The following is a 72,089-nucleotide window of genomic DNA, read 5'->3' on the forward strand; positions in this document are numbered from 1 at the left end:
GCCATGGAATAGGACGTGTCTCCTTGCGCCGCTCCAGCCGATCCGACAACAATCCTTGAAACTACGCTTTAAATTGACCCAGGTGTTCCAGAACATGAAGGATTGGGCGTCAGAACCAACGCACTGCAATAATCATTCCTGGCGAGTGCGTTGAGTCTGGCATTCAGGAGAAAATAGGAAGAAAAGCGGGCGACCGTGTGGAAACATTGTCGCCAAGACGGCGGACAACAAAGGGATTGTGCCCGCAGCCTCGGAGGAGACCGAGGGAAGCTGAGCTGCAGGGCAGAGTAGGAGCGTTGAGCCACTGCAGAACACGCGACGCCTCGCCTTTGCGACTTGCTACTGCTGCTTCCATGTGGCTAAAATGAGACGGCGCTCCTGAGCCTGAGCTGATTGATATAGAGGTAACAGTTGCTGTGTAATGAAGACGGGCGGCTGGTGCCTACGCGGCTCCCTGCCGCTCGCGAAGAATACTGTTAAAGGTCTGAGTGTGTAATCAGGCCTCCAGATAAGGTGCATACTAGGCCTTTTTAAGCATGAAAATCTTGCAAATACGACAGCTTTATTATTTTCCTGCGTACATTTACACACAGGTTTAGAGCAGAGGGCATTGCAAAAGTCAGGTTACTTGACAGAAACCAGAAGGCTTCTTTTGATTTTTATCTACATGGATGTAATTGCAAGCCACCTCTGAAACAGAATGTATTTCTCTGAAGCCGGCTAGGTTTTTGTGATTTCAACATTTAAATATATACAGGAGAGATCAAATGGCCAGACCTTAGAGAAATAATAAAAGGTGTATTCTGTTACAATGCAGAAAGCTGCTGTACAGTAAGGCTTTCCATACAGTTTGTGCATGCGGTGCTGGATGTCACATACATTTTACTCTCTTGCAAAGGAGAAAAGTCATTTTTACTCTCTTAAAATCACATTTACTCTCAAAGTTTAAAAACAGGGAGTAAAATACTCCCACCTCAAAATCTTATCTGGAGCACTGCTTGTAACACCAGGATGCTTGGGCCTGTCACCGGCAAATAATATGTATGAGCTGTAAAACTAGTGTTTCTCTCTAGGTACTTCCTCCGTTCTGATAGCGGGAAAACGCCAGAACTGCTCGGTCCCGTTGTGTTTCCCTCTTCCATCACCGGAACAGAGTCTGTCAAAACAGAGTTGTTGAAGATTTTAGTGGATATGCTCCGCCAAATGTTCTATGCCTCGCGCGTGCGCCATGCACAGTAATCACTATATATATATGATCACATTAAGAAATATAAATAATCTATACATAAACATACATCACACAAAAGTTACAAAGGTAAATAGGTACTTAACTTGCTGCCCGAGCAGCAGAGGATGTGTTAGAGGAGTTGCAGTGTTTATGGACATGATCTGTTATGGATTGGTTACATTCATCACATGGTTAATACCTTGGACTACCAAAGACTCTGCCTGGGACTTGTAGTTCTGATCTTTGTTAATGTTTTTATATTATTGGTTTGTAAAGCTGCCCGAGAAGTAAAATGAAAGAGAGAGCATAATCCGAGCCTCCGGTCTTGACATAGAATTGACTGACTGTTCAGCAATACTGAGAGATGTCTGTCTAGGGATTTTTTACTTCATTACGAGATGTTTATCGGTGGAGAATTGCGGTGGCTTCTGTCCTTCTCTAAATGTTCTGCATCTGGAAGGGAAGTACAGGTCATCTACCACTTTACATGTCTTTTTAAAGCCGCTCAAGGTGCCGTGCCTCAGACCAGATGATCCTTAATGGCATTTATTTATTTAATTTTCTAAAGAGTACAAAGCGGCCCTGGGGCATGTTACATGCTTACTTAGTTACAGAGAAAGAGAAAACGTATGGACCTATCTGTGGTTCTTGGTTACATTGAACATTTGCCAGACAGGTGAGCAGTTACAGAAAAAACAGTGGAAGAGAGAAGACTGGTCAAGGGAAGCGACTAGGCATAGCCTGTGTCAGGTGAGAGGGTGGGCGGGGAGGCACTGGTGAGTTTATCTGAAGAGTTTAGTTTTAAGTGTTTTCCTGAATGCTGGATAGGATTGGGATAGATGGCCAACTCTATTTGCATGCCTGTTATCGCTGATTTTTAGCATTTTGGTACTTTATGATTGCTTGTCTCATTACAAATTCTTATGTATAAGTCCACAAAATGCAAAGAAAAGGCAGAAGTGGGTCATCCGAGGTATTCATACTCAACGGGGCAATGTCTGAGCTAGAGATGATATGATTTGATTTAACGTAACTACTAATTTAAATGCTATTTCACACTGTTGTAATTATTATAGTGTCATGGCCCATATTCAACATACTTTATCGAAAAGAATCACATTAAATACCAGAATAATCACCCAATCATCCATTCCTATGGAAACGCAAAAATAAACTATGAACCGTTTTTCATATGCATGGCATCCTATTCCATTTTAATACTATAATTACTTAATGTCATTGAAATAAACTAAAACTTGATTTTTCAACTTAAAACAACGCCCGTCATAAGCACAGGGTGAAAGTCTCCCTGGCATGTTGGGGATATAGTGGTTCTTTGACAGGCTGCTGCCATGGTGACGTCGCTATCTTCCGAAGAACCCCCGCACCTCCAGTATCCCAGCATACACCGGGACCCGGCTGTGACTCTACAGTTTTCCTTGCTATTTAAGGCGGTGAAGCTACTTTCCTGACAGACGGCTATTTGCACCAATCAATTTAAGGATATTTATTTTCCGGTTTCCGGTCGCTGGATCGACCAATCCGTGATAGGTTCCGGGTCTGTGTCTCAGTGTTTGTGATCCAATAAACTCTGGGGCCGGCTCAGCTCTAGGGTGCAGCGTGATTATCCACTTTCGGTTTGGTTTTTGTTAATCCTCGGGATCGAACCAGAGAGTTAATCATGGTGAGTGAGAGACTGAGCCTCAATGCGCCATTTCGGAACCTAAGTGTGTGAAGAGAGAGACAATATATTTGGGAACGACACCATCCAAAACAGCAAAGTGACCATCAGATTGTCAAACTAAGATAGCGGTCTTCCCAGACTATAATTTTTCAAGGGTTATCATGGGTATGGGAAAATTGGCCCAGCATGCCCATGCCAGAGATTCCTCGTTTTATGGTTAATACTCTTGCGAGGGAGCGAGCAGGGACTGTGTCTCGTGTATGACAATTTCCCTCTGTAAGGCTACCAATGACGGGTGGATGATGCATGCACTGTACGTTGTTCCGGCAGTGACATTTTGGAGATGGGCTGCTAGAGTATTGCTGTGCCGGTGGGTTTCAGCCCGTGTAAGTGCCGATGAAGATGTCGACTGCCTTTTCCATGGATTGCTCGCCCTTTCTTTATGTGCCGTATAACTGGCAGTGGCGACGACAGAGAAAAGATAACCTTCCTCTCCACAGAAGACCTCTAGATATCAGTAGATCATTGGTATTCAAACGTTTATGTTGAGCCCCCTTGATTACAAATGTTTTCGACCCCCCCCCCCCCGCCCCATCAGTGGTGTACGGGGGGGGCAATACCCCACACCGCACCAGTGGTTTAAAAAATAAAATCTTTGTCTTTTCTGCACAAGTAAACAAACCTCAACTTTATTCCCCCCCACCCCCATTGCAAATTCCATATTATTCTTCATATGACGTGTTCGTACATAGTGTCACATCAGTGTTCATTCACATTATTGGCAACTCTGTGACAACCGATTTTTTCCCGTGATTGGGGACATATGTCTTATCAGTTTCCCATGATAAAGTTTTGTTACACAGTCTCTTAAGTCCTCATCTGGTATCGTTATTTGTAGGGGTGGCCTCTGCTCGTGGGCTGGGGGTCGTGACTGATGAGCCCTCCGCAAGCAGGGCAGTTTCTAGTCCATTTGATGCTTAGGGTGAAACACTAGGAATGCGCCCCCACCCCATGCGCCACTCCCACTGCACCCTGCGCGCCACTCCCTCCGCTTCCCGCATGCTGCTCCACTGCTCCCCGCGCACCCCTCCCAAACTACACCATTAAGGAACTGCTACGCAAAGTCAATAAATCACTGCTAAACAAATGACACCCAGGTACCCCAGTCCATAACAAAGTGTGTTAGACTAACAATTAACCTCTCACAATGTAGTGCACCTTAGTTCAATCGTTTTTAACATCGCAGAACTGCATGCTACTCGCACGTATTTGCAGCTGCAAAATTGTGTGAACAATGCTGCAATTGCATGCTCCATTAATGAGGGCCATACACAGTTGGAGTAAGCTGGCTTGATGTGTGGATGGGCCAGTGTTTTCTGTGCTGATATAGACTACAAGTGTACATCCGGGCAGAATAAACATGCATAATGTACCTGGTCTCCAGTGTGGTACTTGGAGGAAGAACCCGTTTTATGTTATTTCACAGTGCCTGGAAATATGGATATCAAAAGTCTCCATAAAAGCCGAAACCTTTGATTTAGCCAACGCTGTTAGCATTTAGTCTAGGATACTGTACTCCAGAATGGATGATGTTAAAAATGTTGTGAATTCCGTGGAATCAAATATATTACTCTATAAGGTAAGTCTTGTCAGTCCTTATAACCGGTCAATGGTGTGATTACATATTTACACTGGGGATATAAAAATGTAAATGCTGCTTCTGTGCAAAAATAGCATGTATACCGTTTATCCATTGCCCTTTGCATTTGAAAACCTTCAACTGCGCCACATGAGTGCACTTATACTGCTGAGGTACAGTAGGCAGACAGAGTACCCGGATGTTAGCCATGGAGGCTCCCAGACATTTCCAGACACCCCTGCTCATGGCCTGCTGTAATCTGTCCTGTATGATTGAAGGGGGAATGGGAAGGGCAGGCGCACCACGGTGCTTATAAGTGAAGATTAACATTGCCGAGGAAAGTACAACAGTGGAAAGCCATCCTGTGTGCTTTTAGTGTTAATGCATAATGCCAGATACGATTGGCAGGGACGGTGCGGAAGACTGATATTGATTTACAGTGCGTTAAGCAACTTTTGAGGTGCGCAAATCATGACATGTTTCCACAAGTTCAATTATTAAGAATTTGAGAGCATTTTTGCTGTTTTTCGAGGGAGAGGTTGCATTGTTCGAAGGCTACAAAGAAAGAATTTGGAGGCTGTCAAGTCTCTTTTTTTTTTTTTTCACTTGGGGAAACACGTGGATTTATTTTTGTAAACGTATGCGTTGTTTTCGCCGAGCTTAATGGAGCTACATCGCCAGGGTTTGCAGTGGCATGTAACGGCCACAACAAAAACAGAAGGGGCTTAGCAAGGGTTTAACATGGGCACTCTCTATTTCTGCACGCAGTAGGCTGGCATCTGTTCTTTTGGGGTTCCCGAGGTGGGGGCATGCGATTTGTTGGATCTGATGGCGTGGCTTCTGAAGTTTCTCGTTGGCTAGGCCCATTTTTGCCTCTGGGTCGCCCCCCTGGGATCTCCCCTTGGTCATGCAGGCCTTGCAGCCTTCTCCTTTGAGTCTCTGGGAGAGGTCCATGTCAAGTACTTGGTCATTAAGACTGTCTTTTTGGTGACCCCTCGGCCCAGTGGCTGGATGAAATCGGTACTCTCTCCAGTGTGGCCCCTTACCTGGTGGTCTCGCCTGATGCCCTGTTCAGTGTCACCCTACCTTCCTCCCTAAGGTGGTGTCCAAGTTTCATGTGTTTCCTTCTTTCTTCCCCTTCCTGTCCTCCTGGAGGAGGAATGCTGGGCTACCTTAGATGTCAGGAGGGCTGTCCTGGTGTATCTGGAACAGAGCAAGGTCTTTTGTTCCTCCACAAGCCTGTTTGTCAACTTTTTTTTGGGGGGGGGGCTCCCCGGTAGGAAGTAGTCTGTGCCCATGATAACTCATTGGCTACAGGACGCCATCTCCCTGGCTGTGGGTTCCCCTACTACCAGCTGGATACAGAGCAGGTCCATGCAGGGCATGGATTCTTCCTGGCTGGAGGCACGAGGTTTTGCTATTGAGGACATCTGCAGGGCTGCCATCGCCCCCCACCCTCCCGTCCCCCCAACATGTTTGTTTCACTGCCGCCTTAACGTCCACCGCAGGGATGCTGGGTCTTTTGGGACCGTTGTCTTGAGTGTTCTATTTCTGTGATCTGCTTGTTGATGCTGCGGTCTTGGTTTGAATATCTGTCTTGTCCTTGAGTTTTTGTTCTCGGCCCGTTCTCTCTGGAGATGGCATACCTCAATGATTTGGTGCTGGGACTGTGAGGTAATGCTGAAGGAACATGCCACTTTGTACTTTTTCCCCATAGTCTGGCCCAATTAACTTGATCAAATGCGGCTGTTAAATCTTGACGCCACATATAGATGCTCCACTTTCTTACCCCCAGGCCTGTTGCTGCTAACCTTTTAGAATACAACCATTCAAATTGGATCCATGGGATTGTCTAAAGCCTGTTTGCTATTTTTGTAGTCTTCCAGTATCAACAATCCAATTTTTTTTAGAGCAGCTTGGAGGCAGAAATGTTACTATAGGGCGATCAGTTTTGGGATCCTTGAACTCTGCTTATAAATCGGAATAACATCAGCAGTTTTCCAGGAAACTGGGATGACCTTATTCGCTACAATATATTTAAAAGAAAATTGTTCGAATAGTGGACTAAACAACCGGGTTCTCTTTAAATAACAAATTGCACAGTTTGTTAGGTCCCGGGGCACGAGAGTTACTTGAGTGCCTAATTATGTCATAAATGCTTTCTTTGTTCAGAGAGCCATTCCATTTACTACTGCCTTCATACAAACGGCATTTACTTAATAGCTATCCTCTACTCCAACACTTTACTTTTTTTTAAAAAAAAAGATTTTTATTAATTTCCAACAAACAATACAAACCAAACAGGCAGTGCGTGCATCCACAGTTCCATTGTACATTGCTTACTTCTAAACACTGATTCCCTTATCCCACCCCCCCCCGTTCCGAGCCTATTGCTTTTCACATCCCGTTCTTGCATCTTGTGGTAGGGTCTCCATGTCTGCAAATCCTTCCACCCCACCTCCACTCGCGGTCTATGGCATGTCTTCCACCCCATAGCAATTCTTCTCTTTGCAAGCACATATGCCAGACCCCTCAGTCTTTTCACATGCTTGAGTTTCTGCGATCTTGGGTACCCCTCAACAAACATGCCCACACTGTATCCACTACAATCTTGATCCCCTTCTCTGCTAGTTTCAGCGCCACTTTGCTCCAGAAGCGTTCAATGACCGGGCATGACCAAAACATGTGCACCATACCCGCTTCCTCCTCATCAAATTTAGGGCATGCTTGCCGTCCTGCATTTTTAAACCTCGATATCCTCTGGGGTGTCATATACGCCCTATGTGTAATATACAGTTGTATCAGTTTTAATCTTGCGTTCCTCGATACCTTCTTGTGGTACCACTGAACCCGTTCCCACAACCCGTCTTCCATCGGGGCTCCCACTTCCACTTCCCAATCTAGTCTCAATTGTGTGACCTCCTTCCCTACCTTAGACATCATCATCTCGTAAATTCTAGATATCTCATGTCCCCCCCCCCTCCGCTATGTCGTATATTATATCTATGGTAGCATCTGGTTCTTCCTCCAATATAACTTGGGCCACATTCTCTTAATTTTCTGCACCATTCAATAATACTAATATACTGGCCCGTGTGTAACCCAATTTCCTCCCTCAGTCTATTATAGACCCTCGCCAGATATCTCCCATTGTTGCCAGCCCAATCGGTTCCCAGTGGTTCCTGATTATCATCCTTAGTTATTCTCCCCCTGTTAATGCAACTAGTGGTATCTGCGGAGAGCATGGAGACGGGTTCTCCATCATCTGGCATGCCCTTCGCCACATTTTCCACCCCAGTATCATCATCTTGGGACGCCCTTTCATTTCCACCTTGGAGAGCCACATCATCTCTCAAGTAAAATGGGGCACAATCCTGTCCAAATAGCCTGGATTCGGAGGTCCCTTCATCAGAGAGCCATTTGGCAACATACTGTAGTTGGCTCGCTACATAATAAACCTCATAGTTAGGCAGTTTTATCCCCCCTCTCTCATAAAAATTCTGTAGCTTCCATAGCGCCACTCTGTTTCGCGTGCCTTGCCACAGGAAATCCCTGCACATACTGTTCAGTTTGGTGAAGAACTTCTTGGGTATTAGGTATGGTATATTCCCAAAATAGTGCAGGAGCCTAGGCAGGACCACCATCTTCAGCATTGCCCCGCGTCCCATCATTGCTAAGGGCAACTTCACCCAGAATTGCATGATATTTTACATTTTTGTAATGGCCACCTCCGTGTTGCGCCTATGCTCCTCTTTCACTGTGTGGTATATGTCAATCCCATAATACCGAAATGTACTAACCGCCCATGGTATCGGTAACACCGGTAACTGCTGCAATAGAATCCCTTTGTATCCACCCAATGGGAACATGCTAGACTTCTGAGGGTTCACTGCTATACCAGACAACCCCGCATATCTCTCCATCACTTCTAAAATATATTGGAGATTTTCTTCCGGGTGCCGCAAGTACAGCAGCATATCATCTGCATATAGGGAGATCAGATGTCGTTCCCCTCTAACCTCAATGCCAATAATATCATATTGTTGTCTCAGGTATATTGCTAGGGGTTCCAGGGCCAGTATATAAAGCATTGGAGACCACGGACATCCTTGTCTGGTACCCCTACAAAGCTGCCATCTTTCTGAAATCACTGATCCTGTTTTGACTCTAGCCAGCGGCTCACTATATAGCATTTTCGCCCACCGTATATCTCCAGGCCCCAACCCATAGCACTCCAGGGCCGCCAACAGCCATAGCCACTTGACCGAATCGAAGGCCTTTATTGCGTCCAAGGACACAATTGCCACTTCACCTTTGTTTTCACACCCAAACTCAATAACTCTTTGGAGTCGTCTGTGATTGTTAGATATGTTCCTGTTTGGGACATACCCCGTCTGTTCGGGGTGTATCCGTTTACCAATAACCCTCTTCAGTCTGTTTGCCAAAACAGCCGTCAATATCTTGCCGCACAGCTGCGGCTCCTATAGACATCGACAAGGGACTATAGGAGCCGCAGCTGTGCCCAGGCTTGTTAGGTTTGGGAAGCGGTATTATAATCGCTTCTCTAAGTGACTGGCAATCTTCCCAACTCAAACGCTTCATTTAACGGGGGAGCACCTCTTCTTTATATACTTTATAAAATTCACTTTGGAATCCATCCGCCCAGGGGTCTTACTAGTGGGCAACTGTCTCACCACTTCCCCTAGCTCCTCCAAGGTAATCAGTGTGTCTAGCTCCTCTCTCTCCTCCGCACTTATCTTTGGCAATCCAATATCCTCCAATGTTTCAATTACCGTCGCGCGACTACTCTTACCATCATCTCCATATAATGACCTATAATAGTCTGCGAACTCCTGGTTGACTCCCTCTTGGTTATCGGCTACACTGTTGTCTTCCCTTGTTATTTTTCTAATAGTGGATCTAGGGGTTTCGCTTTTATACAGCCACGCCAAGAGCCTTCCTGGTTTATCCCCTCCCGCATGCTGTCTCTCTACATATTTCTTTTATAGTTGAGGTTACACAATCTATCTCGGTACTCCACACATTTCTGCTGCAGCCTGAATATAGGTTCCATTTCCTCCTTAGTGCCACGTCCACCTCTCAATGCCTTTTCCAGTTTCTCTTCCGTCTCCCATGGGTCAGCTAGAATCCCACCTTGCAGACCTTTGGATTTTGCTATGGCTACCCCTCTCATCACAACCTTAAAGGCTTCCCACAGCGTTCCTGCTGAGTCCACACTACCAGTATTCATCTCAAAATAGTTTAGAATCTCCTCCCTCATATCTTCCCTAAAAAAAAAAAAAGGGGGGGGTCTCTCAGTGCCTCCACACGTAGACGCCATGTCGGAATCCTTGCTCTCGGGGGGGCAGTATTGCCATCCGAGGATCGGGGGCAAGTGATCCGAAAGGACCCTTGCTTTATACTCAATTTGTGTAATCTGTTATTACCTCAGGTGTAGTAAAGACATAGTCCAGCCTCGTGTGTAACTGCTGCGGGGCAGAATAATGTGAATATTGCCTTTCTTGGGGGCATCTCATCCTCCATGCATCTTCTAAACCAAAGTCACTCAGCAATGTCTGCAGCACTTTAGCAGCTCGGGCGGGTCTGTCCATCTTCCCATCCGATCTATCTACCCTTGGGTTAAGCACACAATTAAAGTCCCCTCCCCAAATCACCACGCTTCCCATACACATGCTCAGATTAGTACACAATGTTCTAATGTACGCTGCTGTATTCTGGTTCGGGGCATATGTATTTACAATGCTTATCTCCCTATTTTCCACCAATCCTCTTAAAATAACCATCCTCCCATCCGCTTCAGCTATTTCCTGCAGCCGCTGAAATGGGGCATGCGGCGCCACCCAGATAAGCACTCCCCTAGCATAAGCAGAATATGATGAGCCCACCACAACTCCCTTCCATTTTTTTAACAATCATATCCATCTTCTCCCGTGTCAGGTGAGTCTCCTGCAGCAGTGCAATGTCTATCTTTTGCCTACGCAGTTACATCATTACCTTGTTCCTCTCTAAATAACTATTGAGCCCCCTAACATTCCAGGTAATTATTTTAAGGTCCCCCATGACCTGTTAGTGTTCCAGTCCGCCCCCACCGATGCAGTCCAAATCTAAGTTCCATCCCATTCTATATAGGCTTGTTCCCCCAGTTTAAACGCCCCTTAACCTAAAACACACCACACTCCCCAATCTCCCACCTCCCTTTCCATCCCCAACATCATCACCCCCCCCCCCCACCCCAACTGTTGCCCAGCTCCATCCCTGGATCTCAGGCACCCCAGCATCTAGCTTTTTCTGGCAATAGCCTGTACTCGGAGCTCAGCAGGGTGAGGTAGCCCTAATAGCTATCCTACGACTACTACTACTCGGAGGGTAGGGTGCCTTCATCCTGCCGCTCCTATTTGCTTCAATTCAACCACACATTGCTACTCAATTTACTTATATATTCAATCTTCTACATTCCAGTCCTTGAAGTTCAACAAAGTCACAAACATCCTACCAAATATCAGCATTACTCGTTCGCACCCATTTATTTTATCACGATCATAGTCTCTATTGGGGTACCTGCTGTGCGTCATTTCATTGTGCATATAATATCCCAATAACTTATCGTGCTCCTCATGGGCCTTCTCCCCATCTCGTTACGGGCAACCCTGTAGATCCAGCCATGCCGCTGCTTCCTCTGGGGTGTCAAAAAAGAACATTCTGCTCTTGTGCAGCACTTTCAGTTTCGTGGGGTACAAAAGCATGTATTTGATTCCGGCCATGCGTAACCTCCTCTTTATTGCCACATAGCTGTACTGTTGCCTCTGGACCAACATTGTGTAGTCAGGATACGGCGTGATGGTGTTCGAGGCCCTTTCGATCGTTGCCCCTTTGCGAAAATATTCCAAAATCTTCTTGCGAGCTCTATAGTTCAGTATCTTTGCGATTATCGCACAAGGAGGGGCCCCAGGCTTCGGTTTCCTCATGAGGGCTCTATGTGCTCGCTCCACCGTGAATCCCTGCGAGAGTTTGTCAGCTCCAATTTCTTGCAGGATCAAGTTCTCCACATATTCTGTAGGGTCATGGCCTTCCTCCCCCTCCGGCAGTCCGACCACGCGGATATTGTTCCTTCTTGCCCTCCCTTCAGCTTCCTCTGCACAGTTCTCCAGGTTGGCCACCTGTTGCTTCAATATATGAACCTCCTTTGTATTGCTGGTGCTAGTGTCTGTGTTGGTTTTCACCGCACATTCCAGGCTGCTCCTTCTCTATGCCAGCGTCCTAACATCTTGTCGCAGCAGGGTGACTTCTATGCCTACTGCGTCTATTTTAGCTTCCAAGGAAGTTCGCAGGTCCACCATCGCTTTCCCCCACGAGTCTCTCAGCTCCGTTATATCCGCTAGTATCTGGTGGTTTTCAGCCGCTAGGGTGCTCTCCGCCAGTGATGACGTGCCGCTGTGCGTTGTCGCCGCAGGAGACTGCTGCGTCTTGGCAAATGCTTCCATCGTGGATTGTTTGTTTTTGCTCTTACTAACGGTTCCTCGCCCCGCCATCTTGCAATCTCAGTTATGTGTCTGAGGTCACTTGGTCTGTGGCGTATCAATCCTACGTCTCTGTCGTGATGTAACACCAGTATGTCACTACAGGCCCAGGGCAGTTGTCCTTGAGTAAGCCCTGTATAAGTTTGTGTTTGTTAAGCTGTGTCTTCGGGTGTGCTATGTCCTCCCACGTTTCTAATTATCTTACTGCTTCCTGGAGACTACTTCCTACCACCAGCATGACCACCCATCGTGGGCTCCTTGTGCTCTTCACGCCACTGCTTATTTCCATTGCGGTCCCTCCTGTGTCATACAGGCTTGGCTACATCTCCAAAACCCCTGAGTGGGTTGTGTCCTCCCACGTATCTTCTGTGGTTGCTGTGGTCAGCCCCCCCTTTGCTTATTTCCTTGGATCGCTAGGTGCTTCTCCTTCTGAGCTGCCAGTAGATATGTTCAATGCTGCCCATGCGCTTCAATGCCTGCCACCTGTCTTGTAACTATCATAGCATCCGGCAAATATCCAGGAGACGCCAGCACATGGACTGCTCTTGCTACCAAACTGGCAGTACACCTGAATATCCGTTTTACCTGGCAGTGCTTGGGTGCACTACCGGTCTCCCCGTGCAGGTTCTGGGTGCTCTCCCTGCCCACTGTGGTAATATAGTTCCTGGGCCCGCTTACAACGAAAAGCAGGCGTCCGGCGCACTCCAGGTGCTTAAGTGACTCAGCTTTCCATAGGGACACAGCACCCAACTATCATTGCAATAGGGCTGCATATAAGTTAGTTTTGTGCTCCACTGCACACCAAGGATGTTTGTTATTCATCCCGTGCGGTTCTCCACCATCCTTTGTTTATGCCCGCTCGTTTCCAGCACCTATTCGTCTTACGCTCGCGGGTGCTTCGTGATCATTTATTTCGTTCCTTAGTCAGCCAGGGCTCCGCTGCAATCATCCATAAGCCGCTCGCGGCCGGCATTACACTCCAACCTTTGGTAGAATTTTCAGAACTTTTTGTTCATGCAATACAGTCTTTTTGTACAATACCGTGGTCCAGTGTCAAAGGTGGCGTGACGAGAGTAAAACAAGGATAGATGAGTGCTTGGGGTGGGGGCGTGTAGAATAGAGTGAAGAACAGAGAGTAAAGCAGATTCTGTGGAGAACCTGGGATGGCGGGGCTCGAAATTAAGATTGGATAAGCAGGAGCTAAGGCAGTTTCTGGGTATCTAGCATTAACCAGTGACCAGGAACTACTACGGTGCGATACGGAGCTGCTCAATAGCATTCCGCAAATCTAACTTTCACATAAGCTGCAAAAATATTGTTTTGGCCATTATTTATGACCCTTTATGGTTTAGATGTTTATAGATTTGACCTAATGTGTATAAATTGTCCCAAACGCACAATGTAAGTTCACGTAGGTGTTTGTCATCCATCCGTTGCCCTGGCGCGTCAAAAGTAGCCCTTTCTAGGCTACAAGCAGGAGCTAAATGGCTTCCAGCTCTCAATTTCGAACTTTGGGCGGAAACCAATACACCAGTCTTCCTTTGGTGAAGTCGGAGCTATCAGTAAAGCGTGTTCTTTCTTTTTGCTGAAGCGCTTTGTGCCCTTTGGCTAGATGGTGTTGCACCCTTCGTCACAAAGTTGTGGAAAAACCTCCCTAGTAGTGCCCCAAAGCCGATCCCTGTACAGTGTGTGTTTTTTGGCAGTTCCTTTTGAAATATACACCATAGTACATGTAGATCGTTATTGGCATCCTGTTGAGGCCAATAACGATCAGAATGTTTAAAGGGCAGTCCATACCCACTTGGTATTGCTTTGTGAGCATTCTGACTTAGAGTGTACACCAGGAAATCAAGTTTTCAGGCAAGCTTTCTTTAAAAAGACACTTCATCTCTTGGAGGATTGTTTGCTGCAACATCCTATTTGACACACAAATAGAAAGCTAAAATATGCGGACATGCTTTAACTTTCGAGAAACCAGTTACTTTTACATGATGACTCCTAATGCATGCTCATGTTAAACTTGTGCATATATGTTTTTAAAATAAAAAAATACATTTATTGACTAACTCGGTTTGTCCGTTTACTTGCACCACTATTACATTTCTTCACCACAAAAACAACAAACATGTTTTGCTGCTACCACTATGTGCAAATGGCCTTAAAGACCTCGTGAGTGGTCCTTATTGCTTGTGATAATGACCCTTTGCCGCCTCGGGCCATAACTTGGTGGTGGGTCATTATCCCACGATGAGGAGCCCTCCTTCAGTAAATATGACATTTCTCTGGTCCGGTGCATTCGTTTATTCTCAGGGGATTCCTTTTCTTCTTCTTTTCCAGTCTATTATGTCATACAATGGTGGGGCCGTCATGGCCATGAAAGGGAAGAACTGTGTTGCAATTGCTGCAGACCGACGCTTTGGAATCCAGGCACAGATGGTGACCACAGACTTCCAGAAAATATTTCCCATGGGAGACCGGCTGTATATCGGATTAGCTGGACTGGCCACAGACGTCCTTACAGTGTAAGTTTCACCACTACACATGAGGCATAGCACATACATGAGGCACTCCAAACCTTACGCTGGAGCCCGTGTTTATTGGGAGAGTATTGCTACATGTGTGTTTCACCATTAGCTACTTTGGATTGTTTGCATGGGCTAAGGTGCCCGCTGACCTGTGGAAGTCCCTGCAGCAGTCGCATACGTGGTTCTCAGAGTTGGTAAAGCCTAGATATAAAGTCTCCTTGCTGCCTTTGTATACTCAGATGTGTTGTTTTGAAACTAGGTTTCTATTCCTATTGTGAAACTGCCAGGTTCGTTCGTGTTAATGTTGGTTGCATGGTGCTAGGCACATTTCTAGAGCAAATTTGCACCGAGTTACATGATGCGGGTGGACATGTTATGGTAATTATTTATACTGCACCCATCACCACCATAGTGGTCTTGCTGTGCCTGTTCGAGAAGTGGTGCATTGTGATCTCGCCAAGGTGTCAACCTGCATTGGTCTGTGGATATACAAATGGAGAGTTGGAGGCGAGGTGGTGATGGGAACTGGGAATTATTCAGAGGACAATGAAGGAGGGCTAAAGGTTGTTGGTTGGGATGCTTGCTTCTTAATTGCGATTCGTTTTCGATAAGCATCACAGAAAGTTAAAGGAATGTGCAGTCGGTTTTTTGGTAATAACGTAACTTTTTTTGGTGCGAAGTACCGTTGGTGTGTGGTTGTGCAATGTGCTCAAGCCAAGCGGGCCCTAATAATCTTGACACATATGCTGACATTAATGGTATCTGGCCAACTGGCTGCAGCAGTTCAACCCAAGGTAATGGTATATTTTATTGTTGGGGTAGTGCTGGGGTGTGGGAATCTTGCGGAATTGGGGGCATTGAGGGGGCTTACCCCTTCAAATGCAGCCAAAATGCGGTGAAACAGCCACAGCAGGGAGTTGTCTGAGATCAATGGCAGTCCTGTGTTGTGTGTAGAGAGATGGTATGGTTATCCCATCCAAATCAGGATTACGTGTTCCAGACAAAATGCATCGTATTCACAACTGCATATTAAAATAACCTGAATACAGAGTTTTGGAGTGAGCGATAGGAGTGGGGGGAAAAGGGGGAGTCGGGCAGGGAGCGTGCCCCCCTCCTCCCCATGTAGGCAAAATCGGAAGAGGCAAAAAACCTGCAATCGGGAAAGGAGAGGTGTAGTTTCCTGTATACAACTGTTGGGGGAACTGTTTCTAGAGCAATGATGGCACCTGTATTGTCTGAAATAGTTACACATGGGAATACGTTTCTGTGGGCTCATCTCCGTGCAAGACTTCTATAAATTGATGAGAAAAGTAATTGATAAGGTTATGATTGCTATTAAACATCTGATTAGAAACTTTTAAATAAGCCATGTAACTGATATAGCATAGCCTTAACAGTCACATTGGGAGGTAGTACAATAATTGCTACATTAAAATGTGAGCTACAAAAAAAATCGTTAACCTAATGCTGCAATCGGGAACGGTGCCTAGAGCATTTGAAATTTTGCCTGATCACTGCTGCCTAAACTATCACATGTTGACGCCTCGAGAATAGCAATTAACTATTGCACAATATCAAACTTGCCAATACCTAGTTAAATAATTAGACCAGGTGGTAGTAGAGCAACTGAAGCATTTTGAGTCCAAAAGTCTATTGGACCACACACAAGTTGGCTTTAAACCAGGAAGGGGCCCAGATTGAGTGCTTACTACCATTATGGATGACACTTGTCTTCCCCGTGGACTACCACAAGCCTAGCGTGTTGGCGCTGCTAAATGTTTATGCAGCCTTTGACACTTAAGCCCTTGACCACGGTGTCTGTATGCTGGGATATTGCAATAAGAGGCTCTGTGCAGTACTTGACTGAATCTGCACCTTCGTGAATGACCGATTTTCAGATGTAAATTCGTCGAAGTGTCCAAACGCCTCAGCCCTTATTTTTATTTTATGCACCTCATTCAGTTGAGTGAAACCCTGGGGGTTAACAGTGAAATTGACACCCAACTCCTTTTTCCGTATCAACCGTGAAAACAAACGCTGTTTGAATGTATACAATTCCTCCATCAGCCTTAAGTTAAACCCTGATCCGATAGACCTATTGGTTGTAGGATATATTAAAAATTTGGCCTGCCAATCTTTTGCCAAAAGAGATGGAAAATCCACCTCCTCAATCCAGGTAATAAAAAGCCTTTGTGTTCTGTCAGAGATCTAATTCAATGGCACCCTTGGTTTCAGCGTGCGTAAGAGGCTTTTTCTGTCTCAAACCCCTCAAATGTATCTTCTGCTGCTACGCTCTCTGCATCAATTTCTCTATGGTGTTCTTCCACTATGGCAATAGTGCATATCTGGGTATGGCAAAGTATATGATTCATTAACTGAAATTATTGCAAAATGTGGCAACCCTTATGGTGCTGAAGCTCGCAGGATGATATTGCAGAACACAAACCTTGAGCTCATTGCACTGCATTCTAGTGGCAAGCCGACTGTATTTAAAACCTTATGCCTGACCTATCATGCCGAGGTCCAGCGTTTGAACACAAAAACACAGTATAGGTCTCCGGGTCCCTGCAAAATTATGCAATTCTCAAAGGAATTTATTTGAACAAGTTTATTTTTCATCTGATAAAATGCCAAATATTCTTTCAAAACATATTAAAAATTCAACAAACATATATTGCACATGTTATCTCCAATGTCAAGGAGCACCACCTAGTGCAAAATGCCAGTAGACGGAACCCAACCTGAAGGAACCCAAAGTATAGCCAGAGGGAAGAATCGCCACCACCAAAGTGCCAACAAGGGCCTGTGCACCAAGTCAATGAATTATGTGCAAGAAGGGGGAAGGATACCAGTCAACAAACCCTAACCAAATAAACCTTAGGACTAGGGTGGGAAGGTAGGAAACACTTGGGCGGGTGTTGCACTCCTGTCAGAAATAAAAACATTTGCAATGATTGGAAGGAACCATTCCCCAAATGATAGATATTGATACACTAAATGCAAAACCAATCGTACTTAATTAGATGAACTATTCTGAAGAGTTGCACAAGACATTTAAAGCCTTGTCAAAGTACTCTTAATTTACAATCCTCAGTTGTCAATCTGTCAATAGTCACAGAAATATGATGCAGTGGCCACATCTTTTTCACAGTGCTAGAGCAAAGCTGCAGCTCGCTACCAGTGAGCATCAGAGCAGCTAATCAATAACCAGTAAACCCATTTAAAAAAAAAGTAAAATGTTTCTATTCCCTTGAATAAGCCAGACATTAACTGCAGCCACATCTTTTTCTGCGCCAAGAAGCCACTTCAGCATATGAGTGCTCTATTAAAAAACATAGCCTACAATATTGCGGTTTGAACTAGATTCCTGTACCATAGCAAGAGGATGAATTGTGCTGTAGTCCTGTAACTGGTTGGGAGTGCTAGTTGACGGTATTGGGCACCAGTGCAGAGACCATGGGATCTGTGGTGATCCCATGCCACAACAGGGTTCTGTTACACAGAAGGGTTTCGACACTGTCGGCAGGGTTCTGTGCCACGAGAATGAATGGGACACTATCATCCATAGGGTGGAGGGGTTACTTTACAGTTTAACTTGTGAGTAAACTTTCAATGCTGTTATTTGTTTCCATTTCATTTTGCTAAAGCAAATTACTATGATGTAATTTACTTCAAAGTAATTACTTTGATTTTTTACTTTTGACTTCTTTTTTTTTAGTGGGGGGTCACCCCTTACCCTTCAATACTACTCCCACCCCTTAACCCACAACTATCTATTTAAATTTAAGTAAACTCGAAGTAATTACTGGTGTTAAACCCACGTGATACCGTTATTTTATGGAAACAATAGTTGGCTGTGGTTTGTCGCTCTCCTTAGGTCTCAGCGTCTGAAGTTCAGGCTGAATCTCTACGAGTTGAAGGAAGGTCGCCAGATCAAACCCAAAACTTTCATGAGCATGGTATCGAACCTTCTCTACGAGAAGCGGTAAGTTTGCAGCCCGAACTGGACTTCATAGTGGAAATTGAAGCTGTTTTTTAGTCCGATATGAATGAGGTTTGCGTTAATTGCCATTTTATTTCTAATATTATTATCAATGTTTAACAACGATCGCAGCCCACGTGAGGAGAAGCTTGGTCATGTTTCGGCAGAACCGTGATTGATACTGTGCATGTTGACTTGGGTAGTAAACCCTGTGCCAGTCAGTATTCATACATTTGCCATAGGCGTGGCACAATGTATTCTGTATATTCCTTGTAAAATTCTGCCGTCACTGTGGGAGCCTTACTATTTGGTAAGCTCTTAATTACTTGTTTTATTTCTTCCTCTTTTAGGGGATTATTGAGCTATAGCACCTGTTCTGTATCTAGCCTGCCCAGAGCAATTTAATTCAGAAAATTCCTGGTTTCCGCTTGCCCTTGGCTGTGCAGTGTATATCATATTTTGTAGAATTCCACAAATGTTTTAATCTTCTCGTCCCTCACCTGTTTTCCCAGCTGATCTGCCACTTCTGGAATGTCAGTGTTTCCCCTTTCTTTACATATTGCCCATACCAGTGTTATACCTGGTCGATCCCCTTCCCCATATGCTCTGGCCTTTTCAGGGCCTTCCAGGATATTAGACTCCCAATTCACCAGGTCAGCAAATCTATTCAATGCTTTCCGTAGCTGTTGGAGTGTTTTGTCATCCCTAACACCTAGTGCATTTTCCGTCTTTTCAATTCTGTTGTGTTGAGTGAGCTTCCAATGTCTTTCTATATTCCCTCACATATTCTCCTAACGTACACCTTGAAGGCTTCCCAGACTATATTATTGCGTTTCACAGAGTGTATGTTCCTTTTGAAACATTGTATGTCGTCCCTTAATACTAGGTCTCACTGAGTCGCTTTTGGCTCTCCTTTTAGGGGGAGTCTTAACCCACTCTATTGTCGCTGGCATGGGGGAGTGGTCTGATGGGGGAGACGACTGTACAATCCTCCCGAGAACCCCATCAGACTACTTCTCACAATATCCTGGGTGCCCATAATTTAATCTCTGTATTGGAATGATAGAAGCATTCCCTCAGTGTGGGGTTCCTGTGACACCTTAAGTCAAATCATGACCTGCTGCTATTTCATTCCAAGATTTTGCTGATTTGGGTAGGTACCATTGCATGGAATTCACTCTGTCCAAGTCTAGTATTGGGGCAAAGTTAAAATCTCCTCTCCATATTACTTCGTATCCCGTGTATTTGTGTAAATGACAATTCAGGAAGAATTCCTGCGTGTCTATATTAAGTGCGTATTTGTTCATTATTACCACCTCTCTTTCCCATTGCCCTTTGAATTTATAATGTCCCACTAATGTGGCACCAGAGCAACTTGCAGTATCTCGTCGGTTTCCTTTTGTTTCCCTGTGCTATTAGTCTTTTTCCTAAATGACATCCGGTTGCTTTATGCACAATGTATGTTCCCACAGACCATGCTAGTATCTACTATCGTACTAATCTCGCCAATATATCACATTGATAACGCTCAGATTTCATTTATTTGATACAAATCCATTTAAAAACAACTTCTGGTTAAATCAACTTCCAAAACGCCCATCTCCATGGAGCTGGTGGCACTATACAATACTGACATATCATATGAAAGTGCTACAGTGTCATGTGAATTTACAGTACATAACAATATTCAGAACTCTTTATCCACAATACACACATCAACATTACACAACTTAGTAAAAATCAGTATACAATCCTAAATGTAGACTTTACAGCTAATGTTAGAGCGGGGGGCGGCGGGGGCGCTTCTTTAGATGGCTCACGTACAGGATCTTTAAACTCCTCTCAGGTTATCCTACCACGTCTGAAGAAAACACCCAGAATGGATGAAATACTGACACTTGTAAACCTTTCAAAATGGGGGTCTGCAGGAAAATGAGAAAAGCCTTAAAAATATTCTTTTGCTGAAAGGACCATATCCTTTATAAAACTACTGTAACCTGACCTATTTGGTCAGACTACTGCAGTGGTGAAAGACAAATACGCATACCATTACTGTACTGTGCATACCAAAATGCTGAATTTCGACAGCCCCATTTAGTATGTAAAGTTAATGGAAGGTATTGGAGGGGAAATCGGGGGAGGACACGCACGCACGCGCAGTGATCACACAGATCCGAGAGTGATGGGCAGTTTTTTCATCTAGGGCATTACTGTTCAAACACCTTTTTGGATGATTTCATGCTTGGCGGGGTATTTTTCGTGCTTTGAGGAAGGAAGCTTAACTAATGCCACCCTTGTCATCTGATGCCTAGATTTGGACCATACTACATTGAACCAGTAATTGCTGGGCTAGACCCCAAAACTGCCGAACCTTTCATATGCTCCTTGGATCTAATTGGCTGCTCAATGGAAACAGAAGACTTTGTCGTCAGTGGGACTTGTGCAGAGCAGATGTACGGAATGTGCGAGTCTCTCTGGGTACCTGACCTGGTGAGTTAAGGTGCTACTGGCGGTCATGTGTGCTCTGCATTGTACACTTTATGAATGTTGTTCTTCCAAAAGTGGATTCATCCGTGTGAGGACTGGATGGGCGAGCAGGACCGTTTTAATGATTCCATCTTTTAAATGAAAGATGGATTTTAAAACGTCAACTTTTCTGGGCAGTTAAACGGCAGTGTGCTATGCTATTTTTGGTTGCAAAAGCGGGCCAGTGCTTGGATATGTTGGAAGGTCTGACCAGCTCCTGAATGAATTGTTTGTGGTTCACTTGTTTTATTTGTGAAGCAGATGGCGGTGGACCAGCTTTAAAGTTTCCATATGCAATTTAATAAGTTGTACCTAAAATCCCATTCTTGACGGCTTTCCCTTTAGGAACCGGAAGACCTGTTTGAAACCATCTCCCAGGCCATGCTGAATGCAGTGGACAGAGATGCTGTGTCTGGCATGGGGGTCGTGGTACACGTGATGTAAGTATGACCAGCCATGCATGCCCATTTGGCCACATAACTGTGAATAGCAGAGGTCCAAAAAGGTGGGAATCTGGGTTAAAAAATACAAACGGAAGACCTGTTTGAGAGATGTCCAAGACACTGGTCAGGTGGTCCTGCTAAGAGGGGGGAGGGAGGGGAGAGGTTACCTTTTTAAAAAAGAAACAATTTTTAAAAAAAATAAATATATTTTTGAAGCAGTTGCACCAAAGGGAAGGATGATGGTCAAACATTGCTTTGTGGCTGGTGGGACACAACCAAAGCCGCCGGGTTCCTGCACAGAGGATCAGGAATATTTATGGTGAATAAAAAACGTCCCTGGCGTCTAAACCTGGTACCACAAGAGGGTGTTCCTGTCCCTAAGGGGGTAACAAATGAAATGATTATCATGATGCAAGCATTCCTTTCTATCTTTAATTGGGGGACAGTAAAATACAAACTAAATCTGGAGACTCTGGGAAAGCATGCACTTGTATTTCTGTATTCTAATTAGGTCTGGATATTACATCGTGCCTGATGCCAGATTCTACCCACTTCTAAGCACAGTAATAATAGCTGTTTCAAGAACATTAAAATTGGGTAGAATGTATCATTTCAGAATGGTGAAGGGCTGAGACCTTTTACAGTTCTTGCTATGAAAGTGTTTGTCAGTTTGTAGTGATGTAAACTTGTGTTATGGTTACCCACCTTTCCTCATCCTTGAAAAGGATGAGTGGCAGAATTATATAAATTTACTATTAGTGTGATGATGGATTTTTAGTGTGACGATGGATTTTAACAGTGAGCTCTTAAGTTGCATAGATAATTGAAGTGGCTTGTCATAAAACGTGAGGCAACTGATTTGCATCACTGTTCTGCCGCGTTGTGAAACCACTGTGCTCTGCCTTAAATATGAAGGACAGGCTTGCTGTTTTCAGACTCTGTAATGACCCTCCCCTCAAACAGTTCTCTGCTACAGGAAACCACGGAAATGGTAGTTGGTGCATGTTTAAATATACTGCTTAACATAAGTGATGTTGCAGGGTTTGTCTCTGAAAAGTAGCAGCAGTTTCTGAAAATTGGAATCTGTGCATTTTGGAGGGCTCAGGGGAGGGGGTGGAGCAGTGCCTGATTAAAAGAAATCAACAAGATGACAAACTTAAGTGGGACGACGAATGATGCAGGACAGACAAAGGAACGATCCGTTCCCCAATCGGAAAATGGTACTAACTACCATGGTACAGATACCTGATTTAAAGAGAATAAGCTCCAATGACATCCAAGGTGTGCACCTCCAATGGACCAGGAAAATAATGCAAATCTAATTATTAGTTCCCAAGTGATTTAAAGACACAATTTGGGCGAAAATATCGGCCTTCTTACAATTCACTTCAACAACCAGTGAAAACTTCTTAAACGCAAAACAAAAAAGAACCATTTAAACACCAAACATATCAAGGAAACTTGCAGATAAGTCTAAAAAGAAAACAAAATGCATAAATCTGAGAACCAGAATCCCTAATGATAAATGTCAAGGGAATGAGTGGTAATATAACACGTAAGGTATACTTGGATAACTTTACCTCTCCCCAACGCAATCCTTCATGGAATTGACTAACTGAAGCTTCAAAACAAATAAATCACAACGGAAATCACTAATGCCAGAAGACAGATACTCACTAAATATCGCTGTATGGAACAGGAGAGGGTTTGCCCATTTTACAAATCGGTCGACAAGCAAACCTCTTGAAGAGTATAATGTGATCATCTGCCAAGAAACATGGATAACAGGAAATTCGATCTGGCCCGCTTTTCAAATTCTAACAATCCAAGCAATTAAACAACCGAAAGGGCGACCGATGGCTGGACTATTAATGTGTCGAACAAAATTGAAAAGCCCGACTCGCCATGGGCAAATCCCTACCCGTGTATACAACTTGCAAAACTCAATTTACTTAATTCAAAAGATATATATCAACATCGAAGATAGCAATATTAAACTTCTATTGGAATCCTGCAATACTAACAGACGACAAATTCATTGACCTGACAGTGAGCATGTTGGACACCACTGCGAGCGATCACATTCATATACCGTTCTGCTAGTAGGAGTCCCAAACACATGATGTTTTAAGGAAAAAGGAAATCCAATCCCAGTCGGAGCAAAGAGATGGCTCACATTAATGGAAAAAAGAAATTTAACAATCTTAAACTGAACTTCATAGAAGACGACCCGCCAAAGCCCACCTGGAAAAGAGGCAACATCAGCAACCATTGATTATGCGTTTATTTCAACTAACACAATAACACTATTGAAGTGTTTCCAAATAATACACATGCCACTTAGTGATCATAACCTCCTAACCATCAAGTATCAATATTCAGCTAAAGAAAATAATCAATACTTTAATCATCAATACACTCTAACAGAGCAACGCAATAAAATTAAAGGGACAGTACCGAAATTAAATCAACTTCTAACATTCTATGCAAAGACAAAGCAACCAAATACGCTAGTCAATGACTATACGCAAGCACTAATAATCTTCAGTAAACCAACACGCAACACCTCAAGTGGGACTATCTGACAACGGAAATTCTGCTAAATTAAAATTGGAGCGGAATGAAAACGAATAAAATGTAAGGAAAAAACATCACGCGTCCGGACGAAGTACGAGAATTTATTTTTTTAAATCGCAACGCACTAAAACACCAGGATGAAAACAAGCATATGATATCAGTATTAGCTTCAAAATCAAGTAATCAACTTTGGAAACTATTAAATGAAAATGAAGCTGGGAACAATGGAAAATCGACATTCCTGTTAAACACGATATCTGAAGATTCATGAATGACCTATATATCAAAAACATTTGCTGAACCCCCCCCCCCTCCCCTCCGCCTCGCTCTCCCAACAGATAAATCAAATAGATGAGGTCACATTCGAACACCTGCAATTCGACTTCTTAGACATTCTAATACCAATCAAAAAAAGTTCATCTCGAGCTCCAGGGCATGATGGCCCATCTAATGCAAACTTAAAGAAACATCCTGAGGAATGGGCAGAGATTCTATTGGAAATATTTGAAGAAATAAGAACAGGTATCCTACCGAAAATTGGAAGCACTCAATTTTTATTCCAATTTTTAAAAAAGGAAATCTAAATGCTCCCAACAACTAAAGTCCTAATGCACTTGTCACAATAGGAAAAACATTGAAAGAATAATCCTAAAGGAACTAAGAAAATGGCTAACTGACAAAAAATTAACAGACCCATATCATTCTGGATTTGTGGCGGGCCTAGGAACATCCATTTAATCTGCTAGTAATAACAGCTTTAAAAATCCAAGTATAGTCCAACAAACAACCACTATATATAGCATTTATAGACTTCCAGCTAGCTTTTGACTCCATCGAGAGAATTGTTATGGGAGAAATTAGCAGATGACAGATTACTTTCTTTATGCAATTCACCAACTATATACAGACACCACAGTGCAAGTAAAACTAACCCAGGACGGTCTCCTCACCAGAAACATACACACATCAAGAGGACTAAAACAAGGATGTAACGTTATTCAACTACATCAGAGAAATTAAAAAATCCATAAATGCAACAAGAGCTTTTCCACCAAAACTTGATAAGCTACCAATATCACACTTAATATATGCTGACTATTTAGTACTGTTTGATCAGACCCCGGTGGGACTACAAAGGCAATTGGAAGCCCTAACTCGATATGCTATCCAGAACAAACTGTCCCTTTTTAATATAGCCAAGTCTAACATCCTAAAGATACTACCAAATCGTGACAACGGCAAATCCCAAGCTTTTCATTGGTTCATTGGCGCTCAGAAAATAGAAATAATAAATGACTATAAATACTTGGGGATTAATATAAACAATAATAGGAGATCTTCAATACAAAAATATGGTGAAACGGAGCATGCAAAATGTAACCTTGCAAGCAAAATTAATCCATAAGGCAAGTTCTCATCCATACCTCTGATAAAATATTACAAGGAAAAAGTAATTCCAACTGTGACATACGGAGCCCACACCAAATCGCCAGAAAGTCACCCAAACTGGAATTATATAGAAGTTATTTTCTGGAAATCGATGCTACCTTTACCAACAAGCTTCACGATACAAATCATACGGTATGAACTGGGCTTAACACCAATACAAGCAACAATAACGTGGAATGTGATAACTTTGTATAGCAAATGTACCAAGAAAGAAAACCTACAAGATATAATGGTACCATATTTGGCAAAACTTTAAACAACAAATAACGCATCCCTACTGGCAAGTTGGGCACAATTTTGTATAAGCAATATGGAAAAAGCCAACATAGATATATCACTGATGACAACAAATCCAACATGTGCCAAAAAGAAATGGTGGTTAGCTTCATGGAATTGAAATTGGGAAGAATGTAAAACTGAAGACCTTCAACACAGGTCGCTTCCCTAAAAGAGAAAACAAAATGCCAACATACCTAAGAAAATTCCCCAACCAGCAATATAGAACAAAAATCATGCGATTACGTTTTAATCTCTGGCAGACAAATGCAGTATTAGCAATAAGAACTAGAGGACAAACGAAAAGCATTTGTCGTTTCTGCAAACTAAATGACAAGCTGGAAACACTGCAACATCTAACCACAGAATGTGATAAACTACATACATTACAGAAATAATATTTCTACACATTTTTCAATTAATATCAGATCTTAGATCAAGAACATATGTGGTCAGTGATTTTCAACGTATCAAATTATAGCACTAAATCTTGCAACAATAAGGTTTTTGACAAGACTAGAGATTGAACCAACTACTCAAACTAGTGAACCAAGAGCATAGCAAGAGGCCTAGTTGAAAGACTTGTGATCAGTGATTCTTACTCTGTAGGACTTTCTTCTTCATTGACCTGTATTTGTGACTTTCAAACATTAATTGGCTATTGTATTATGATTGTAAGTTTGCATGTCGACCAAACCAAACTTTTATATAAAAAAAGGCAGCTCATTCCCTGTCTGTCATTGCCAGCTCTTTCTACAATGACCGGGTAGAGTACCTACACTACCTCTGTGGCCTTTAAATGTTCCACACTCCCACTTCCTCACCTTTTAAGCCTTCCACTGCTTTATGGATCCATACAGATGACCTTTTATTTAAAAAAAAAAAGTGGAGTAATTCTTTAAAAAAATCCCAATATGTAAAAGGGTTAAGGGAAATAAACCCTCTGTCCTCTATAATGTAGAAAAAAATATGTTCTCACTATAAATACAGAACATGTCAAATAATGCAGGTGTTTTATGGACTTGGAGTAGGAGGAGATAGTTGTTGTTATTTTTTTTTTGTGGCTTTAAAACAGGCAGTTTACAACGAACATCAACAGACGTACGCTCAGTTTCTCACAACGATCTTCACACAAATCATAGCGTTTATATAGAAAATACATCAGAGATAACATCATACTAAGAGGCAATACTGAAACCTATCAAGCATTGGGTCTGGCTAAGGGGAACATCTAAGAATATTTTTCTATAAGGACTAGGATTGTGATTGGCAACCCACTGTCAGGTGGATAACATAGGCCTACCTCTAAAAAATGTCATCTTCAGAAACATTAGATACAGTTTCTCATTGGTTTTCAAACTATAAGGTCCTTTGTTATATGGTCTAATACAATTAGTTGGCATGCTTGTGCCAGTCTGGAACATTTGGTTCACTTAGCACGTAAGCCCAGACCCAGGTGCAAGGAGATGGGGTATGATGCTACTTCCCCACCCAATTAGCCCAGCATCTGTCATCGCCCATGCCTTCTGCCATGAAGATTGTCTTTGAACTTGGCCTTGCAAAGTATCCTTGTCTCTCGGAATACATGGGAGTGAGAGCACTCGCTATCCTATTCTGGGACACCACGTTCAAACTCTATTTTCATCCTTGGCTCACGTGACAGGAGACCACAATTTGGTAAATTTTGCAGATTTTAAATGCTTTAAATGAACTAAACTTGGCACTCTTGGTGTTCTTTCTTTGCACCTTTAATAAGGGATGAAATCATCCTTCGCTCATTTGCAGAATAGATAAATGACCCTGGCTGGTTCAGTCTTGACTCCAGGCCAGACAGCCTCGCCTTGCAGCTCCACGATTCTGTTAATTCTTGCTACGACACAGCTTTCCCTTCCCGCTTCATGGGTCCTGGCTTACTAATTCATAATTCCGATGTCCAGCTTCTATATAATGGCGGCTTTGCCTGCGTTCTTTTCACTACGTATAGCCAGCTTCTATGATTTTTTTAATTTTTTTATTTTTAAACAATTTTATTCAAATAACAAACCCAACTCAATTTACAGTGGTTACACATCTTGCTCATAAATGCACATACATTGTCACTTTTCCGCCCACTGTATTGCCGTCCCACCCCCCTCCCAAGCCTGCTTTCTCCCATTGTTAGTCTCCACCTCTTGCAGTGGGGAGACCTCTCCCGCCACGCTTATTCAATCATCATCACTTGGTCCATCATACGAGGGCCCAAACAACTCTGCTATTAATTGCCTTCAACCCACTAGGGCTCCGGCTACGCCCTCTATGTCCACTTTACACGCTTCCTGCCATGCCACTGTTTCTGCCTTCGCCCACTTCTGCAAGTCCCTCCACCACATCTCCACATTGGGCTTGTGGCACGCTTTCCATCCCATTGCAATCCTTCTCTTCGCCAGTACATATGCCAGATCTTTCAGTTTGCTCACATGTTTAAGCTTCCCTGGTCTGGGGAACCCTCCCAACAAGCAAGCCCACACCGTATCCACCTTCATGCGGATTCCCTTGTCCTCCTTTTTCTGTGCTATATCTCTCCAATATTTCGCTATCAGTGGACATGCCCAAAACATATGCACCATTCCTGTGTTTTCCTCATTGCATTTTGGACACATTTGGCTTCCGGCATTCTTAAATTTGGCTATCTTTAGTGGCGTCAGATATGCTCTGTGAGTTATATACAACTGTATTTGTTGTAGCCTAGCATTTCTCGATACTTTTTTATGGTACCCCTGAGCCCTTTCCCACATCCCGTCACTCATCATATCCCCTACTTCCTCCTCCCAGTCCAGTCTAAGTTGCACCACTTCTTTGCCCACTTGAGCCATCATCATCTCGTACTCTCTAGACGTTTCATGCCCTCCTTCTGCTCTATCATATATCACATCTAGTGTGGTTTCCGGTTCCTCTGCAAGTTCCACCTCGAACCAAGTATTTTTAATTCTTTGCACCATCCCATGATACGTAATATATTGTCCAGTACTCAACCCTGTTTGTTCCACCAACTCCTCAAATTCCAATATTTTCCCCTCTTGCCACACATCCCCCAATGTTGCTATTCCTACCGGTTCCCAATACTTCCTAATCACTAACTTTAGTTGCTTTTCTGTTCCCATCATTGTAACCAGTGGGATTTGCGGAGAGCACCGGGCCGACTTTTCCATCAACCGGCATGCCCTCTGCCAAATCCCCCCCCCCCACCCAAGACCCAACATCCCCGGACGATCTCTCTCAAAAAATATGGGGTGCAATCTCCTTGATGCAGCTTATGCTCTAAGGTAGGCTCCGCAGATAGCCATTTGGCTACATGTTGTAACTGGCTCGCTACATAATATACTTCCCAGTTAGGTAATAGGCTACCCTGTTCCTCATCCCGTACCACAGGAATTCCCTGCATATGCTGTCCAGCTTGATAAAGAATTGCCGGGGTATGGAGTATGGGATGTTCACAAAGCAATGCAACAGTCTGGACAATGCCACCATCTTGAGCCTCGCCCCACGTCCCATCATTGCCAAGGGGAGTTTCGCCCTGAACTTCATGCTGTTTTTTAGTTTCTGAACCGTTCTTTCTGTATTGTGCCTATGTTCGGCTTCTACTGTATGAGGTATATCTATCCCAAGATACCTAAAGGTTGTGGCCTCCCACGGTATCTGGAGTACCAGCAAATTCTCCGCCAGGAGCCCTCTATATCTGCCCAGCGGGAAAACACAGGATTTACTTGGGTTCACAGCTATACCTGAGAGTTCAGCAAACCTCTCCACCACTTCTAATATATACTGCAGGTTCTCCTCTGGGTAGCGCAAATACAATAACATGTTGTCTGCGTATAGTGAAATTAAATGCAGTGTTTCCCCAACGGAAATGCCTATTGCGTCATATTGCTGCCTTAAATAAATCGCCAGGGGCTCCAAAGCCAGAATATACAACATGGGGGACCAGGGGCACCCCTGTCTGGTCCCTCTACCAAGTTGCCACCTTTCAGAGATCACAGTTCCTGTCCTCACTCTCGCTAATGGCTCACTATATAGGAGTTCTACCCAGTGAAGATATCCTGGTCCCATACCATAAGCTGGCTAGGGCCCCCTTCAGCCAGGGCCACTTGACCGAGTCAAATGCCTTGATCGCATCCAGCGACACTATCGCCATTTCGCTTGTGTCCCCTTCAGTATGTTCGATCACTCGATGGAGTCGCCTCAAATTATTCGAGCTATTCCTATTTGGGACATATCCTGTTTGATCAGGATGAATTAGTTTGGTTATGACCTTCTTTAATCTGCTTGCTAGAACCGCTGTTAAAATCTTACTATCCTGGTTTAACATTGATAGGGGCCTATAGGAACCGCAGTCGCTACCAGGCCTGTTGGGCTTGGGGAGTGGTATAATAACCGTTTCGCGCAGTGATTCCGGTAGCCTCCCAACTTCATATGCTTCGTTAAGCATTTCCAGCAGTGGGGGGAGAATCTCTGTTTTATATGCCTTATAAAATTCGCTCGGGAGTCCGTCCGTTCCCGGGGTCTTACACTTGGGCAGCTGCCTCGCCACTTCTTACAGCTCTTCTAGAGTGATCGGGGCCTCTAGCTTCTCCCTTTCTTCCACATTAATTTGGGGTAGCCCAATGTCTTCCAGTATGTCTTCTATTTTCCCCCTTTTTTCTTCCCGTCTCGTCTCCGTACAAGCGTCTATAGTAGTCTGCAAATTGTTGATTAACCCCCTCTTGCGTATCCACTACATCACCATTATCTTTCACTATTGTTCTTATTGGGGCCCTGGGGGTCTTGTTTTTGTAAAGCCACGCAAGGATTCTTCCTGGTTTGTCGCCTCCAGCATGTTGTCTTTCTATGTACTTTTTATAATTAAGATTACATAATCTATCCCAATATCCCGCACATTTCTGCTGCAGTGCCGTTTCTGTATCTGCCTTAGTGTTACTGCCCCGTTCCAATACCCTCTCCAATTCCTTTTCAGAGTCCTGTAATTCGGTCAGAATCCTATTCTGCAGTCCTTTAGACTTGGCTATGGCAATTCTTCTCACTACCACTTTAAAGGCTTCCCAGAGTGTGCCTGCTGTTTTGACACTGCCAGTATTTATCTCGAAATAACTTATTTCCTCTTGCATATCCTCCCTGAATACGCTATCTTTAAGCGCTTCTGCACGCAGTCGCCATGTGGGTATCCTTCCCCTGGGGGGTCAGTATTGCCATGTTAGCAGCAGTGGTGAGTGGTCTGAGAGGACTCTAGCTTTGTATTCAGCCTGCGGTATTTCGGTCAGCAACTCCTGCATGACAAATACATAGTCCAGTCTTGTGTGTAGGCCCTGTGGGGCAGCATAATGTGCATAGTGTCTATCCTGCGGATGACGTGTTCTCCATGCATCTGCAAGCCCGAAATCCGCCAATAGTGCATTTAGTGCCTTTGCAGCCGGGGTGGGTGTAGCTATTTCGGTGTCTGATCTATCTATAATGGGGTCCAACACACAATTGAAGTCTCCCCTCCCCCCCACCCCCCACAATATAGCTCCCCCCCCACCCTGCTACTGAGTTTACTATACAGGGTCCTAAAATACGCAGCTGTATCTTGGTTCGGGGCATAAGTATTCAGAATGCAGATATCTCTATTTTCCACCATCCTACCATCCTCCTCCTACCTGCGAGCTCAGCAACTGAAACGGAACATGTGGGGCCACCCATGTGATTACCCCTCTTGCATAGGCAGAGTATGTTGCCCCCACCACTGTCCCTCCATTTTTTCCGCACCACTTCTAGTTTGTCTTTCGTTAAATGAGTTTCTTGTAACAGGGCTATGTCCACTTTCTGTCTACGTAGGTACATCATTACCTTGTTCCGCTTCAAATAACTATTGAGCCCCCTAACGTTCCAAGTGACTATCTTAAGGTCTCCCATGGTTCATTTCGTTTTCCATGAAGTGTAGGCTTACCCCATAACTCTTCCCCAACTATAACAAACCACAGCACACAACCCCTACCCCAACCCTAACAGTTGCCCAGCTCCATCCCTGGATCTCAGGCTCCCCCGCGTTTGGGCCTACCCTGATACCCCGGGCAAGTCCCCAGCAGGGCGTCACCGCACTATCAGTGACCTAACTAAAATCTAAATGGGGGATGTACAGGTTGGTCCTGCAAGGCTCCTAGTCAAAATCTAAATCGCAACACTCACGGATCATATGTTTCTCCCAGCTTGATCACACCATCCTGCAAGCTACTTTAGTGACTATATTTAAGTCCCATAGTCTTAAGTTCTGAGACCCCTCGGTGCCCCTCTCGTTCATTACTTCTCCTCAGCACCTCCTTCTCCTGTCTGACTTCTGGGGGCATCCCTGCGTGTCGAGCCATCCCATAGCTTCTTCCGGAGTTTCGAAAAACAAAGTTCTGTGCTTGTGAAAAACCTTCAGTTTGGCCGGGTAAAGCAGCATGTACTTATAACCCGCTTCTCGCAATCTCCTCTTGACTGCCCCAAAGTTCATTCTGCTTCGCTTCACCGACAGGGTATAACCCGGGTAGGCCATTATATTTGCCGGGCCTCTTTGTATTGTCCCACCTTTGTGGAAGTGTTCCAGGATCCTTTCTCGATCCCTGTTGTTAAGTATCTTACCGATCATCGGCCTAGGTGGGCCTCCTGGCGGCGGTCTCCTCGTCCCCTGTGCGCCCTTTCCAGCGCAACCCCCTGAGACAGCACTCCTCCAGTGATTTCTTGTAGCAACATTGTCTCAACGAATTCCGTGGGGTTATGGCCGCCTGCTCCTTCTAGTAGTCCAACAATACGGATATTATTTCTCCGGGCTCGTCCTTCCACCTCCTCTGCTCTCCAGATTACCCACTCGTTGCACCCGGGCGTGTAGCTCCGACCGGTGCGAAGCACAGTCCGCCATGTTGGGGCCCATCTCCTTCTCGAGGTTCTCCGTGCGCTCTGCCAGGGACCTGACGTCTTGCCGTAGCAGATTCACATCCTCCTGCACTGCCCCAACCTGGAGCTCCAGCGCTGTTTTTAGTTCTGCCACCGCCAGTTCGAGCTTGGTCTCCCAAGCCGCCTTCAGATCGGCGATCTCTTCAAGGACCTCATGATTTCTGCCCATGGTGGCACTGCTTCCAACTTGGGCTTTTTCTTTGTTCTTGGCTCCTTCCGGGCCTGGTGGCTGGCGTCTTAGTATTCCTCTAATGTGGGTTGCTTACTCTTCAGTCTTGGGGGTTTATTAGACATGGCGCTGTGTCTATGAGCCGTGGGTCAGCCCTTTCACCCGTGGTCGTCAGTCCCAGCAAGAGTGGGTTCTTACTGTCCTCAAAGGGCCAATGATATCTGCTGGTTCCTTCGATCGTCCGCACTCCGCTCCGAGCACTCCACCAACCTTTTTCCTCTTGCTTTTCTGTCACTGCTGCCACCCGGACCGGGCAATGTGATGATTGTCTCGTATCCCTAGCGATCTTCCTCTGCTGTTGTGGAACAGGGACAGCTTCTCCGTCTCAGGGATGGCCTCTAGGGATCTCTTTGTTCTCGTCCGCGGCCATTTTGATGTCTCTTCCACGGCCGGCCTCTCAGAACAAAGTAACAATACGACCGTTCCTCCGCTGTAAATTTGTAGTCAGCCTGCTCATGCTCTGCCTTCCCACGCCTGCACATACTCTTTGGGCGGCCGCTAATCAAAAAAGTATGCGTTTCTTGGTCGGATCAAGTTGTCTGATCACGGAGCTCGCAGGGTTTCCAGCCTATTCCATGGCTGCCAAGCCACACCCCCAGGAGGAGATAGTTAATGTGTTTGTCTGGTAGTGGGTTAGTAGCCTCCAGTTGGAAATTGCCCTGTAGATAACAGGGTTTGTTTGGTCTAATGGTTGCTTTCTCCTGGAAATCTTGAAGAAAGATTGTGGATCTGGGCATTTGAGAGATACAGATGCCTTGGCACCCACCTGGTTAACTGAGGAGTAGGTTCAAGAAGGCTTCAGGGAAGAGATTCCTAGAAGAGCCTGCAGGTAGCTCTTCCCTACTACGAAGTACTGGAACTCCTTTTCGGCTTGGCATAAGTCGGAGGAGCAGTTTCTTTGGGGCTGGGAGCATGCACATGTGTTTGGTGGAATGGATGAAGACCCATTCTATTTAGCTTTTAATGCGAAAATCCGGGATGATTTGTTTGAGGTAGAATTGGCTAGCTAGAGAATTACATAGCGATGTGGAAGGGAATATGTTGGTATCCAAGAGCGACTGGTTTTTCAATGTGGATATAATTTAGAATTCATTCTGATTGGGAATTCAGGGCATTAAAAGTGAGTAGTAGTAAAATGTTGCTTTTCTGGTTAGCAAGTGGTATGCTCTTCGGTGTGTAAGGTAGTCCAAAACTGACTTTTTGTTTCTCTGAGAACCACGGTGCTTTGCAACTTTTTGAAGGGCTACTGTATTTAAGTGGTGCTATTGAATTCAGGGATCCCATGATCCATTTGTCCAAGGCTTTAATGCCATTGTTCTGATCCACAAGGGTGGAATTGGGGGGGGGGCATTTTCCATCAAGGAAATTAGTTCTGCGCAGATGTTTTTCTAGTTCCTATATAAGGAAATGAGCTAATGTGGGAGTGCTGAAGAACAGCTCTGTGGTCTGCCCGTGAAATACTAAGAGGAGGCAAAGCCAGCGTAAGCTTCAGTGTGCCAAAATGGTATTCCAGCTGTGTTTTGAGTCCATGTTCAGCCAATGTTGGTCTCCGCCTTCTATGTTGGGGATTAGGCTCTTGGTTATAAATTGGGTTGCTCCAGCCATATTCTGAACTCTTCAAGGATGCCCAGGTTAGCATAAGGTGCAAGCGAACAAGCTACAGGTTCGGCTAGCCACACCATCTCCATATGAGGGCCCTTTTCTAAGTGCTTATAGAGGAAGTGTGAAAGGCTGCATCCATATTGAGACACTGCAAGTGGTGTTACAGGGCTTGAATTTAATGACGACAAATGGGTGGTTTCCCTCTAGTTCAGAGCTAAAACCTTCAATCGGCTAGTCAGCCAGAAAGGGTCACTTGCCACCTCGATTCTACACATACAACACACATTTTTTGTTTGTTGCCACGGGTTCATCACTAGCCAATGGCTAGTGTACATTTTTGCCTCGGTTGATGAAAGTGTCATCCAGCGTAATGCTTTTGACTTCAGTCTTGCTTAGTCCACTTGTTATCCCGATTTCGTGGCTCGTGGTCTGAGATGTCCATGGGGATGAAAACACTTGGAAATCCACTGTTTTTCAGTTTAACAGTAGTCGAGTGTGCGCATTTGGTTCCTCACATAGGCCTACACCCTAGCCAAGTCTGATGTAGGATGTTATTCCGTTGCACATGGTCCATTCGCTATTGGGCCGTTCTTTTTACAATCGCTATGCTGGGTAAGGACCGTTGAACACATGGCAGTAGCTGGTCTTGTCAGTGGGATAGCTGACCGTTTTTTGTCGATATTTTATGAATACAGTTTTTATTGCCTGTGGGCGAATTTATTTCTCAATCTGTTTAGCTCAGTTAAGCAAAGTATGGACGAGGTAGGCGAATTCTGATGTTGCAGTATACTTTTTTTTGTTCGTTTTTTTTTTTGTAGAAGAATTTCTATTTGGATGGGCAAAAAACAATGTTAAGCTGGAACATGAGTGCAAATGTCAAGCTGGAGCGGTAGGATTTTCTATTCACAAGAACTGATGTATTCTTGTGGATCTGTGGTATTTTATTTATTAAAATGAGTGAACTTGACCATTATTTGTCAGGTGATCTGGAACGCTTTACTGTCTGTTGATTGGGAAATTTGCACTCATGATCCTGCACGTGATATTTCTCGTTCCAATTGCGTTCTCACTGCATTGTAGGAAATTTCCCTCCTGGCTCCATCCATTAGTTTCCTCCCTTTATTCATGCTCTCAGTGGGTTTAACACTACTGACTTTCGATGCCTCCCTTCCATACCATGGCCTTCTCTGCATTTTTCTACCGTTTCACCTGCGGGCATTCTCTCTCCATTTGGGTTGCCTCTTGTTTACAGCCTCTGGTGCTTCCTGGCCCGCCAGCCACTCCTTTGGAAACTAGGCATGGTATACGTCTGTTTTCTGGTTTCCTGCTTTGTCGTTGCTGCTCTTGGCTCTGTCCAATATCCGGCAACGCTGTATATAGCACAGCGCACCATACGGTGTCCTCAACTGCTTACCCATTGGTGCTCACTTTGCTGCTCCATCAGGACTTTTTCTCAGCTCATGAATTCTCCTTTTTCCAACTAACTTCGCTTTTTTCCTGTCCATAATTACAAATGGGAGAAATCTCAAAACCAGCACTGTAGGATTCAATCTTCTGACCATGCCGTCAGGGCCATGTATTCTAGGGCTGCAGTAGGGGCATAAAGAACCTTAAGTGCACAGCAATAACAGATATCGTAGATTGCGTACCGGGAGTGGCTCTCATGAGGAAGCAAGGCTCAACACATCACCCACGGCTTGATCACAAGCAGGGTAGCAATGTAGGGGGCTGCAGGATATTGATATCGCACCACTGTGTTTTCTGCTGATGGAAGTGGGTGAAGATATCGCAAGGGTGCGATCAGGAGCAAATCTTTGAGTAGCAGAGAGATGAGAAGGGTGCAGAAAAGGGCCCATTCTGGGGCAACTGTCCAATAGTCATGAGTTAATATCCGAATCTGGTGCAGGCAAAAGCCAAATATGACTTAAACATTGTGCGATTCATGGCTTGAATTTCTCTTCAATGGCTTTGATTTTGTGTGAATCGCCGTGATACATTTTCGTGTTGATCAACTTGTAATTCTCTTAATATTAAATATGTGCTGTGCCATTTCTTTTTAGTTGGAAGTGTATTTTCCTAAACGTTTCGAAAATGGCTGTGATCGCAATAGAAAACGGTATTTTATGTAATCTTGATTAACCTTGTGTTTCACCACAACCAGTGCTTCTATTCCCCTTTTAAGATGTGTCTGCAGTGTATTACGTTTGCCATTTTTCCATCTTCTGCGTATAAGGTGGTCGACTTTGAGAGCCAGCTGTTTTGTCCTCTGGGCAAAATCAGTCTGTGGGTGTATTATTTTGATCTCTCTGCACGCTGAAAATGAGTAACGTTTGGCTGAAGAAAGAAACTGTGCTAAGGGCCACTGGTGGGTTTATCTAGTTTGGAATAGCCAGCAATATGTTCACCGAGAATGGACAGAAAACAAAGCAATAGTGTGTGTAGTCTCCAAAGCACATTGCACTTTGGGACCTCTGAGAACTAAAATATTAGTCATCAGCCTAGGTGGCTCCAAGGGACAAACCAAGCTAATGCTGAAGCGGGACTTAGTTGCATTTTTTTTTTTATTTAAAGCACGCTCACAGCTAAGAATATGTCTTAGTTGCGTATTTATAACGTGCTTAACAACCAGAGGTTTCTAAGCGCGGACCGAACCTTTGTTGCTTCTTGTCGTCTTGTTTCCAAGGCGAGCACATTGCTGCTGAGCTTTTTTTTAATTGTTTTGATGATGGAACTACCTGTGAAGATTGCAGTAATCTTCTCTGATTAATGGGCATAGTGCATCTTTTTCCATCACATCCTAAATATCAAAAGGGGCGTGAGTATGGAAAGGAGTTGGCTGATATGCTAATGAGCAGTAGTGACTGCATTTGAGCTACTGAAACCTGTAGGGGGAGTTGTAAGGCGTTCACACTGTCGACCAGCACTCCTAACTGTGCCTTCTGGCTGCTTGCCGTTTTTGTACATGTTCTAGCAGGATGTCATCCCCTCTCAGTTCCTAAAATGCTTAGCTTGCATTTTTGCATATGATATTGACATATTGCGTATAGATAGTGAGGAAATGCTTACTTCATGGCAGTAATTTTACTTAGCATTTTTTTCTACCAGTAGTGCCTGAGACTTCAACGGTGGGGGGAGGGGCGCAGTGGCGTGGATCCTTCTGCCCCTCTCCCCTTAAATTCAGACCTCTACATACGACCTACTGACAACGTTTGTCAAGTTTTTTTTTTAGGACCTACATACTATATGCTTAGTAGGACAATGTATGGGTTAAACGAGGGAGCAAAATGCAACATTCTAAGGCCACTGAATTAGTCTAGATCAGTGGTATTCAAAGTTTTTCATACCGCAACCCGCGCCCCCCACCCTTTATATGGCAAAAAGTATTGTTTCCGGGCCTCCCCACGGCACCCAAATAATCTTCTTATATTTTTTTATTTGAAGTCACCAATCTTTTTTTATATTAAAAACTCATCTTAATCTGTTCAAAAGTGTCTGCCCCACCATCGCCCCCTATTTTGAAGACCACTTGTCTACATCCTTTTGTAAGCTCCATGTAGAAAGCAGAGGCCAGTCTCAGGGCGGGTACTGTGAAGTAGACACCAACAGATTCAAGACTAGTTCTCAATGGTTTTATTAATTTAAAGGCAGCATGGAGTTAGGCATAACTAGCCCAAAGCTAAGGCGGGATTTCCCTACCTAAAGAAACCTAAGGGATAGTCTGTATCAGGAAATCCAAATCAAATGACGGTCTGTGTCCAAAACCTATACCTGCCCTCACAACTAACTACATACAATGTGTAGGGATGTCCACATCAAAATTAATATTTTTCAAAATTAAGTTCAGAGCTTCTTCCAGCTCTTGGCTTGTAATCAGCTTCCCCTTCCCCAAGTTCAAAGTAGTTAATACAAAGCAGGGAGTCCCTTCCCCAAGAGTTCAAATCTTCCAGCTTTTCAAAACATAATTCCTTGGGACACTTCCCAGCTCTTTTAACATTGGTACTTGCACATGTTCACATAAATAGTTCTGTCTCTTGACTGCAAAATCACAGAGAGGTTGTTGCAAAACACAAGCTTCTTTATGGATACTTTTGTTGGCTTTCCCATAAAGGGGGACCCTCGGTCTAGGCGCAGTTGTGAGACAACACAGTCCCCCCATTACAGGTCACGCAACCAATACTCTTCTTGACCGATTTCCATCAACAATTGTCCACTGCTTACCTTTGACAGTGAAGTCCCTTTCTTTCACCAGTGTCACTTTTCTAACACTTCACCATAGCTTGTTTGGCCACCATGCACTTTGTATGCATTTTGTACGCACATTGTCACACTTAGTCTTCTTCTGGCTCTTGCCAAAACAGGTTTCCTCTTACCCTGCAGTTCCCTGAACTTTCAGCATCATCAATACTTGGTTTCTCATTTCATATCCTTCTTGGTGTTCTCTTGGCTTTGCCAATACTTGTGTCTCAGACAATTCATTCTGTGGTATCTGCTGCATGCACCACCTTTCTTTTACTCCTCTCATGAGTGCTTAAAATGTGCTTTTTCTCTGTGTGGCATTCAAAAGTGCTTATAACAACTTTCAGTTTGTTCAGTATTCAAAAAGTGCTTGTTTCAGGTTTCCGGAGTGCCCCGGTGTTTCCCCGTTTCCACTCACCGGTTGCACACGTCAACTCCCTTTTGGTTACATTTCACTCCTCGGTCTGCTTTCTGGCTTCTACTAGCTCTGCTTTTCCCTTGCAGCAAGCAACATAGAGCACTGCTTGCTCTCCTGCAGTGCTTCGGCGCCCCACAGCTCCCTCTGCATGCACCAGACGGGGAGGGCGGCAAGACTTCGAGACCCTCTCGCAGCTGGCTTCAGCCTCGGCATCCCTCTCTCCTGCTTGACACGGCTCCTGGGTCTCCAGCTCCTTTCTTTCCAGCCCGTTCCTCCACTCCAGCCTTTTCCTTTTCTTGCTGTGCAGCACAGATTTTAATACCCATTGGGATTGTTAAATGACTGCAGGTGTGGGCCATTGAATCCAAATGCCTGACTAAGACGAAACCCATTAGCTGGACGTGCCTGGCTGTTCTACCGTTCCACTTCCATAGTTCTCTTCTCCGTCTCAGTACCGAGTGGCATTTGGGACTGTCTGAATTAATAAAGGAAGTGTGTAAAACTCTGCATTGTCTCCTTCTGGTCTTGGTACCTGGCTGATGTGTCTCTGTTTTAATAATATAAGGCTGATGTGTTTGTATATCGCACTCAAATGAGGATGTGTCCTCCTAGTTGGTCTCTTCCTTGTCCCAGTGTTGAGGTGGTGTTTCTGGGGGACATTTCGGAGGGAAGGAAAGAGCTGACAGCCTACAAAGGTTTGATGAATCAAGGGTTCATTCTGAAAATGCAATGGTGGAATACCATGTCTCACCGAAGGACGTCCGCTCCCCACTCCCCAGGTGATCCTCCCTCATATATCCACTCCCAGGGCTGAGGATCCAAAAACGATGGTCTTTCCCTGGCCACCTGAGCGGAGGATACAAGGGGGGGGGGGAGAAAGGAGAAACGAAGTGAAGGTGCCTTGTGGTTCCTCCCAGTACTTGACTGCTTTAATGACCTTACTGCCCCTCTGGTTACTCTTTGAAACCCGTCCAGCATTGGGGAAAAGCATGGTATGCCTTGCCCCTTTTTGGAACCACTGCAGCTACTTTAAGGAAAAATTTCCAAAATCACTATTGGGTTTTAAAATGATAGGACCTCCTTCCAAGCTCTAGGCAGATCAGTCCTCTCCTTGCTCAGTATAAAACAAGAGCCTCAACCTGCAGTGCCCTATCTTACTTGAGCTAGCTAATCCGTTATCCGTGCGAGTTAAGCACTCTTTGCTTACCTTGACAACGCCTACTGTGAAATATTAACCCCTGATCTATACAGCGCTACAAACTGGCTAAACCTGTGAAGGCACACTCTATCAAATTACTTTTACAACTATGTGCAACATGTTCTAGGACTTCATAGAAATATAAGTGCATACACTCAATTGCGCTCCCACAGTTTCTATTTTCTTCTTTGGGTTTGTCTGCTATTGTGCTCCTGTTGGAGATATAAACATGTTCATAGGACAGCACGTTTATTTTTATCCCATTGGCTTCCTTGGTACAACCCTGCCGTTTCCTAGTGAGACCCCATTTGCAACTTCCTCATCTTCTGTGCTGTAACCCGGGTACTTTGCTTGTGTGATCAGTCATTTTGCTGAGTAAATTGGGCCACAAATGTTATCCACCCTTTGTTTCAAATGATGCCACATGTGGCTCCCGCAGGCTCATCACAAGGCAGACGAGGGAAGTATTTACAACTGTGGATGGTTTAATATTGGCAAAGTGAGTGGCGTGGTTTGACTAGTCTTCGAATTAGTTTTGTCCTTCTATAAAGGGATAACTCCTATGTTTCGGTGCAATGAAAACAATAACCTTTGGATGGAAGGCTTGTATTTTAACGGGCTGCTTGACTAGCAACGTGCCTGTAACTTTGTCTAATTTGGTGAGCACTATAAAAGCTGAAAAAGCTTCCACGTGTACCGTCCCTTTGGCTGCCAAAAGTGGCAGACTGTATGTAAAGTGGTCCTGTATAGCATCTTCTGCCATTTGTTGTCCTTGCTGCTTGTGGCTTTGTAAGGTGCGGGACGTGTTTATTAGTGGGATAGTGGATGGCAAACCTGTGGTGTTGATTGGTGCTGGTTGGAACATCTGGGTCCTGTCTGCCAGTATTCTTCTTGGCGTTTGGCAGAGACCTTTCAGCATATGTTCTCTGGAAAGAGGAGCCCAGGATGTGCAAGGCTAAACGGGCTTTGGGAAATGTTGCTCGATGGTGTCGGGAGTATAATGGCACTAAAGGGATGAGCCTAGTAATCGCACGATAATGTTCATGTGTTATCGGCTATGCTTGTGAGGGCTGTCTGGAGGTTTTGCGTGTGTAGTGTAAGGTGCTAGTATATTTTAGTAAGTAGTCGGTTGGTTGAGTAGACAAACCGGAGGGTGGGGGGTGGAAGAGAAATACACACTTGGACTGAGGGTAGCATTTGCCTGCTGGTGAAGTGAATAAAGTGGTTTCTCAGATGTTTGTTTTGGTAATGGTTCAATTCCATTTCACTTGTGCCGTGTCTGATCCAAATGAGACTATTTTTTTCCAATTGGTTAGTCGACTGGGTGTAAAGGAGTAACTAGAAATTACTATAGTTTAATAAAAGGTAGAAAAAAGGACCTAGGGTAATTAGCCATCGGTGCGGGCCGCACACCTGTAATTCCCACGAATGGTTAAATATTTGCGTAAATTACTTGATCAAAAAATATATAATCAATAATAAAAACAGTTCACATGATGTATAAATGATATTTTTTAATCCACAAAAAATATGAATCAATGAATGTTTGTCCTTGGTTAAACAACACCAATTTGTAGCCTGCTTTTTAATAGGCAAATGAACAACCCTATGGCTAATGCATTTCGTAAATCATGGTTTCTTTCTTCAGAGCCGGGTAAAACTACGCAAGAATGTATAAATTATTCTTCAATAATCAAGAAAATCCACATTGTGCAATTAGTGTTGCAATAAATATGTTAGGAAGGCATTTAGCAAGACAGGGTACCCACAATAAACAGAGACAATTCACAAATAACACGTAAAGAAGAGAAAAACACATATGTCATAATTAGTTGCTTGGAATAAAGTCCTTGAGGGTTATTGCAAGATCCACGTTTCAATTGATCAATGTACACTCATCATTAAATGGCATAACATAATGCTCGTATTACGTCAACATAAAATACAATAAACATCTTATACTACATGTTCTCAAAAATGGTTGCTCATATTTCCATAGAAGCAACTGTACCAAAATGTAATAATAGTTACTCTGTGTGTTATAAGCTTTCACCAATCATTGTTGCAATCTATTCTTGCTTTACACCTATAAGCACTAACCTTCAAAGTGCATCTATTTTCCAGGCGCTGCCTGCGCTGGTCAACGTTGTAAAGTGCGTTCGCGTAACGCTGTAACTACTGAAATAAAACTAACACAAACATTAGCGTGCTCGTCATGATAAAGCGCGATGGTGCACTTATGGGGTTACCACATCATTACTCGTGCTTACCTATAAATCTTTCCTTTACAATCCGTTCGTATAGTCCTGCCGTGTGTGTTCTCCGGAGCTGCTGACTATCTCGAATGTGGCTGAAAAGTAAATCGTTGTCAAGGCAACCTGTATATCTAAAATGGCCAAACGCAATGAAGTGTACCGGCCATCTTGGTGTGGGCTAATAAAATCTGCCTGATGTGCATAACTGAAAAATGCTAACTCAAACTGCTGATATTACTTAACTGATGCCCGTTTGTTGTCCCAAAGCACAACGTAATTATAGAGTGTATATGCGAGTACAGATGAAGAGATACCCGTGTGGATCGTGTGTTGTTGTTAAGTGCACAATAAAGTTGTGATGTTAAAAAAAATGAGTGGGCAATGTCCATCTGCATTCTTGTAGGTATGTAGTGGATGTTCACAGATACTCTTCCTGTCAACTAAATGCATAGTGCAGACCAAGAAAGTAATGAGTGGTAGAGCAACTCTATTTATATCACCTATAGAAATGCGAATGCGTCATGCTCTGTTTGAAGCTTACTACTCTGTTTGATACTTATGGAGCGCTAATTTAGCTCGTGATTAACGTGGTGAGAAAAAAAATACTCTACAACTATGAGCATCCAGTAAAATACTTATAGAAACTTGGTTAATTACAATCACAATTCAGATTACAGTGAAATGTACATAGTCACGTATAGCATTATCAGAGAAAGCAATTAAGATCTTCATCATTAATTCCTCGTGGTGATGGTGCTTCGAGCCGATCGATCCAATATGCTTCTCTCTGCTGTCTTTTCCCTTTTGGTATCTCTGCAAGTATTATCAATTAATTCCAGTACTTGAAATCTAAGTTTTGAGATATTGTGCTTTTTTTTCATTGAAATGTTTTGCTACTGCAGAGTTGGTGGTGTTGTTGCGTATACATGATTTATGTTCATTAATGCGTATACGTATTTTCCGTCCTGTTTCGCCAACATAATATGTACCGCAAGGGCACCGTAAACAGTAAATGCAGTTCTCTGTGTTGCAAGTTGCATGGCATTTTAATTTGATCTTTTCACCTGTGTAAGGGTGTACCACTGTTTCTCCTTTAATTATACTGTTGCAATTCCCGCAATTTAGGCACGGGTAAGTGCCAGTTCTCTTAGTCAAGGTGTTTATTCTGCGTTTGTCTTCTCGTGTGTTAACAAGTAAATCTCTCAAGTTGTGTGATCTTTGGTACGCAAATTTTGGGGGACCAGCAAAAAGATCTTTGACTCTTTCATCCTTCGTTAATATTTGCCAATGTTTATTTATGCATGTCTTGATTTGCATGCTGTGTGTAGAAATTTTGGACACAATCAATGGTGATGATGTTGGTTTATCTTTTGGCGTAAGGGTGCTAGCCCTTGTTTTTGTCATTACTTTCTCTGTTGCTGATAGTACATCTTCGTCATGGTATCCTCGATCCTCAAGTTTCTTGCTCAATCTGATTCATTCTTGTTCAAATTCACCTTGATCATTGATTATCCTTTTCAGACGGAGCATTTGTCCGTAAGACAAATTGCGTAGTGTGTTTTGAGGGTGGAAACTCATCCGATGTAGTAAGTTGTTTCTGTCTGTTGGTTTAGTGAATAATGATGTAGTTATCTGTTTATGTACGTTGACTTGAATGTCCAAGTAATTAATCCCAGGGTTCCCTATCTCAGAAGTAAATTGTATTCGATGGTCTATACTATTGATGTATTGAAGAAATGCATCCAAAGATTCTCTAGTATCTTGCCATATACAGAAAATGTCATCTATGTATCGAATCCACAATTTGATTTTGGCTTTCCAATGCGAATTTTGTAAGATATGTGACATTTCAAACTGATACATGAATGAATTTGCATAAGACGGTGCCATCGTTGCCCCCATAGCTGTGCCAGATGTTTGTATATAGTACTCATTCTTGTATTTGAAGTACGAGTTGGTTGAGATGAACATTAACGAGGACATTATAAATTCTTTGACTGCTCCTATATTGTCTTCACGCAAAAGGAGCCTTTCGACCGCTTCTTGCCACAAATCATGTGGGATGCTGGTATAAAGGCTTGTCACGTCGATTGTGAAAAGTGTCATTCTCTGTTAGTTTAATGTTCTCGAGTATGTTGAGAAAATGTGTACTGTCTTTCACAAAAAACTAATGATGACATGTGTTTTTCTCTCTTCTTTACGTGTTATTTGTGAATTCTCTGTTTATTGTGGGTACCCTGTCTTGCTAAATGCCTTCCTAACATGTTTATTGCAACACTAATTGCACAATGTTGATTTTCGTGATTATTGAAGAATAATTTATACATTCTTGCGTAGTCTGTCAGAAGAAGGAAACCATGATTTCCGAAATGCATTAGCCATAGGGTTGTTCATTTGCCTATTAAAAAGCAGGCTACAAATTGGTGTTGTTTAACCAAGGACAAACATTCATTGATTCACATTTTTTGTGGATTAAAAATACAATTTATACATCATGTGAACTTTTTTTATTATTGATTATATATTTTTTGATCAAGTAATTTACGCAAATATTTAACCATTTGTGGGAATTACAGGTGTGCGGCCCGCACCGATGGCTAATTAGCCTAGGTCCTTTTTTCTACAGTCTATCATTAGAGCCCAGCGCAGAGGCACTATTCAGTGGGCTGCACCCTACTAAGCAACTCAAAACCAATTAAGAACATTATATTAAGAAATTCTTCAAAATCAAAGAGAACAGAGCTGTGCACCCTCTCCCTCGCTTCATTTTTATAGTTTAAAAGGTGCCTTAGTTTTGTGATGATGCTATTTGAAAGGATAGGTTTTTAGTTGTGTTCGGAGCGTTAGGTTTTTTCTGTCCTGAATTGTTTTGGTCGGAGTTCCGTAGTTTGGTTGTGAAGGAGAAAATGGGGCCTCCATGCCATTCCTGGTCGGTCTGGGACAGTTACTAATGTGTGTTGCGGTGTGTTGAGGAATGCATAGAGTTTTCAGACTAGATACTTTTTTTTGTTTTAAATTTTTTTATTCGGAGTCTGTGACTGTTTGGCAGTGTGCCGGAGTGGTGATGGTATTTTTCAGTCTTGGGAGTAATATCTGCCGTATTTTGGCTTCTTTATAGTCGGAGTAGATGTTCAAGGAAAACGCTGGGGTTTTTTCAAGTCTTCATATTGCCTGTGAGATAACTGCCATGTTTTGGTGTGTCCGAACTGGAAAATGCAACTCCTCAATATGGCTTGGCTTTAACCTGTGGTTCTTGGATAAGGTCATGTCCATTGTGATTCCCAGATTCCTCACACTAGAAGTGGGTAAGGGCCCATAACCTCTGGCCGGGGGATTGTTGCAAGTCGGATGGTTTAGCAATGCTGATCATGACTTTTTAGAGGTCATACAAGAGTCCATATGTGCAAGGCATGTGCTGATGTCTGGTGTGTCAGTTTAGATATTGCGTTTGTGAACAATTTGTTTTCTGTCTGCATAGCTGAAGCATGTGAGGCCCTAGTTGCCCATGTTATTGAGTGGCAGGGGCATTTGAACACTGAAGATAAAGAGATTATGGGAAGAGTTTATAGGATGGAACCTTGGAAATCCACATGCCAGGTTGCAAGGGGGGCGAGGTGGTCTGAAAGGGAACAGAATTAGTGTTTCTGGTCTGTCGGGAAGGATGCAATATGGCATAAGGAGATTCTCTTTACCTGAAAGCTGTCTAGTTTACTTAGTCAAATCTTGTGACCAATAGTGCAGCAGAACTGTCCAGTAGGATGAGTGCTCTTAAGTAGTTGCCTGTTTTGCATGTTCCAAATTGGGCAATTTCACAAAGCTCTTGGTAGATATATTTCTGGAGGATGTTGATATTAAAATTATGTTGGCGATGGGTGGTAGTTGGCGGCCTTGAATCCTCTGTTTTCTTTTTGGCAGAGACTAGCTGAACTGCCCCCCTGCTCGGTCAAAGTGGTGTTAGTGCATGTTTTTATGCACTCCAATGAGTCCCCACCATGGAAGGAGCACAACCACTTGAGAAGAAACTGTATTAGCCAGAAGAGTCTCTACTGCGAATCTGTAGCAGTGATTCTGGACTGCTTATTGAGTACATTTGTCCACATGTTGCGTTTTCATGGTCCATGTTCAGAAGTCCAACTGTTACATTACTAATTTTTTGTTTTGTTCCTTTGCAGAGAAAAAGACAAGGTCACCACCAGAACCCTGAAGGCCCGTATGGATTAACAGATTATTGCCAGTTCAAATTATGTATTTGTTTTTTAAAATAAAATTCTGTATGCCTCCTATCCTGTTTTTTTCTTTGTAAAAATGTCCACCCTAAGAGAATCTGTTTCGCCTTCCTCCTTTCCTCCATAAACCTTTTTGTTTGATTCTTCTCTTGCTCTCTGAACATTAGGCAGAGTTCTAAATTGTGATTGGCGCATTCATAGAGGGTTGGGTGGTAGGTACAGACCAAATGCCTTCGTTTGTTTCACAAGTGTCTTTGTTGGAGGCATTAGGCATCCAGCGCCACTTAGTAAAATTCAGTAGAACCACTGCATTGTTAACACACTTTTTAAATGGAAAACATGATGTTCAGTATTCAATGTATACAGTATAGCATATATTTTTTTTATTTTAAAAGGCATCCCAATACTTTCATTGTGCTTTAAAAAAGAAAAAAAAAGCAGTATTTGGCAGACTATTTTTATGAATTTAAAAATGTTTTCAAAAGCGAGAGAACATTAATTCGGAAGTTACTTTTAACTAGACTAGTGTGCGCTTGCTTGTTAAATTTCCTGTCCACACACTTTTTTAACCCTCTAATCTTGAAGGCTAACCAACAAAATATATACATTGGTCCAGTAAATACACAATGCCTGGAAGGTTTTGTTGTATTTACTTTTAATTAAACAAATCTCAACCAAGTACGTAACACAATTTTATGAATTGGCTATTTCACATGAAATCCAAGTTCAATCCCTCCCAGGTGGAGCTTCCTTTAGGGCGGGGCTGAGCTAGGATGGAGAGGGTATAGGTCACAGCCGGCAGGACATATCCCATGTAACATCTCCCACCTGTTGTAACGCAACTGGGATCACTTTATTACAATTTTCAAACCCCCAGCTTTACACCCACAATGCGTTTTGTTGGACTAATCATATTATGCTGAATTGGTACAATGAATTAGCTTTCAAAGTCCTATTGACTTGATCAGATGGTGTTCATTTGGTATTAAAGCATCAAGAGGTCCTTCATATTAGTTTGTGTGTGTATGTATATATATATATATATATATAATGTTTATTTTGGTTTTTGAGAGGTCGGCCCTAGTATTGGAAAACTCTTGCGCTTTGCTCGGGGTGTATAGTTGCAACGTCACGGGCGGTTGGAGGTGGGGCCCCACACCTTCTTGGTATAGATCAGAGGAAATGGTTCCCGGACACCTCACGCTTGGTTTGTGGAAATGGATAAATATCTGTACAATTTTTGGACGTTTAAGTGGTATTTATTCTGAAGAAGGCACGTAGTCTTATTGTGGTCAGCCAACAGGTGTTTTTCGACCTCTGGGGTCTTTATCAAGGCTGATATTAAACATATACATGTCAACCATGGTCGATGTAAGCAGTGACAATTGTGTGGGTGAGTTGTGAGTAGGTGTTTGTGAATCATTCATCCATGGTTTACAAATTTGGCATCAAATTGTACATTCATTTGTGATGGAGTCAATGTTTACATGGTTAATCATGGAGTAATAAGGGTGAAGAGAAGGAGGGAAGAAAGGCAGAGACGAGTTAGACTGATGTGGACACTGGTGTTTGTTAGTAATTGACATTGTACTTGGGTGATTTACCCTTGTTGTAGGTTTTGTGGGCTCGGATGTTCCTGGGTGTCTGGTCCTGTTTAGGCCTTGTTTGCTGGTCTTCTGTTTTCTGTCTTGGTTGATTGTAACTGTCTGTTGGGCTGGGGGAGTAAGATGATATTTAGTAGTGCTTCCAGGCCTCCTGGAGGTATTCTCAAGGTGCTAATAGCTGCTATATCTGGGAATCGTGTTATCACGAGATGGATTGTTGGAGGGTGTGCAGTTGTTTCTGACAGTGCATGGGTGGCATTGTTGTTCCCTAGTTGCCAGATCTAGACTAGTAACGTGAGCAGGCGGTAGGCCAGTTCGTCAGATGATGAGCTTGATGCTCTCTACTTCCTCTCGGCCACCCTACACTTGCGTTTAAGGTTGGCGAGGTAGGAGTCATTCCAAGAATTGCACTTGGATGTGCGCTTCAAATGAATCCTCATGACGGGTGCAAGGACATCAAGAGTGTTGGAGAGGAATGCAGTTTGGAGAGGGCCGTGTTAGAGTGGGAGTCAGCCACTGGCGTAGGAGGAGGGAAAGTAGCAGCTAAAGCCTCCACCGACAGCTTCATGGGCCGGATGACCAAGCAGGTTGGTGGCAGTGCTGGGGTCCACTTCACTTGGGGGACAGAGTGTGAAAGGTGGGAGGAGAGCAGCAAGTGGACAGCCCAAGAGAGGGGAGTGGTGAGAGGGTAGAGAGGGGGATATTTGAAGATATTAGAACATCCAGTGTGTGACCGGCAGAGTTTCAGGTTGGAGGATAGAATAGAAAGAGAATCGCAGAGATTGCGAAAGATCCCAGAGGAGGGGTTAGAAGCATCCAGGTGGATTTTGAGGTCTCTGAGGAGGAGAAGTTGAGGGGTAGAGGCAAGGAGAGAGGAGGAGAGGTCAGCCCACTCGGAGAGGAAGAGGGCGACCTAGCAAGGTGGCCTGTAGATGGTGGCCACAGTAAGAGAGAGTCCGAGAGAGAGAGAGAGAGCGTGCAGGCCAGGCATTCAACAGAGTAGTGCTGTGTCAGAAGGACAAGCAGGGATCCACTCCGGGAAGATAAAGGCGGTTGGTTCTGGGGTCAGAGAGGAGCCATCAGGGAGGAGTGTCGTGACAGAGCTGGCCGTGAACCTGGCCTCTGAGACAGAGGACATCCAGATCAAGATCTTCGAGGAGTCTGTAGATGTCGGAGGAGTGTTTGACAGCAGAGCCACAGTTGCAGATTGCCACAATTGAGACTTCTGTGGAGGGGTACAGGCATGAGGTAGTACGCCCTGCAGAGGTGGTAGAGGGGGTCTGAGTGTGGGCATAGGAGGAAGGAGATGGCAGAGTAGTCGGAGAGGATGAGCATACCAGAGAGGTGGAAGAGGAAGGAGGAAGGAGGAGGCAGAGCAGCCAGGGAAGATGAGGAGGGTGAAGAGGGCAGAGGTAGAAGCAGCAAGAGAAGGAAGGAAGTTGATAAGACGCAATAAAAGCCTATTGAAAAGGAGTAGATTGGGCTGAGGGCCCTGGACCAAGACAGTGCCATTCAGATGCACATTACTGATGGTCTTGGAGGAGTGGAAGGGGCCAGGAGGACCTCCCACTGAGTGCCACCATTAATGATAGAGGAGGAAAAAGGGACGAGAACAGAGACCATATAGGGGGGGAGGGGGATGGTGGTCCATAGGCTTGGAGAGGGAACAACAAAGAGGATGTTGGTAATGGTCTGTCTAGAGGAAGCACTGGTGTAGGTATCGGCGATAGCGAGGACTGGGTTGAAGACCAGGATGTCCCTTTTGAACTTCTTCCTACCAGACTTCGTGAGAGAGATGGGATAGGAGATAGAGTAGCAGTTAGATAAGATGGGGGAGACTGAGAAGAGAAAGCCCAAGCAGGCGGGGGCGGGGGGGATAAGCACAAGCAGGGGGGGGTTATAAAATTGGGGTACACAAAATGGGGAGAACCAAAGGGGAGGACGGGTACAGTCCACGCAGAATATAGTAGCAACTGTAATCACAGTTAGGAGCGGAAGGACCTAAAGAGGGGGAGACAGTGCAGTAATACAACAGAAACCTCTCGGGGGGGACGAGAAGTGGGGGGAGAAATGCAGACAATACAAAATATGCAGTACAGTAGTGACCCCTTGGAGAAACCCATAGGAGTAAGAAGAGAAATGCACACAATACAACACAAAGTAACAACGGGGGGGGGGGCCTGGAGAGGTAGGAGGAGAAGAGAGAAGTGGAGCCTGATGTGTGAGGAGGAACCACGCACGTGGAGTCGGGTGGAAAAGGGAAGGATGCGCAAGGCCGGGAGAGGGGTAGTGCGATCAGGGAATGGAATTTGACATTAATGTAGGGTTGGGGGCTAGGGGTCAGGGCTTGGCTGGAGAAGCAGTTTTCTGCTGGACTGCATGTACATGGGCGTAGACCTGTTTTTTTTTTTAATGGCTAAGAGTATTGCATTTGAACTGTAAGGTCAGGCAAGGTGCAATGTTTCTTCAAGTAGTCAGGTTTGCTGTAGTATAAGGCTATAAAGATGAAAAATTACTCTGCTCCAGGAAGCCCTCACCACTCTACCTTACCTCTCCATAAATTAGACTGCTATAGATTTTACAACATGCATACTTAGAGTGACTTGTGACCACCAGCCTAAATCCGCTCTCGGCTGAACTGTAAATGTTGCATTGCATTATGCACTAGCCAATGTTAAAGGGATGGTATTTAAAAAATAGATGGGCAACATAAAAAAAAAATACTAGAATTCTCCGTTTTAAAACTTCCTATGTAAAGTTTGAGCTATTCAAGCTCAAAATTCGCAAAAGCAAGCACATGGGCGCATCCATTTTGTGAAATGGAGGCCCTCCTGTGCTGGCTTTTGCGGCACTAATGAAGGAAAAGCCAGCCAGCTGTAGTAAACAAAGGCTACCGCTGGGTGGCTTTCCCTTCATTAGTGTTGTAGGCGGAGGACGGGGACCGGAGACCAGAGCAGGAAAGCTGCAGCTGAATCTCGGTAAGTGCTATTTTTATTTTTTTTTAAAATAAGCACTAGCTGCGTTTTTTTTTTTTCTAGGTTTTCTGGGCTGGAGGAGGCTTTTGAAGCGACCGCAAACATAAATACAACGTTATTGTGTTGGAAAACGCTGCGGTTTTTCTTTCCAAGTTTCTCAGGCTCAGAGGAGCCTGAGAAACTTGGAAAGAAAAACCGCAGCGTTTTCCAACACAACCGCGTGTGTTTCTGCCTGCTCACACCCGAGCTAAAAATAATACATTGATTTGAATTTTATTTGTTGTTTTATTGGTAGCCAATGTGCATCACGCACAGAGCAATAGACGACCAAAGCACAGAATCCCTGAGAGATAAATTATGCCTACATCAGCCAACAAGAACCCTCGGACTAAAGCAACGACATCTGCCTGGAACCGAAACCCTACATCAGAAGAAAACTCGGAGGATCCTTTTTCTCCCGCCAGGCAACAAAAACTTGGAATGACTTACCAAAGGACATACAGAGCACAAGAAACCACCTACTATTCAGGAAACTGCCCAAATCCAGGCTCTTGACTGCATAACTAGAAGACCACCTACAAGAACACACACACACCGCTAAAATAACGATTATTGAAGATGCTGATCCCGGTTCCCAACAAGCAATCGAATACAGACTGAATCTAAGGAACGCACTCCATGACATGAGAGATACCCACAAGAGGAGGACAATGGAGACTGAATACATAGACACACTGAGACGGAATCACTTAGACAACTCCTCCATAGCATCCTGGCCTATACCACACCCAAACTTCCAGCAGACCAATTCACATGGATAGTAGGAAAAAGGGGCCACCCAACCCCTGCTCCGATAACGAAGGAGGAGAATAGACACACCAAGCACATTATACTTAGTTCATTAGAACTGGAGAGGTGTTACTCTGCCTAGGCATTGAATTGGATACTGTACCTATGAAGGATTAACGATTCCATGGGCCTCATTACGACCCAGGCGGTAAGTTTACGCCATGGTGGTTGGCGGACTTACCGCCCCATTCCGAGGTGAGTGGGGCGGTAAGTCCCCATTAACCCATTTACCCTTCCCCATGCCCATTTTTGCCCCATAGGGCATAATGGGAGTGGGGAAGGCGTTAATTACGCCACCGTAAATTACGGTGGCGTAATTAACAACAAGGTCCCTTAGCGCCATGGATTTTAACACCTGCTAAAAGCAGGTGTTAAAACCTCCATGGCGATAAGGGTCGGCGCTGTTTACGCCGCCGTAAACCCCTTACCGCCTGGGTTCTAATGAGGCCCCATGTGTTAAAACAGCTGCATAAATGGCTGTTTAGACAAAATATTGCAGCACAAAGGCTGTGGTTTTTGCTGCTGCAATCCATATAATGGATGTGGGGGATACCCTGGACCCATTATACCATTTTAGGGGAGCGGGGGACACCCCTGCAACCTCTGCTCTCCTTAAATGGTATGATGGGTACACCTTTACCGGGTCAAACTACAGCATTTTTACCACAATATTTTTACAGACTTTATTGCCGTGATTTTATTACTGCACACCGGATTTCCTAGGTATCCTATTCTGTGAAGCAGAAAGAAGTGAGATGGGCACTCTACAATTGGATGAATTACAATAGCGATCTTGGGAGCTTTATCTCTGTGACTGACTGTGGCAAAGAAGCAAGCTGGGCAATATGACTTAGTGCGAAGAAATGTGCTGTGTGGTATATCCAAGAGTGAACCCTGATGTTTTATAATTCATTCCTTCCTGACAGATTGTTTCAAGAAGGGAATATCCTTTTCTGTTGTAGGTGAACTGTAGGAATATATATCCCCTCTGGTGAGACTAGAAGCATTGAGAAGCCTACTGGGATCATTTCTCTGTAACTGGACAGCCCCAGACCCAAGGGGAAATCTCTAGACTGAATGCCTCGACACCTTTTAGTTTAATAGTGCCTGACACCCTTTGCTAATTAAGTTAGGGAACACCCTTTTTATTGTCCACATAAGTCTTTGTTCCAACCACATCCTGACAACCTGAAAATGTTATAAATCTGTCCCTTGTGTTGCATGTTTGGTAGGTCGCCAATGTTTGCTAGAATTTCCCTCTTGTTTGCAATTCATCCCAATTAGTCCGCCAGCACTTTTTGCTGGAATAGTGGGTTGTTTCTCACTCTCCTGAGTGGGTGGGAACCCTTTTTGGTTAACTTGGATCGAGTATGTTTTCCTCCATCCTTTTTAATGTCCTCTGTATTTTACTGTTGCAGCACCTTCTGTGCAGTGTTTCTCCTTGAGCTTCCCTCTTTGGCTTTATTTTATTTGCCTGTGCAACTTAATGTTAACAGAATTGGGGGATACTCTCCTACCTGTGCTTTTCTTTTGTGAGATCAGCCCAGATCAAGGGGGAATTGGGGGGGGGGGGTACTGCTCACTCCTGTCTGTGACAGGCTCCCACTGGGAAGCCCAACCAGAGGCGCCAGTGTTTCTGGGAGGATATCAAAACTCCTCAGGTCTTTGTCTTCCAGTGTGTCTTCTTTGATCCAGTTCTAACTGGTTATCTGCTGATTGCCTGGGCGCCTGCATAAAAGGTGAGGGTCTTTATACTGAAGCAGCCAGAGTCTACCACTGGAAGAAACGTTCGGAAGGACATGTGCAGCCACCTCAAGCGACGGCCAAGCTGACCGCTGTGGCTCCAGCTCCAGCCCTTTCCTCTGAGCGACAGGGAAGATCCAGACTGGATGACTTGCTCCCTTGGACTGGTGAGGAATTCCACCAGTCTTGAGAACATCTGCAGACCTGAGTTGAGGTGAGGTGAAGCAGCCTTGACAGTGGTGCTTGTCTGCGGGTCTGTTTACAGTGCTGTTCGAAACCTGAAGGTGGAGCTTCCATTCAAAACCCAAGCTGCAATGCAGAGCATTCGCAGAGCTGAGTTGAGGTGAAGGCAGTCTTGGCAGGGCTCTGGGGGCAGGCACAGATGGATAATCTGACAATACCAGCCACGACTAAGGGACAATGGAGGACCCTGGGAGATTTATTAGCACTACGGATTGGGAAGTTCGTTCCACAGCAGCTGTGAAAGCAGTGATGGTAGCAGGGTCACAGCTCTTAAGGCTAGAGAAGCAGGTGGGGCTGACTCAAGCATAAAGGATGTCTTCACTGAAATGGACCAATCTGCTCCCCTGCCCCCCCCACCCCCCCCATATGTTCTTGTGCAGGTAACCGCGAGCACAGTCTTGTATATTGAAGGACAAACCCAAATAAGTGCCCTGGAAAGTTTGTCCGATGAACTGAATGGTAAAGGCAGCATCAAAGGGGCCCACCACAGCAAAAGGAGATGCCAAACGTTTAACATCGGTAAGCTCGGGTGGTGGTAGAACTCTGTGTGAGCATGAAAAGACCAGGAAATTTAATGCTATGGTGGAACACAATTGCGAGAGAGACATTCAGAGGGCAGCGTCAAATATAGTGGCAACCTCTATTAAAGTGCCGCAATTGGAACTGATTTCTGATTGCGGTATGACCCATAACAAAGAATTCATTTTCCCACAGTCCATGGAAACACATAATGGTAACATGACTTCCATAAGAGACCTCAATAAGCCGATCCATATTTTTGCAATTGAAGCAACCAAACAACCAAAGTAAAATAACGTGGCAACTGACCGTGTTGGGCTCGGATGACAGTTTAAAAAACCACAGATTTTTCGATCGGAAGATGGCTGCTGCAGAAAAGTTAATGCCGCTCTTGAAGTCTGGTGACACGAGTGAAAGTCCAGAAGTCGAGGATGATTTACTTGAATCAATGAGGCTTGTTGAGACTGCCTCAAAGTGTTGATGGTGTTAAGTTAGACCATAGAAATGTTGACAAGCCTATCCTGGCGAACGAGGATACTGATGTTGGCGAACTTGGAACATTTGATTTGGCTATCCCAATTACTCCTGATAGTGGTGTGCCTCAGCCTACAGGAGCATCTTGGAGGAAAAGGAATAAGAGGGCCAGGCTGAAGTTGAGAACTGCCATTGGACGTAAACTGCTATGAAACACAAAAGGGACTTGCTTGTTAGTAACCGAGGACCTCCTTGAATTAGGAATGAGTGGAAGGAACAAGGTGCAACGCTAAACCACTTGGGATTGATATGGATACATTGGCCCCCTTGAATGTCACCAGGGTTCCCTTACTAAACTGTACAAGAGTATACATGACCAACTCGAGGACCACACAACCCTGTTCAGAATGGTTCACTCGAAGGTGTTGTTCATGGAGGGTTTTGTAATCGCAATCCCAGACAAATTGGATAAAAACACGGCGCAAATAACCAACTTACTGCATGCACAGCATTCTAGATCCAATTATTGAGGAGGAAAATGAACGGAGATCACAAAGATCTTTGCTGATTCCAACAGATCCGAAGAAGGGAGTCTCTGAAATCCCCAGGACCCAATGTAGCGATGCCTCAAGTGCTCAGTAGATTAAGGCAGTTACCTTAAAACAAAGAGGATATGAAGGGGGGTGCCCCTCTTTGTACAACAGGGACTCAAACAATTAATCAAATGAAAAACCAGCCATTGCCCTCGGATGTTGCCCAGAAGGAGGGTGCCTTGAGTCTGAGGGGTGGTGGTCTAACAAATAGTAAGTAGGCCCCACACTGTTTTTTAACATTTTTTTATAATATCATATTTTATGAATTTTATAACATACAACCACTGGTCCTTACCGGGCCAGATCTCAATAACAACAATAACGTTCGATGGAATACACGCTCATACAGATCACATACAATACATATTTTTTTAGTAGGTTCTCCACTGCAAAGTTCATAATCGACATTCTACGGTGTTATGTTATTAAAGGTTCACATCGTATCTTCCCATAGTTGCCAAATCTTGTCTGCTTTTGCGGGGCATCTTCTGGCTCTATATACTCTCCTTTCTATGGTGATGCAAATTTGTACAACAGTGATCCACTCGTCTACTTGCGGCGACTCCGCTGCTCCCCATAGCTGCGCTATATTTCTTTTGATTATCGCTGTTGCAGTCATGAAGCAGAGCTTTTCGTATCTTGACAGGTCTATCTCACTGTCTGCTCCTAGTAACCGTAGTTTGAGGTCTCTGGGGATCGTCTGTTTCAGGACTCTTGTAAGGATTTTGCAGCATTGCTGCCAGTAGTGGCTAATATTTGGGCATGCCCATACTATGTGAAAGAAGGTTCCTTCCTCTCCTCGGCAGTGTAGGCAATTAGGTTCTGCTATTTTACCCCAGCGGTACAGGGCTACCCTCGGATAATAGATCATGTGAAATATCTTCAGTTTGACTAGTAACCTGGTTGATATGGCAACTTCACAGGGGTACATTAGGATCTGAACCCAGTCTTCTGACATGATCTCCCCGACTTCAGTTTCCCATTTTGTTTTAAGACATACCAGTTCTGGTGTGGCAAAAGAGGTGATAACACTGTACATTACTGCTGTGACTTGCCTGGATGTGATCTGTGATTATGTTTTGTTCCAATGGAGTACAATCTGACATGTCAGAGAGGGTAGGGAGGTGCTGTTGTAGTGCATGCCAGAGCTGTGTGTAATGGTACCTTTCCGCTTCCGGGAGGTTAAAAGACAATCAGTTCATCGTAGGGTCTAATAGTACCATCTACTATAATGTCTCCCACTTTTTCTACGCTACATCTCACCCACACTGGCCATTTCGGCAATTTAGCTACCTCAAGGAGGTTCCTATTGTTCCATAGCGGTTGTATTGGCGTGACTTTGTCTCCCCAACCTATAAAAGCATGTGATTCTGTCCAGATACGAGACGTCTGTGGTGACATATTTCGGGGGTTTGATCTGGGTGTTGCAGCATATAGCTCTAAGGGAGGTGATGCTTGCACGTGTGGTATTGTGGCTTCTGCGTGTAGTGCGTCATTTATTACCAACATCTGGCTGGCCCAGCAATAAGTCTGTAGCCTTGGCAGGCCAATGCCACCCTCCCATATTGACCTTTGCAGTGTTTGGAGGGCTATTCTTGGGCATCCACCTCCCCATAGGAGTTTTCTGAGTGCAGTCTATTTTTTGGAACGTCTTCACAGGTATGTGCAGTGGGGCATTCTGAAGTATGTACAAGTAGCGAGGAAGTGTCAGCATTTTAAACAGCGCAGCGCGACCCAGCAGGGTCAAGGGTAGAGACATCCAATGCTGCACATCCCCCTGCAGATCGCTCTGTGATGGGTTGCAAGTTATTGAGTGTGTAATCATTGAGATTTCTTGTGATCCTGATACCCAGATATTGGAAGTGGTCGGGGCAACTCTATATGGGCAGGGCTCGGGAGCCTCCATACCTAATTGATTTAGTGCAAATAGTGTGGATTTGGACCAATTCACTTTTAGGCCACTAAAGGTTCCGTATTTTTGGAGTAACTGTGTCACTACTGGGCATGTCGTCTTGGGGGTCTCGCAGATATATTAATAAGTCATCTGCGTACAGTGAGACTTTGTCCTCCCACTTTTGCCCGCCCGGGATGCCTCTCCATATACATGTATCCCTCAGTAGCTGGGCCAATGGCTCCATGGTCAGTGCAAAGAGGAGGGCTGATAGGGGGCAGCCTTGCCGCATCCCTTTTCACAGGGCAGCCATTCACTCTGACTTCGGCCATTGGTGCGTTGTACAGCAGTTGGACCCAGGATAGAAATCGGTCGCGGAGCCCCATTTTATGCATGATCCCCCAGAGCGCCTCCCAGTGGATTGAATCAAACGCCTTTTCGAAGTCTATTGCGAGTACTCCCAAGGGATTATTCAGGGTTTGGGCACGTTCAATGGCTAAATGTATTCTCTGTATGTTCATTCTTGTGGATCTACCGGGCAATGCATTGGCATTGGCACTAGAGTATTATGGGCAATTGGAGATGCAAACTCATTGTGTGATTTACATGAACAAATTTTGGCGGCAAACATCACAGGAATGTGAATTAAACAATTCCTGTTAAAATATTTCTTTGGAAAATATTTCTTTGAAATTCATTACCTTTATATCTTAAACTGGATACCTAATCTCTAATATATTAAATATTGGCAACCTATTTGGGGCTAACTGAGATGCGCCTTTCTTAACAAAGTGGTCTCACTTTGTTTCTTGGAAGTTTTTTTTTCTACCGGGCATGAAGCCACATTGGTCTGGGTGAATCAGGGATGTTATGACCTGTTGTAGGCGTGTCGCTAGCAATTTGGCCAATATCTTTGCCTCGCTGTTATGAGGGATATCGGCCTATATGAGCTACAATTATCTGGGGGTTTGTCTGCTTTAGGTATTACAATTATTGTTGCCGTTCTTAGATCAGCTGGTAGGCGCCCCGTGGTTCGGGCCTGTTGGTACATTTTGAGTAGGTGGGGGGGGGGGGGGGCAGTTCATTACCACCTATCTTTTTCCAGGTTTCTATGGGAAAGCCATTCGGTCCGGGTGTCTTTCCGGATTGGAGCTGCATCATGGAATTTCCATTTCTAGGTTAGCAACCTGTTCAGTGTTTAGGGAGGGGAGGGTGATCTCTTCCAGTATGGAGGCCTCGGGGGGAGCCTCAGGTGCCTTATATAGCTCCTCATAGTATCTTGCAAACTCTTCTGCTATATCCACATCCGTCGGACGTGGTTCCGAGTTTTGGGGTGTGATTGCTCTTACTTGATTGTGTCCCTCATCTCTCTGCTTGAGCCAGGCTAGCATCTTCACCGCCTTGTCACCTGTTTCATAAATTCTGGCTCTCATTGCTCCATGTGCCTGTTTTGCATTATCCATTGCAATGTTTTGTAGCTTTTTTTGAGCCAGCACCAAAGCTCTGTTTGTGTCAGGACAATCCTGGGTTAGGTGTGTCTCCTCTGCTTGTTTCACGTTTGCCTCTGCCTCCCTCAGTGATTCTAGGTGTGCTTTCCTTTGTGCTGCACTCCAGGAGATGATTTCCCCTTGTATCACAGGTTTATAGACTTCCCATAGTCTAATAGGACAGTCCACCGATCCTTCATTTAGTTCAAAGTATGTCCTGCTGGCATTTTGTAGGTGTTCTATCAGCTCAGGGGAACCTAAATGGTAACTGTTCAATCTCCATACCAGTGGGGGGGGTTGGTTTGCACATTGTGATTTGACATGAGTAGGGGGGAGTGATCCGAAATGCTTCTTGGCAGGTATTCTGCTTGTATTGCTGTATGTATTATTGCTGCCGGTACAAAGAAGTAGTCTAAAAGTGACAATGATGCATGTACCCCAGAACAATAGGAGTATTCCTTTTCCCCAGGATGTAGGTCTCGCTATAAGTCTCTAATACCAAATGCTTCCACAAAGGTGGCCAAGTTGGTTCGGCGGTTGGGGTCTCTGCTGCATAGGTATGTGCGATCTTGTATATTATTCATGACATCATTGAAGTCACCTCCTAGGACCAAGATATCAACAGTATCACTGGTCAGCAAAGGCGTAATGTCTTCTATTAGCGTGGTTTGTAGCGTAAGTGGGGCATAGATCGCCAACAGGGATATTGTTTTATTCCAGAGCGTACCTGTGACATACATAAAACTGCCCCCGGTGTCTTGCGTTGCTTTCGTGAGGGTAAACAGCAGTCTTTTATGTATTAGTATCATTACTCCTCTGGCTCCCATCGTGAAGCCTGCCTGTATTGCTGTGCGATAGTTGGAACGCTTGAATAGCGCATGGGTTGTACCTGCTAGGTGAGTCTCCGTTAGGAAGGCTATGTCTGGGCCATGTCTATTAAGGAACTGTCGTACTAATCGTCTCTTCAGGCTGTTTCCTAGGCCATTCACTTTCCAGGTAAGAAGCTTTAAGGCTCGAGTCTTATTGTCTTGCGGGGTTACGTAAGCATTCATGGTTATGGATGACAGTAGAGCCTCTCGGAGTGGGGGCATTGCATACGCCCGTCTTGTGGCAGGGAACGATGGCCAGTGTTTGACTAACACCTGGTTTTTGTAGGTTTTGGTGTTCCATTGAGCTTTTCCATCTTCTGAACATACATCCAACTCCTCCCTCCCCATACTTTGCCCCCAACTGAAGCATCTGTCGCCCCTTTATAACAACACTAATTAAATAAAAACTATGCACTTATAATACTCATGCAATAATTCCTGTCTGTTAACTCCGTCCCAGTAATAGATTGGAGGAGTGTATCGACAGGGGTTTGTGATTGGGGGGTGTAATGCGGCATATCGCAGGACCTCCAGCCTCCTTATTCAGCACGTATTATAACTTCTTACTGCTATGTCCACGGGAGTGAGCGTGCCGTAAATCTTGTGATCTGCATGACCAGCATCTGCTCCTATTCGGCGCCTTCTGGGGGGCATTTCCTCTTGTTGTTGTTGTGGTGGTGGCTTGTCTGGTGGTCTATTTGTTCAAGGTCTCTTCCTTCGTGATTCTTGCCTTCTCCGTGGACTCCAGTCCCCTCCCAGGTTGCGTTCTGCCCAATTCCATGCCTCCCTTGGGTCAGTGAAATGCACTGTCGTACCATTGTGATATATTTTCATTTGTGCCGGGAATAGACCATATTTCACATTCAACATCTGGAGGCGTTTCTTCAGAGGGTCAAACGATTGTCTCGCTTTTTGTACTTCTTTAGTGAAGTCGGGGAAGAATGCTATTTTGAAGCTGTTGTGTGTTATCACGCCTTTCGTTCTGGCCATTTGGAGCACCGCATCACGATCTCTATAGTTCAGGATTGTAGCGATCACTGTTCGTGGTGGTGCCCCAGGAACCGGTCTGCTTGTTGGAATTCTATGGGTACGTTCAATGGAAAAGAATTTGGACAAGGATTTTGGGGCAAATAGGTCATCGGGCCACTGTTCCAGAAAAAGCTCCATGCTTGCCCCCTCTGTTTTTTTGGGCAGGCCGAGGATCCGGATGTTGCTCCTTCTCGATCAAGCCTCTCCTTCCTCCACCCGCTCTTCCAGTGCTTTGATACGTTCCATTGCACTGCTCATTTGTTGACTCATGCCTCGTAGCTCGTCTTCCACCACTGATATGTGAGTCTCGGCCTTTCCTGTCCGGGATGATAGTTTCTGGAGATCATGGCGCAGTAGGGACACCTCGGTACTAATGCTGTTCATTTTTACCTCCATAGATGCTTGCGAGCTGGAGATAGCATTCATCACATCTTTAAGTGATAAGTTTTCTGAGGAGTCTTGCAGATTATCAGATCTGTTTTGGTCTGGAGGGGGGTGGTGGGCTCAGGGCCGGTGTTGTTTATTGCTCCATAGTGCTCTGGGTCCCTGCTTTTTTCGCTTTCTCCTTGCCCATCTCGGAGACTACATTCTGGGTCCTTTATCCCTCTTGGTCTTGGCAATTGATGGACTGGGTTTGGCTTCAGTGTTGGATCACACCCAGTCCTATGGTGCACACAGTCCAAATGGTGATTCCGTGGTTGTTTTGTGGCTTATATCCGTACCGTAGCCTTGTCAACTATTTCTGGTGGTTTGGCCACTTCTGCTGCCTATATATGCTGTATTATATGCAGGATATCCGTTATACAAATATCTTGCGGATTCAATGCCACCTCACCGGTGTCCTGTGCTGTTCAACCACTATTGTATGGAGGCCCTGGGGCACGGGTTGTTGATTTATTGTTATATTTGGCACAACAGCTTCAAATAGTACAGTAGTTCATCAGGGTTAGTCTATGTCTGTTTTACATGAAGATGCTGCTATTGTATGTCCTTTTTCTTTCCCTTTCCATTGTTTCAGCTTGTTAGGAGTGCGGCATGAGGGCTCCCCTCGGGTGGCCTCGCGTGCTATAGTTAGCAGGGTGCTCCGAGCCCCGAGATGGATGTAGGTCATGCCTCTCGGGAGGGGGAGGGGATGGGTGGGGGGAATCTTGTCCCAGATCAGTGAGGTCTGGTCCTCAAGGGTCCCGCCTGCCATGCTGGTTTTCTCTCACTATGGGTGGCGCCGCCTCCCCCTCTCTGCTGTTTTGGGTCCCTGGGAAGCAGTGCAGGGCTATAGATTACCCGTCAACACAATGGGGTACAGCAGGCGCTCTACGTTACACGGAGCATCCGTGACCTCCATGTAGTCCACCCTTGTGTTGGAGCTCTGTGTAGTACGACGCCAGCCCTGTTATGGCAGTACTCCTTTCCGGGGGGGTGACCTCTCCCTCTTCTTTCAGTACGAGGCGGCAGGGGATGCTGAAGGGTGTCTCTTACAGTGCTTCAAGCGTGTGAAGCTGGCTGGTTTCCTCTGGGTGTTATGTCATTGCACTGGGCAGGAGAGATTGAGTCTGAAGAAACATATCTTCGCCCCCCTCCCCTCCCCCTGCAGTACCGTTTCGTCTGTTTGGAGGACAGGCGCGGGGTGTTTTGTGCACCGCAGTCCTGGCGGGGAGAGGGAGGCGGCAGGTTACGGCCTTTATCAGGCGTGTGTCGCAGCCGCGTGTTCTGTTCTCCTCAGGACGAACTGCTCACTGCCCATTGGGTCCACCCCGACGATGCTCAGTTTCCAGATGGTGGGATCTCGTCTTCTGCCTCCCTTCAGCTAGCTAGATGTGAGCTTCAGAATCGAAATTGCCTATGCTCATGTGGTTTGCCGCCATGTATGAAAGCAGCTGTGTTAGTGACTATGATATGGAAGAAGGCGCAGCCTCCACTCGGTTTTGTTTCCGCTGGCTGGACTTAGTAACAGTTCTTATGGTATTTTGCTGCGGAGGTTGAGGGCCTGGGTGTCCGGTCCGGTGCTGGTAATGATCCACGTGATAAGTCTTTGCTGTGCGTTTGTTTCTAGCGGCTTCCAGGGGTGTATCCGTGCGTGGCTCACCGTTCTTCGGTTCGGTCAGGTTCCAAGTCAGGGGTTGGTGTCTGGACTGGCAAGGGTCTTCGCCTCCTCCTCTCCCACAATCCGCAGTCCTCTGTCGATGCCGGTTTGGGTGCAGGGTAAGCAGCTCTCCTGCCTTCCGCTCGATCACCGCTGGGTGTTCTTTGTGGAGACACCTCCGCTGCGGTGTGTGCCTGCCTCTTAGTTTCCAGCTCTGGTGGCCATCTAGGATTCAGTGTTTGGTTCCAAGAGGTCTAGCTTTCGGCAGCATTTACGGTATGTATCAATCTCCGATTCCAGTTGGTTTTGCAGCAAACCGTTCTCTGGGGATTCCGCTGCCCGTGGCTGTCGTTTCTTTCAGGATGTGCTGTTATTTTGCAGGATATCAAACAGGATTTAGCTGGTGGCCTGGGAGTGACGAGAGAACACGTCTACATCGCTCGGCTGCAGGATATGCCCCCCCCCCCCCCCCCGGTCCCACACTGTTATTGCAGGGGAAAATGTGAGCTTGGAGATGATAAAATTGATGGTAAATGGCAAAGAGACTAAGACTAGTGTGGGGCTGCAAACCAACAGCAAGGGAAAGCATATCCAATTTTTACAAAAAGAGATGCGGTGAACCGTGGGGACGAAACATTACTTTCGCGACAGGACAATCTGCAATCGAACCCCTCTCGACGACACCACCACCAAAAAAAATCAGAGGCTTGTGAAAAAAAAGGTCAAATGAGCCCCGCTCATTCATATGAAATTTGGTGTTACTGGAATGTTCATATGGTCCTAGAGGCAAGCTTGGACAGGACCTGCGGGGTGGTCAAACAAATTCAGAACTCTCAACCTGATGTCCCTTATGATGATGATCATATGAACATGTCTACTTACTCAACCACTGATGAGGATATCTCAGATGACCAGTCCCCAGCTATAGGTGTGAGTAGTAGCCATCAACAATGCCTAGATATTAGGCTTCTTTCTGCTAGTGACTCGATTGAAGAGATAATGGAGACAGAGGTTTGATCTGAATCATTCACTGAGAGCCCAGGCATACATGTTGACCAATCTAAGGCATTGAAACTGACCAAGAAGAATGTTAAGTTTCATGTCACTTTACCTAGCCCGAATGTGGGCCCAAAACCATTGAATGGGAGATATACACACGTAAAGTATTATAGAACAACAAACATTGAGTAGTTAGAGGATGGCCTTACAAATATAGCAGAGAAATCTACCCCTGAAAATGGTAGCGATTTGAGAAGAACTGTAGATCTCACTAGACCTGATAAAATGAAAAGGAAGGACTCCCTTGAATGGAGGTGATTTGAGTTCCCCTCCCAGAACCGGCTGAAGTAAAACAAAAAAATCATCATTACCAGTCTTTGATATTGACACCTCATTTGCTATATATGATATGACATTTATAATGCACCTGTACACAAGTGTTTCTAGGTGTGATTTCAGACCTTGGATGCAAAACGATTGAAACTGAGGACCAAGCCTGACACAGCTAGATTTATAGCTGACAATGCAGATGAGAACCTGAAAAAGGAGCCTGCAGTGAGAAGAGACACCCCCATTTCAGACTTGAGTGCAAATATCTAGCGCAACACCCTTAGACTTGTGTCTAAGCACGCAGATGAGAATTTGAGAATTGAGGGTGCTTTCAGAAGATCTAAGCAAGCACTGTGACACAAAGCGTGTGCTGTTAGAATATATGCCCCATATTAATGGCAGTCTTATTTTGAATCGTGAAAATGTATTGAGATTATTAAATCACATTCTAAGGCTCTGCTTAATAACCTCAAAAGACATGCAGACCATCGACATTTTGGAAGGAGACCAGTTAGATATGGTTGCTATTCATTTGGTGTCTAACCTGGTTAAGCATTCTCTGTTGAAGAAGGCATCTAACCTTTTAACTTTAGGCTTTGCCCTGACAGAACTGTCTGACAACCTATAGCCAAGGCATCCCATTTTGATTAGTGGGGTGATAGCAAAGGGAAAGGGCAAGGCTGTGGGGACTTTGAACCAAGGAGGGAGCAGGTTTACCCAGGCCAACTGAAGCAGAGAGGTTAAATACAGTCCATTGTGAACGATCAAGAAACGGGAGACCTGGAGTTGGCTAGTTGAAGCTTTGGAGGTGAATGAAAACAAAGCCTAAATAGATGACCCTATCCCATTAAGGACATTTAAAGTAGGGAGTTGGGACACTAGTGGGTTCACTCACTTATTTGGGAAGGGGGTGGGGAGGCTGCTCTTTAACCTGTATGACGTTTGCCTACAGGAGACCTGGTTGCAATTGCCCCCACTTTTGGATGGCTTTGCTATATATTTGAACCCGGCCACAAAGGGTCTTCAGGGCAGGCCGATCTCTGCTCTGCTGATAGCCATCAGAAATGGGAGGGGACTGAAGGTAGTGGCAACTTTCAATCTAAACGCCTATACCTAAATAATAATACGTGCCAACTGTGGGAATGGTAATAAGGTCCTTTTTAATTTATACTGGAACTATGAAGTTGAGGGGGCTCAAAACATTTAACACATAATCATGGGGTTCTTGGACAAATCTTTTGAAGGGTGGAATGATCCGGTCGTTGTCATTTGTGGCGACTTCACTGTTTTGACAAGATGCATGTTTTGCTAAAAGATAGTCACGTCTCATCCACAATGTTGGAGAAGAGATGATATGCCTGGCGAACAGAATTAAATACTAGAGATATTGTGTGTGACATGGTCTAGCAGTTCTCCATGTCGCTCTGCCCTGAAACTGCGCAAGGGGGGGGAGGGGGGGGGGTGAATAAGAGCGGATAGATGGTGCTCGGAGCCATCAGAGGGATATAAATTTCAATCTGAAGGTGAACACCCACAGCTAAAAGCTGGTGAACGCTGACAGCAGAGGAGGAACAGAAACGGGAAAATTCCTGCAGGCAATGTGGCGTACTGAATACGTCAGTAGATGGCGGGGTGACACAGAACGGACTGGCAGCCACCACAGGAAGATCAGCAACAAAAATAAAATCCATTGGCGGGGGTGGCAGAGCGGAGGTGAAGGTTCTCAGTGGCGAGAGGTCCATGTCAGCAGAGAGTGGAGGAACTGGGGAGTGACTGTGAAGGCACAGAGGTCTTCTGAAGACATCAGGACCTTGGGGGAAGCCTCTGGTGCAGTGATCAACCTGCCGGCAAGCTTTACCGGTGAGTGGACCCGGGCAGGTGTGGACTGGGTGGACCTGGAGTGCTGAGAACCCCCAGACCCACCCAATCACTGTGCCCGAGAAGGGGGCAGAGGCCAAGGCACTGGAAAACAGCAGCCACAGCATGATAACGCTGCAGCAACCCAATGGCCACCACTGCCCTATAGGAAGAGATAGGGGCCCTGTGCTCACCAGCGGGGTTCCAGTGGAGTGCGGCTGAACAGAGGGAAGGGCTGAGGACCAGGAACCATCAGACTCACCCCGGGTGTGGGGGGGGGGGGAATAGGGGGCCAGCTGATGCGATAACAGCCCAAAAAGATGGCTAAAGACTGCAAACCAGCAGCATCAACACGCTGCTCCCCCAGCAGAAGCAAAAATCCAGGCTAAACCACAGGGGCCATGCACAACCACGGACAAGCTCATGTAGCCAATTGCACAATAAAATCTGCAGCCAAGAGTAGCATGGCAAAGCCACCACCGGTGGGGGAAGGGCACACATCAGTACGGCAAAGACTTCCAGAGGAAGGGGAACTAACAGAAACCCAAGTAGGGACAAGCTAGAGGGCACAAGACATTAGTGTTGAATCAAAAGTGGTAAGGAGTGCTCACCTTAGAGCCCGTGAGAGAAGGTCCCATTGCACAAAAGAATGCAAGAATGACTAGAGACAAAGCTGGGAAACCCGGGACAGCAGATCAGGATGGATGCCTACACCAAAGGGGGAGTGACTGGGGAATCAGACATAGAAGAGGAGGTGAGTAACAAGGAAGATACGTTGACGGCAACATAGGAAATCCTACAAGCGGTCCAGGACTCAAACACAATTGGAGCAAAGAATTGACTCCGTGTGGATAGATGGGGGACTCACTAAGACAGGACCTTAAAAAAAAAGTGTCTACCAGAGTCCAGGAAGCCAAAGGTCGCATCTCGGTGGTGGAAGACGCATTAACACCACTACAAAGAGATACTCAATCACTGCTAAAAAGATAGTGCTGGAATCCAGGTTGGAGGACGCGGAGGGCCGCTCATGCCGGAACAACATACGCCTAAGTGGGCTACCAGAGAGAGCGGAGGGCCCCTCCAAGGAGCCGTTTCTCGAACGGCTAATTCAAGACTGGATGGGACCACAAGAACTATCGAGGTTCTTCTCTACAGAACGTGCGCACAGAGTACCGGGGAGAGAACCACCACCAGGCGCCCTGCTCTGACAGGTGATGGCCAGACTGATTAACTACAGGGACAGAGACGCTGTTCTCCAAATAACACGGAAGAAAGGGCCGCTGACAAACAATGGAAGAACAGTAGCGCTATACCCGGACTTCACCAGGGTGGTCCAGAATGCCAGACAGACATTTGAAGCAGCAAAGCAGAAACTCAGAGAAGGGAATCAAATACGCAATGATGTACCCGGCTACATTGCGAGTGTGCAGACCACAAGCAGTGCACTTTTTCACCTAACAATCCGAGGCCGTGGAGTCTGCAGACTATGTGGCGAAGCAACCAATCGAAAAGTCCTGGGAAAAGATCAGACAAGGCTGAAGCGGGCCCAATAGAGCCCAGCAGTCCCATCAGAAGAGCCAGCCAACGAACACTGGGTAACAAGATATTTGGTTACCAGAAATCCAAACTGATGCACGTCGTGCAAGGCATGCAAGACGACAAGCCCGAGCAGTAATGTAATTGAATTTATGATAACCCAGCGCTGGGAATAGGGGCAGAGCGACTCCTTCACGTGGCCCCCAATCCTAGTCCCATCTCCAAGGACCAGAAGGGAGAGCGAGTAACTGGTTAATTTTTAAGGGAAGACAGATGCTTCTAAGTTGGGAGAAGTATAGGGTGGGATGGGGACATCTTGGTTTACAGGCTTTTGGGGGGAACAGTTTGGGAGGGGCTTGTAAGGGGGGGGGCAGGAGGGAAGGGCTAGTTTCAAGTTCATAGTACTGGGTGAAATGTCCACAGGACAGGGAGAAGGGTGCCTGATGAGCCAGAGGGAGTAGGCATCACATGAACCAGGAATGACGGGTAGACTACTTCGATGCCTGACGTGGAAAGTCAATGGCATACTAGATAAGATAAAGAGAAGCCTGGTGCTGTGCTAAATAAGGGAACAAAAGGCAGATATTATCCTGCTCCAAGAGACACACATGCTGGGCACAGTATGTAAATGCCTCGCCAGGGGCTCAATACGGGGTGGGTGGAACATGCAGGCTACCACAGGGGTTCCCTGGGGGTGGCAATTCTGATACACAAATCAGTATCAGGGATAATGGGGGTAGGTACGTGGGTATTGTAGGAACACTATGGAGGGAGACAACACTTATCATGAGTGCCTACGCTCCCCCATTGCTTCAGGCTGACCTTTTCACAGACCTCCAATCATTACTGGCAACTCATGGGACAGATCTCACGCTGATAGGGGGTGACTTCAATGATGTTGCGGACAGAAGGTTAGACCGATGGCCCAGGGGAGCTTTGTGTCCCGAGAGTGGGGGGAAACACCAAACTCACATCCTCCCTGCTGACAACTGGACTAAGGGATATATGGAGGGAGGTACACCGGGATCAAACACATTTCTCTTACCACTCGGGTGCCCATGACTCGTGTTCTAGGCTGGACTATATGCTGGTACCATGCACGTCAACTGACAGGATAACGGACGCACAATATTTTCCCAAGGAGTTGTCAGATCACTCTCCATGCCTGATCTGCTGGGAAGGGAAGGGAAATGGGGGGTTGGGGGTGAGGGAATGGAGGCTCAATACCTATCACCTGAGGAACCCAAGGATTAGGGAGACTTATCAAAATAGGGACAGAGGAATACTTCACCCTCAAAACAGGTTCTGTGACAGCGGGGTCACATTATGGAAAGTGTACAAGACGGTCCGTGGGATCGCCAGATGTGCAATTGGGACAAGTGAGCAGGAGAGATGAGCTAGACTATGGGAAAAGGAGGAGGCAGTAGCAGAAGCAGAAGCAGAGGCAAAAGATGCCCAAACACCAACGGCCAAAACCAAGAGGGCGCAAGCTAAGGCAGAAAGGGAATATGGAGAGGTAGCGATGGACGAAGCGCGACAAGATATATGACTTGGGGAGACTCGTGCTCACATGGCTGGAAAAAAGGGAGGAAGGCGCTAGATGGGTCAGAGCCATAAAGGATCGAAACGGAGGGGAACATGCAGAGGAGGAAGCCATTGCCCACATTTTTGCATATTACTATCAGATCCTGTACACCGAAATCCCAGCCCCCTCGACACCCGAAATAAATGGATACCTGGACACAATAACCCTCCCAGACCTGGGGGAGCAGGAACGCATTGGGGTCAGAAGCAGACCTAACCAAGGAGGAACTCGTAGAGGCGGCTCAGGGGCTACAAGCCAGTAAAGCCCCAGATCCCAATGGGTTACCAGCTGAATTCTGAAGTTCGTGTGGGATAAAGTGGGGCACCCCATGTTAGAAATGTTACGGGAAAGCCGGAGGAAGGGGCACCTGCCAGAAGACCTTAGATTGGCCAACATTGTTGTAATCCTAGACTGGCCAACATTGTTCATCCCCAAGAAAGGGAAATGACTGAATGCCCCTCATACGGATCAATATCTTTGTTGAACGTGGAAACAAAAATCCTTGAAAGTCTTGGCCAAGAGATTGCTCCCGTGGATAAGCAGTTTGATACACCCAGACCAATGTGGGTTTGTGTCGGGCAGAGCCACATGTATGAACCTGCAAAGGCTCCACAATGGCCGATTTACTACAGGAGCTGCAAGTGGTAATGGCACTGGACTCAGGGAAGGCTTTCAACTCTTGGGTCAGATTTTCTCTAGGGAGCAATGGGTCGGATGGGGATAGGGCCCCAATTTATGAGCTGGGTAAAACTACCATATGTACAATCATAGCCTGGGTTCGGGTCAATGGCCACGGGTCCAGCAGATTCCCCTTGCAAAGAGGCACCTGACAAGGCTGCCCGCTGTCAGTCCTGCTGTTCCTAATGGCAATAGAACCCTTGGTGCAGGCTATTAGAGAGGTTCAGTCCATCTGGGGGTTTGAGGGGAAGAGGACAGTATCTCCTTGAACGTGGACAATATTTTGGTGTACCTGGGGGATCCTGTCAGATCATGCCCGGAGATAATTGCTTTATTAGCAGAATTCCGGCGGTACTGCGGTTTAAAAATCAACTGGGAAAAATCGGTAATCATGCCAGTGAAAGGGGGAAAGTAGGCCATAACCATGGGCTGCCCCTTTAAGGTGGCAAAGGGGAGCTTTAAATACTTAGGAATACAGGTGACCAAAGAAAATGGATGCTTCATAGAGAATAATCTTGACCCAAGTATCGCAAGATTGTGTGAAGACGACAGACTGACCCTACTGGAGAAGGTTAACCTATTAAAAAATACTGGCACTCCCCTGATTGCTATACATGATACAGAACACCCTGGTACAGATCCCAAGTAGGCAATTTGAGATCATCAATACATTGTTCAGAGGGGTGGTGTGGGGGAGTAGACATCCTCGCATAGCGCTGTGCACACTGACTGGGTCGGTGTGGGAAGGAGTGGTGGGACTACCGGATGTTAAACAATACTACTGGGCATCCCAATTGATGGTAGCAAATGAGTGGGTACATGGAGGGGGGCAACTGCCACACACAAGACTGGAACTGGACCTGATGGAAGGTGAAGACCCGCTGCAGATGCTATATGGGAACACTGGGTGGAAACGGCTACATTCAGCGGATCAGAGAGTAGTGCACATTGGCGCAGAAACCACCAAAGCAGTAGGCTGGAATGAAAGATTACTAAATTCTAGCCCTTGTGGGATAACCAGGTGCTGAAGGAAGTTGGGAGGCCAACCAAGATGGGGGAGGGCAGCGATAAACAAAATGGGGCACATAATCGGGCAGAACGCTATAACAACATTCCAGGAGCTGAGGGATAAGCATGGGCTATGTCAGAGGGAGGCCTATACGTGCCTGATGCATGTAGTGATGGAGAAACTTGAGGGTAACCTAGACCTACCGCATCACAGCCCCCTAGAGACTAACCTGTTCACAGAAGCACTGGGAAAAAGGCCATCTCTGTACTACACCAAACTATCAACACATTTGCAGCACACCCTCTGACACAGCTTAAAGAGAAGTGGGAGAGGGACTTGGGCACCTTGCAAAGTGAGGAATGGGTGAAGGCAAGGGAGGTGAATATATCATCTAGGATGCGACTGATCCAGTACAAAATGGGGCGAGCCGAAACAGGCCAATGCCTCAAGTGTGTGGAAATGGAAATGGAGGGCACGTTCTATCATACGCTGTGGGATTGCCGACTGACCAGGGCCTTGTCGGAGGCTGTCCTCCACAGACTGGAAGTAGTACTGACTAGGGCAATTCCACGGGATCCCAAAATGCTGCTCCTGCATACCTGCGTTGACTTCGAAGGGAACAGGTGGGAAAGTACGCCGATAGCCATAGCGCCTTATGGTGGTAAAAAGGGACCTGGCAGTCAAATGGGGCTCCTGTGACACTGTCAGTAGCAACCTGGGAAAGGGGCATGGAAAACTGCCAGAGCATGGAGAAGATACAGGC

General features: G+C 45.2%; 1 protein-coding gene across 1 annotated transcript; it reads left to right on the top strand.

The window, feature by feature from the left end:
* The first annotated feature begins 2,777 nt into the window (after nucleotides 1-2,777).
* Nucleotides 2,778-47,033, top strand: PSMB3 (proteasome 20S subunit beta 3). Its single transcript, XM_069634695.1, has 6 exons — nucleotides 2,778-2,912; nucleotides 14,427-14,611; nucleotides 18,492-18,599; nucleotides 20,909-21,086; nucleotides 21,468-21,562; nucleotides 46,923-47,033. The coding sequence occupies exons 1-6, from the start codon at nucleotides 2,910-2,912 to the stop codon at nucleotides 46,969-46,971; spliced, it is 618 nt and encodes a 205-aa protein (XP_069490796.1). The 5' UTR covers nucleotides 2,778-2,909; the 3' UTR covers nucleotides 46,972-47,033.
* Nucleotides 47,034-72,089: the final 25,056 nt, after the last annotated feature.

Source organism: Ambystoma mexicanum, chromosome 13 (genome assembly GCF_040938575.1).
Source record: "Ambystoma mexicanum isolate Mex_15411 chromosome 13, UKY_AmexF1_1, whole genome shotgun sequence".
NCBI lineage: Eukaryota > Metazoa > Chordata > Amphibia > Caudata > Ambystomatidae > Ambystoma > Ambystoma mexicanum.

What these genes read in the sequence shown, in the direction of transcription:
- PSMB3 (XM_069634695.1), top strand. An exon ending in CTCTCTGGGTACCTGACCTG is followed by an intron (nt 21,087 to 21,467) that starts GTGAGTTAAGGT and finishes CTTTCCCTTTAG; the next exon opens with GAACCGGAAGACCTGTTTGA. An exon ending in GGGGTCGTGGTACACGTGAT is followed by an intron (nt 21,563 to 46,922) that starts GTAAGTATGACC and finishes GTTCCTTTGCAG; the next exon opens with AGAAAAAGACAAGGTCACCA.